This window comes from Theobroma cacao, chromosome 9 (assembly GCF_000208745.1).
Source record: "Theobroma cacao cultivar B97-61/B2 chromosome 9, Criollo_cocoa_genome_V2, whole genome shotgun sequence".
In the NCBI taxonomy this organism is placed as follows: domain Eukaryota; kingdom Viridiplantae; phylum Streptophyta; class Magnoliopsida; order Malvales; family Malvaceae; genus Theobroma; species Theobroma cacao.
In genome coordinates this window covers 8785110-8848465 of record NC_030858.1, presented here as the reverse complement: position 1 = coordinate 8848465, position 63356 = coordinate 8785110, and the positions used below count along the sequence as shown (strand labels likewise).

General features: G+C 33.1%; 4 protein-coding genes across 13 annotated transcripts; 1 reads left to right on the top strand and 3 right to left on the bottom strand.

The window, feature by feature from the left end:
• Positions 22720–28616, top strand: LOC18588985 (CRC domain-containing protein TSO1). Of its 5 annotated transcripts, XR_001929528.1 has the most exons (13): positions 22720–22944; positions 23890–24026; positions 24115–24655; positions 24762–24911; positions 25061–25704; positions 25790–25864; positions 25959–26142; positions 26240–26338; positions 26439–26505; positions 26700–26844; positions 26942–27662; positions 27750–27843; positions 27934–28616. XR_001929528.1 is itself a non-coding variant. In XM_007013764.2 (12 exons), the coding sequence occupies exons 1-11, from the start codon at positions 22864–22866 to the stop codon at positions 27639–27641; spliced, it is 2823 nt and encodes a 940-aa protein (XP_007013826.2). In that variant the 5' UTR covers positions 22720–22863; the 3' UTR covers positions 27642–27662; positions 27934–28616. The 5 variants fall into 5 exon arrangements, 3 of the variants coding, with proteins under 3 accessions (XP_007013826.2, XP_017983279.1, XP_007013827.2); XR_001929527.1 differs by having other exon boundaries at positions 26942–27843; XM_007013764.2 differs by lacking the exon at positions 27750–27843.
• On the bottom strand, positions 28805–34163 carry LOC18588984 (acyl-protein thioesterase 2). Of its 2 annotated transcripts, none has more exons than XM_007013761.2 (10): positions 33906–34163; positions 33189–33293; positions 32977–33088; positions 31969–32005; positions 31753–31822; positions 31464–31568; positions 30840–30990; positions 30640–30722; positions 29402–29495; positions 28805–29284 (listed from the first exon to the last, which is right to left on the bottom strand). In XM_007013761.2, exons 2-10 carry the CDS (start codon positions 33196–33198, stop codon positions 29197–29199), a joined length of 750 nt encoding a protein of 249 aa, XP_007013823.1. In that variant the 5' UTR covers positions 33199–33293; positions 33906–34163; the 3' UTR covers positions 28805–29196. The 2 variants fall into 2 exon arrangements, with proteins under 2 accessions (XP_007013823.1, XP_017983331.1); XM_018127842.1 differs by lacking the exon at positions 33906–34163 and adding an exon at positions 33400–33638.
• Positions 41667–42587, bottom strand: LOC18588983 (U-box domain-containing protein 12). The gene has a single exon (XM_007013760.2). It carries the CDS (start codon positions 42585–42587, stop codon positions 41667–41669), a length of 921 nt encoding a protein of 306 aa, XP_007013822.2.
• Positions 43484–51494, bottom strand: LOC18588982 (peptidyl-prolyl cis-trans isomerase CYP95). 5 transcript variants are annotated; one of them, XM_018127799.1, is made up of 15 exons: positions 51424–51492; positions 50353–50472; positions 50146–50200; positions 49748–49836; positions 49587–49628; positions 49439–49463; positions 49233–49271; positions 48005–48122; positions 47780–47907; positions 47256–47616; positions 46428–46543; positions 45576–45774; positions 44587–45486; positions 44408–44476; positions 43484–44228 (listed from the first exon to the last, which is right to left on the bottom strand). In XM_018127799.1, the coding sequence occupies exons 8-15, from the start codon at positions 48076–48078 to the stop codon at positions 43868–43870; spliced, it is 2208 nt and encodes a 735-aa protein (XP_017983288.1). In that variant the 5' UTR covers positions 48079–48122; positions 49233–49271; positions 49439–49463; positions 49587–49628; positions 49748–49836; positions 50146–50200; positions 50353–50472; positions 51424–51492; the 3' UTR covers positions 43484–43867. The 5 variants fall into 5 exon arrangements, with proteins under 5 accessions (XP_017983288.1, XP_007013817.2, XP_007013820.2 ...); XM_007013755.2 differs by lacking the exon at positions 49587–49628 and having other exon boundaries at positions 51424–51494; XM_007013758.2 differs by lacking the exons at positions 49587–49628; positions 51424–51492 and adding an exon at positions 51294–51368.

Sequence of the window (63356 nt, the reverse complement as noted above, 5' to 3'; positions counted from 1 at the left end):
ATGATCAAATTATTATCTTAGGTGGCAAAATGACGATTTTACCCTTGAATATCAAAATTTCTAATTTTACCCCAAATGAACCCTCGAACTCCGAACAATCATTTTTAGTCATTCTTGGACTATAAAATATTAAATTTCATCCTACAATTCCTATTTGAACTAGTTCGAGGTTAAATCAATTTAAGTGTACCGTTAGGTACAATATCAGGTTTCGTCTTTTTTTATGTGCTTTCCTAGCATAATAATATGTTACTCAATGCATGTATGTCATGATATGTTTTTATAGGGTCGGGTTTTACATTACATCCTAGATAAATTAAATAAAACTTAAAACATTTTAGAAAGGGAGTGGTGTCTCCAACATGGGTTCGCCCATGATTACAAGGAAGAAGACAATCACATGTAAATGGGTCACACTATTCATTAAACTATCCAATGTTGTTTTAGTGTTATAAGAAAATATGACTCTTTAAAAATCCACATTCATTGTTTGTGTTTAGATCAAAAAGGATACTTGTCTCTGCCATAGTAGTAGTCATGGAGTCCACGTTTCATTTTCTTATTAGTTTAGATTGTTAGTTTTTATCCATTAGTTTTCTCTTTGTAACCGTATGGTAACTAATTGTTGTCTTTAAAAAGGCATTCTTCTGATGAAAATAAATCAGTGTTGTTCTTTATCTTCATTTTTCTTTCTCAAATTCTCTCTCTCTATCAAAATTTTTAGTTTTTTTTTAACGTGATAAATTTATCAGAAAGCAAAATTTATAATGATATTAGAGCCCCTTTAGTGATGGTATCTTAAAACAAAAAAATATCAAATAAATATCCAGCCTTCCAAATAGTATTACCAACCAAAAACTCATCATAGCATCCTTAAATTTTAAAGCTACTACACCTCCAAAATTCTCAGCTGAAAATTATTTAATTTGGGCTGTCAAAATGAAAGCCTATCTTAGGGGTTTCAATCTTTGAGATACTACGAAAATAGGAGGTGAACTCTCAAAATTTAAACAACTAAACCCAACCATAGTTCAATTAAAACAACATAGTGAAGAAGTTTTTAAAAGATTTGAAGCATTACCATGTATTCACTTTGCTATGTTCGACACAATTTTCACTAGGATCATGAATCGTGATATAACCAAAAAGGCTTGGGACAAATTGAAGGAGGAATTTCATGGAAGGATAAGACTAGACAAATTCAAATTTTTAATCTACTTAGAGCATTTGAAGTATTAAGAATGAAAGAGGATGAAAGTGTCAATATTTATACAAATAAAATTATGAAACTTGTGAACCAACTAAGATTGTTGGGAGAAAACTTGATTGAAAAAAGTATAGTTCATAAAATTCTTGTGAGCCTACTAGAGAAATTTGAAGCCAAAATTTCTTTTCTAGAGCACTCCAAAGATATCTCACAATTTCAGTAACTGAGTTTTTTTTTTTTTTTGTTGAGTCAAATATGTGAATTTTATATATCACTGGTAAAATAGTGTGGGATGTGACTCGAAGTTTCAATTACAACACTTAGAATCACTTTGGTATAGAATAAAACACATAAAATAAGTGCAGCCAGCAACTATCCACACATGGCATAGCAACAATAAAGTTATGAATACCCATTACAAAACAAAAATATGAAAAACATAGCAATAAACAGCAACATCAAATATCCAAGGATAGCATAGCAAAATTACCACTAGGTTGAAAACCAACTTTGCTTATCCACATCGAATTTAGCAAGGAAATTGGCAAAAGAGTTTCCTTCCCTTGGTGTGTGCACAATGTCAACTTCACCAATATTTTGAATTAATGCGTCCATTTCGTTGAAGGTTGCCCATTTGTCCCAAGGCCTTTGGTCCACATTTTGCACCCATGAAATTGCCATTATGGAATCAAACTTTATGATTAGTTTTTTGGTGCTGGCAAGAGTAGATGAAGAAAATAGCTAAAGAGCATAATTTATCACCATGATCTCCAAATAATTGGAATCTTGGATACTGAGGGGGTCAAATAAGATTCTGACAACATATCCTTCAACGTCTGTAAGAACTCCCTCACAACTAGTTAAGCTCGATTTGGCCCTTGTATAACAATCAACATTGAATTTTAGTTCTCCTGCATTTGGGGGTTGTCAAGAAACTTTGAGTCTTTTGTGGAGCAGAGTATGTTTTAAATTGACATTCCTAGGTTCTTGCCATCAACAAAGCTCATCAATAGAATCTATACCATCATAAACATGTATCAAAAAAAAAAAAGCACATTTTAATGAGAAAAAATATCCACATGCAATCCCAAAATTCTCCATTAAAAACCAATTCATTCCTTGCCAACCATAATGGCTAAATGGCTTACCCCACACTATCATCCAACATCTTTTCAACAGACCCAAAAATGGATTGTCAGCCCATGTTTGGATATGTGGTGCAACAGGGTTGCTTTCCACCCATGTCATATCCTATCATTTGAGCACCATAGACCATACCAACCAACTTAAGTGACCAAGCACACAGCAATTGGTCATCATTGAAATAGACCCTTCGTCAATTTAGAAATGATTTTGTCAAGATAGAGTTAAGAATAGCTAACCACACAAAAACTTGAACCTTAGAAAGAATGGCTAATTTCCATATGAATGAAAAGCAAATTGGTTGTGTATCATGATTTCCCCCAAGCAAAGTTGTGAGAGATCGTACCAAGAATTTTCTCCTTAGGTTATGCTTCTGGATTAAACTATTCTCTATTCTTGGAATTAAGACAATAGTTGATAAAATGTTGAGAAGCTTATTATAAGATATGAGCTCCCATGCATACAATGATTGTAGGAAAGAAATAACCCGTTCAACACCATTCCATAGCTCTGTTAATTTGGCATATTTATTCGTGGCAAGTGAAAAAAGACAAGGATATTTATTCTTTACTGGAGGCTACATGTGTAACCAATTATTCTGTCAAAAGAAAACAAAAGAATTGTTTCAAACAATCTATTTAACAGGGTTGAAGCCAATTACCTCTTGTACACCCTCGATGGAAAAGAGGTTGACAATATTTATGGTCGCATACACCCTTGGTTGCATGTCATTGGAAGCCAAGCTATTTACCCTACACCATACTTTTCAAGAATAAGATGTTTCCATAGGGCATTTTCTTCCACATCATATTGCCACCACCATTTGCATAATAGAGTTGTGTTTCTTTGGTAGAGACTTATGATACCAAGCCCCCTAAAACTCCTTGGTTTGCAACAAAAAGCTTTAAGATAAGAAGATTCCATTGAAGGAGCATTGGTTGTTGAGCAAAAGAGAAAGGCAATAGTAGTAGTTATTTCAAGAAAAAAGATTATGAAAAACAATTAAAAAAAAGAAAGGCACTAATAGAAGATAAGGAAAAGGCAAAGCAAAGTTTCCTCCCTATTCTTACTGCAAAAAGAAAAATCATTTAGAAAAATTATATTGGTTTAAACCCAATGTTAGGTGCAATCATGCAACCAAATGGGTCACATGGAAAAATTTTGCAAGGAAAAAGACACGGATAATGACAAAAAAGTAATGGTGGTGGAACAACATGAAAAAGAAAATGGACCTTTGTTCATGGTGAGGAAACTTAATAAATTAAATAGAGTAAATACCTAGCTCATTGATAGTGCCTGCACCAATCATATAACAGGGAGAGAAGAGAATTTTATCAATCTTGACAAAAGCTATAAGTCACAAGTTGAGATAGGAAATGGTGACTGCTTAAAAATTGAAGTTATTGAAACAATGAAAGTGCAAATCGTGACTAGTAGTAAGTTAATATATAGGTTATGTATGCACTAGATGTAAGCCAAAACTTTTTAGAGTCAGCCAATTGGTGGAAAGTAATTATATTTTAATGTTTAAAATAGATATTGCAAGATATTTGATGTAAATGGAAATGAATTCTTCATGGTAAGAATGCAAGATAAATGTTTTCTTGTGAATTGGGTGAAAATAAGACAACAATCATATAAATGCCTTTTATCTAACACTAAACTGTGGAATAAAAGATTAGGCCATGTGAACCATGACTCAATAAGTCACATAGCCACTTTAAATGTGATTAATGGGTTGCCAAAATTCATAAAATTAGGAAAAGTTTGCAAGACATGCCAACTTAGCAAACAAGCAAGGACATCATTCCCAAAAGGAGTGATTTACGTGCCCATGACAAGTTGAAACTCTTTCATGTAGATGTGGGAGGTCCCATGACAGTCAAATATCTCAATGGAAATCTCTATCACTTGCTGATTATTAAGGACTTTACAAGATACAATTAGGTTTATTTTTTATAAAGAAAAGCTTATGTGTTTGATAAGTTCAAGAGGTTTTAACTCCTATAGAGAATGAAGCAAACTGCAAAATAAAAGCCATCAAATTAGATAAGGGGGGTGAGTTTAACTCAAATGAATTTAAAAATTATGTAAGTACAAATGACATTAAACACTTCACCACTATACCATACAACCCTCGATAGAATGGGAAATGTGAGAGGAGAAACAAAACCTTGATAGAGATGGCTAAATGTCTTCTTCAAGAGAAAGAAATGCCTAAAACCTTTTGGGTGAAAACCATAAATGTTACGGCTCAATTGCGCAATATTCTGTCAATAAGAACATTAAACATGAAGAGCACATTTGAAGCATGACATAGAACCAAACCTTCGGTCTCTCATCTGTGTGTATTTGGATGTCCTTACTAGGCAAAAATTCTTGATGAAAAGCGCACAAAGCTTGATGCAAAATTTAAGGTTGCTATTCACTTGGTAGTGAGGCTTTTAAAGTTTATCGACTTTACAATTTACACACTTAAGGTATTTTTGTCAAGAGATGTAAGGATTGAAAAAGACATGAGATGGAATTGGAAGACTAACCAAGTTGAAGGTCTTCAAGGTACAAGCAATGATGAAGCTGAAATAGCCCAAAAGGTTAATGAAAAAGATGATGATGATTGTAAAAGGGACAAGAAACTGGCAAGAAATTTATAAAAAGTGCAATGTGTCCATTGTTGAATCCACTACCTACCTTGATTTAGTGAAAAATAAAGCTTGGCAAGAAGCAATGCTAGCTAAAATGAATGCAATCAAGAAAAACGGCACATAGGTATTAGTTGACAGATTAAAAAATAAGAGAACCATAGATGTTAATTGGGTATATTGAACAAGCTTAATGTAAATAATTCAATGAATAAGCTTAAAACTAGACTTGTAACCAAAGGCTATTTATAAGTGTATGGGATAGATTTTACTGAGACTTTTGCATTAGTACCTTGCCAAGATACGATTCAATATTACGTGCTTTGGCTGTAAGAGAAAAATGGTTTATGTGGCACCTAGATGTAAACTTTGCGTTTCTTAATGGATTGATTAAGGAAGAAGTTTATATTGAGCAACCAAGGGGTTTGGGGAGCAAGGAAATGAAGATAGTTTGTAAACTCCATAAAGCCTTGTATGGCTTAAAACGGGCTCCAAGAGCCTGGTATGAAAAGAATTGATGACTACTTGCTCAAGAAAAGATTCAGACACAACTTTAATGATCCAACTCTGTATGTCAAGAGCTCACATGACCAAGTAAGCCTGATACTTTCCCTTTATGTTGATGATATTTTTGTGACAGGACCCAATATTTTGTAGTTGAAAAAATTCAAGACCCAAATGAAATAAGAATTTGATAATGACTAATTTAAGAAAAATGCATTACTTCTTAGGTCTTGAAATCATATAAAAACCTAAATATTTTGTCTTCACGAAAGCAAATATGCTCAAGAACTTCTCAAAAGGTTTCATATGGAGTCTTGCAAATCGGTTGACACTCTTATGGCTTCTAAAAATAAACTATATAGAGAAGATGATGCTCTATTTGCAAACTGGTCTTAATATAGAATTTTGGTGGGCTATCTACTGTATTTAACAACATCTAGATTTGACATAACGCAAGCAACAAGTGTTTTGTCAAGATAACATGTAAAAAGCTTTCTGAAACTTATATGGTAGTAGCAAAATGAGTCCTACGATACATTAAAAGAACTATAAAATATGGACTCAAGTACATCCATCATGAAAGTAGAGAACTTATGGGATTTTGTGATAATGACTAGGTCTTTTGTCCAAATAATGCCAAAAGCACTTTAGGTTTTTGTTTTTCACTTGGAAATGTCGTATTTACATGGAATTCAAAGAAATAGGAAATAGTGGATCAATCCTTTGTTGAACCCGAATATGTGGTTGCTACCTTGGTTGCCAACCATGCATTTTGGCTAAAAAAAATTCTCAATGACTTGAGTTTTAAACAAGATAGTGAAGCAACGATTTGGCTTGATAATCAATCCGTAATAGCCATTACCAAGATTCAGTACAACATGGTTGTACTAATCATATCAAAGTCAAATATCATGCAATAAGAGATGATATGAAGAATGAAGAAATTAGTGTGAAATATTGCAACATAGATGAACATGTTGCATATATCTTCACTAAGGATTAGGCAAAGATAAATTTTTTACTTTCAAATCAAAGCCGGGTTTGTGCAAGACCTAACTCAAGGAGGTTTGTTAGAAAATGAGTTTTGTTTGTGCATGGAGATGTTTTTCATTGTTGTTCACATTAGTGATCCATTGTTGCAAGAAGGAAGACAATCATATGTAAGTGGGCCACGTGATTCATTAAACCATGTAGTATCATTTTTAGTGTTATTAGAAAATGTGGCTTTTTAAAAAACCATGTTCATTGTTTGTGTTTGGGTCAAAGAGCACTACTTTATATCTACCATAGTGGCAATTATGGGGCCCACATTTCATTTTCCTATTACTTTAGATGATTAGTTGTTATCCAACGGTTTTCTTTTTATGATCGTATGATAACCAATTATTGCCTTTAAAAAGGCAGACTTCTGATGAAAATAAATCAATATGCTGTTCTTTATCTTTACTTTTCTTTCTCAGATCCTTTCTCTTTATCAAAATTTTTGGTTTATTTTTAACATGACAAATTTATCAGAAAGCAAAATTTATCAAAACATTCAGCATTTCAACTGGTCGCACTCAGAAACAAACATAGTAGAGTTGAAATTTTTTGTCAATTGAATAAGAAAAATGATTTAAAATCAATATTATGTGGACTAGTTGTGGCTACTAGTATAATTTATTAATGCCACATTGATCCACAAGATTAAGCCTTATCTTAACTTGATTAATCATCATATTAGTAATTTTTTTGTATTAACGATACTTACTGGCTTCTTTAGAAACCTTTCTGTGTACATAAGCAATCTCCACTCCTTTCTCTATGACATCCAAGAGATGATTTTTATTCCTAAAGTACAGTTGACACCCTATTTGATCATTTTACAGAGAAGCAAACGCAATACAAGAACAATTGCTATGACACAAAATCTCACAGTCACTAAATCCCATGTTAATTGAACCATTGACAAACATGGAAGTTGGCATGGTGCCATTCATCTTTGTGAAATCATCCCCATTTTTGCACATCAATGGTATTGATGTTGTGCACCTTTTACCATTACCCCCAACTAATGATTCTTCACAAATTGTATGACTCATTGATGAAATCCTCCTTTTTGACAAAGTATACTTATCATATTGCTCGATAGAAGCCATCACAAGCCATTTAAACAAATCATTTTCCTTATTACCGAAACTAAAGTATGTTTCATTTTCATTTAACACATAGCTAAAATTGTAATTCCCTAATGTGTCATCAAATGTAAACTGAAAATTTCTTCCATCCTATATGGCTAAATCTATTATCCATGTGAGCAATATCTTTTTGCCAAACGCTTAGAGTTGTTGAGCTATTGTTCTCAACCCCTAAAGTATGTAAAAAAAACTGCAAAAGCTAAAAGAAAAAATTTGTGGAAAGAATCTTTCTGTTTCATTGAATGAAAAAAATCTACGATTTACAAAGCTAAAATGGGTTTATGTACACGACTTACAAGAAGCAAAGAAAAGTTTGTTAAGAAAAAAGGGAAAAAGAAGTCAACAGAATAGTAAAGTTGATTAACTACTCTACCAACTAACTAATTACTACAGTAAAGGAATAGTAAAACGTAAATAACAAATTAAATATAAAACATGTGTTCAATTCCTAGCCTTGTTTTAAGAATTCTTGTAATCTGCATGCATTTTTCTTTTAATCTGACTTTTATTTATCTTTAATCAAGCTTTTCATCTGTAATTAAGAGCTTATTTCTAACTTGATACTCCCCCTCAAGATGAATGTTCATGGCAAAGCATGAATGTCATGAACATTCATCTTGCTTAGCAACTTACGATATTACTTCGGCTGTAATCCTTTAGTTAATATATTTACAATTTGCCACTTTGTAGGAACATATATAGGACTGATTATACCTGTAAAAACCTTTTTTTTTATAAAGTGGCAATCCATCTCTATATGTTTTGTGTGTTCATGGAATATAACTTGACTGATTATCACAATATAACTTGACTGTTGCTTAATGTTTAATACCAAAATCAGAAAGCAAGTACTTTATCCATATCGCTTCACAATAGGCAAAAGCCATAGCTTTATATTGTGCCATTATTGAACTTCGAGCCACTATCGATTGCTTTTAAGATTTTCAGCTCACCAATGAACTTCCTAGGAACACACAATAACCAATAACAAACTTACAAGTATTTGGGCAGCTTACCCAATAATTATTTGAATATGCTGAGATTACCAAATCTGATTCTGCTCTCATAAGATTTTTTTGACTTGGAGTTGATTTAAGGTACTTCAAAACACGATATGTTGTTGATAAATGTATTTGTTTTGGCCTGTCCATGAACTGAGACAGTACTTGAACCATATAAGAAATGTTAGGTCTTGTGAAGATCAAGTATAAAAGGTCAGCTATCAACTGCCTGTACCTTGTTAAATTAGTAATCTCTTCATCATTTGTGTTTTTACTCAACTTGTGACTATAATCAATCGGAGTTGTGACTGGTTTTGAATCGAGCATGCCATATTCTTCCAAAAGGTCCAATGTATACTTCTTCTGACAAATTAAAATGCCTTCTGAATTCCTTACAATTTCCAGTCCAAGAAAATAATTCACTACTCCTAAGTCTTTCAGTTTAAACTAAGAACTTAAGTATTCTTTAACACGAACTGTAGCTTGAGTAAAACTACTTGCAATGATTATGTCATCAACGTATACTAATAATGCAACAAAATCTCCATCAAATGCTATCATAATAAACAGAGAGTAATATGAGAATGATTATTTAAAGCCATACTTCACCAAAAGGTAGTAAATTTAGTATTCCACTGCCTTGAGGCCTACTTTAAACCATAAAGGGATTTGTGTAATTTACATACCATTTTAGGACCAGCTTGATAGTCTCCTTTAATAAAATAGCCTTGGGGAAGCTCCATATGCACTGTCTCCTCCAAATCTCCATTTAAGAAAGCATTGTTGATGTTCAGCTGTGATAAACACCAACCCTTAGCAACTACCAATGGTAAGAAGATTTTGATAGTGGTTTGCTGATAAGTCTATGATATAAAGTTATTTGGGCTTAATTTTGATAGTAATTTAGCCTAATTCTTGTAGTAATATATAGAAATTAGTAGATTTTATTTAATTATTATAAATTAGTTAATTTATATGAGTCAATTTAATCTTAGTTAATTTTATACTTAATTTGATGTTAATGTGGTTAAGATAGGTTGTTATTGATTTATTTGTGTTTTTGTAGGTGTTTGATGAAAAAAGAAACTTAGTGAAAGAATGAGAACAATTTCAAGGTGTAGACTTTCATTGCATATATTTTGATATTTTGATCATAACTTTCTCTACAGAGCTCCAAATAAAGCAATTCTTGCACCATTGGAAAGATAAGAGAAAAAGGTACAACTTTCATGCTACTATTTTACCCAGTTCGGCTTAGAAGGTGGTCAAAACTCTTGTTGAAATTGACACATTGCAGTAGTCCTATGGTAATTATGATTTCTGTTAATTAATTGGGCAAAGCTGCAGCTCACGTAGTCTGATGAGGAAATCCTGAATGGAATTGGCTTCTTTCTTCACCCAACTTGTCCTAACTTCAAAGCCTTATAAAGACAACCTTTCGAAATATTTTTAGAGGAAGAAAAAAAAGAACAAAACACTAGATTGATAGTTGAGAGTCAAGCCACAAAGTTATTAAAGTTAAGAAGAATTTGAAGGATTCAAGAATACAATTCTTGAGTTTTTCTATCTTTTTGTTATTTTCTTATTTTTCTTAGTTTGATTTTAATGTTAAAACTTTATTCAATAATGATGTGTGACTTGATAGGGAACTAAATTGTTTATCTAAGATTTTGATTGAACTCAATATGTAGTCTGAATTATTTATCTCTCTTTTACTTATGTTTGATAGATTTAAGTCGTTTATTTTATTATGTTCTTAATGCTTCTAATTGCCTGATCACTAATTAGATTGAATTGGAAACCTAGGTTAAATCTTTGCGAAGAAGATTTAGGTAGACCTTTGATAGAATAGCATATGATCGAATACACTTAGTTGATTAGGTGGTTTGATTTGCATATAGGATAAACATACACTTATAAGCCATACGTAGCTAGGATTAGAGTACAAACTTAATGAATCTTTTTTTAATTTAATTTGCATAGACATATAGTAAATTAATTGGGAGAGGTATTTTTATGAGAAACTCGACAGAGACTTGTAAATAATTTAGAACTCTAGGTTAATAACTTAATCCATTAAACTAAGTTAAGAGAGAGACAATAATTAGATAAAGTATTGACGGATGTCATAATCTTAGGTCTAGTAATCACTCGAATTTAATGAAACAAATTTGCTAATAGATTTTGGATTAGTTTTATTTTTGGTTTATTAGTTTATTAGTTTTAATTATAATTTTAATTGCTTGGATAAGTTTAAGGTGTTACAATTTTAGTAATTAGCAATTAGAAATTAATTCAATTCTCCGTGGGAACGAATTCTATTTACTATTATATTACTTCTTAACACTACGTGCATTTGCGTGAGAAATCAACAACATTTGTTTTGCAATAAGGTTAAAAGTTTCTTGATAGTCAAACCCTTCTCTTTGATTATAACCCTTAGCTACTAGCCTTGTTTTGTACCTTTCCACAATCCCATTTGCATTCATTTTGACTTTAAACACCCACTTACAGCATACAGCATATGAGTCAGAGGGTAGAGGTATAACAGTCCATGTACCATTATCTTTTAAAGCCTTCAATTTACATTGAATTGTATCTGCCAATTGACAGCATAATTTCGCAAATGCATGGGTCGTTTTAAGTAGACAAGTGTAAGTAGAGTGTTGAATTTCTATGAGGTTTATCTTGTGTGGGCTCGCACTGATTACTGCGTCTCGTTTCCTTTGCCTAAAGCCAATGTCACAAAAAGATTAGAGAATTTTATAGAGAGAATCAATAACAAAAGCCTAGGGTTTTTAACTTCCTTTGATCATTTTCACTTAGGTTAATGCCTTCTCTTTGGTTTGACTTATCTTAAACAACTTGTTAATTGAGGACACTTAATTATCTACATTCTTATGTCTAAGTCATGTAAACATATTATTACTAATGGTTTACCACAATAAATAAGATGATTAATAATAACACCTTAAGATTAAGTTCCCTTAAGCTATTACACATGACTAGTAGATATAGTAGTTAGTATGCTTGCTCACACCCAAAAGTCATCTATCTACTAATTCATATGTCATTTCTTTTTTAGTTTGGATTCCTAAATTCCTATGTCTAGTTCATTACGACTCCCTTTAAATTTCCCTGTAAGGTTCATTAAAGTTATTAGTCTCCTAATTAATTCCCTTGGTCTGGATTCTGAAATTTCTATGTTTAGTTCATTAAGAATCCCCCTAATCCCCCCCATAAGGTTTCTTAGAGTTACCATGTATCACATTTATAAAGTTAATTAAAAAGGAGCATTAAACACAAAGAAAATGAACTAAGTTATTTAAGTTTACATTTTTTTTACCAAAGAGAATTTATTTCACCTAAGCTACTTGACCATATTCCATTCAAAACCCTAGCTAAAATTATTTAGCTACTCGTATTTTTATTATGAACAGAATTTAAAGAGTGAAACAAAATAAAGAACATGCTAAAATTTGAAAAGAAAGAAATAGTACTTTTAACCTTAACATCAAAATCACCTTATAATTAAGTTAGGCTTGGTCAACAAAATAACAAGATTTCTAGGATTAAAAATCAACTAAAAATCTTATCACTTTACCAACTTCGTTAAACTTTAATGAAGCTCCAATGATGGGTCGAAATTGCATAAAAAGATTAGAAAATAAATAGAATTTTATTAATTGAAAACCCAAAGAGTGCTAAGAAGAATAAGCAAGGAGGTTGAGATAAAAAGCTTTCTCCAAACTAACTCCTTTTTGAAAGAACTTAAATTTAAATGGAAGGTTATCAAAGGACAAGATAGAAACAGAGAATGAACTAAAAAAATAATTGTAGAAAAAGTAAAAAAAAACATAGAATTTTATTGAACTTAAAACTACACCAGTTGGAAATTCAAAGTCAATTTCTGCTACACAAGAAAACTAAAAGAAAGCTTGCTAGAAAAATATAAAGAAACTTAAACTAATATCCTAAAAACTGCATAAAACAAATAAAAGAATGCTTGCTTGAAGAGCTAGACTGGTTGGGTATTTATAGCTAAAAGGAATGAGAGTTTTAGTTTAAGTCTTCCACCTTTAAAATTCAGAATTGAAGATTTTAGTTCACTTGTTCAATTTGCCAGATTTCAAGTAGATTTTTATATGATTTCTTGCTTGAATTTTGAGTGAAAATTGACTCTTTTAAACTTCAAAGAGACTTAAGATATAACATTTCATAGAGTGACTTATCTTGCAATATCTTAATAAGTATCCTATTTACAATATGAGTTGCAATAAGCACTGCTTTTCCCTAAAAAGATATAAGCATGGAAGATTGATGTATTAAAGCTCTAGTTACAACCAGGACATGCTGATGTTTTCTCTTAACAACCCCGTTTTGTTGAGATGCCTCCACACAAAAAATTTGATGTATAATACCATGCTTTGCATAAAAATTAGTGAGATTAAATTCCCCACCATGATCTATCCTAAAAAACTTTATAGAAGTTGAAAACTAGTTTTTAGCAAACTTACAAAATGAAAGTAATATATTTGATACATTTGAATTATTTCTTAGGAGAAAAATCCATGTGAAGCATGTGAAATCATCAACTAAAGTAAAGAAATAATGTTGTCCCCATACAATAAGAACTGCATAAGGTCTCCATACACCAGCATGCACAATTTCAAAAGCAAAACTTGTATTTTTAATGTGAAGGGGAAATGACAACTTTTTTATTTTGGAAACAGGACAAACATCACATATCAAATCTTTTGAACACTGAATCTCAGGACATTGTTTATTGATGACACTTATTCTACTTGAATGTGTGTGACCTAGCCTATAATGCCACAAGCCAAATTGCTGGTACAAAGCTTTACAAGTATTGAAATAAGTTTTAAAAGGAAATTGTACAAGATTATCAAAACTAAGCTTGGAAAGAACTTGTTCATCTTGGTAATCTTGTAGGAAGTATAATCCTAAGGAAACTTTAGCAACCCCAGTCACCTTCCATGAAAGAAGATCCTAAATAACACATATTTCATCAGTGAAAAGATCATAATTTTTCTTGCAAGAGGTAAGTTTGGTGACTGAAACTAAATTGAACTTGAATGAAGGGACACACATTACATTTTCTAATGCTAACAAAAAGGTTAGCTTCATTGTTCATATATGAGTTATAATGACCCTAGCATTATTAGGTAGATGCACAAAGCGGTTTTTCACTGATCTAACAAAGCTAAAATTATCCAAAGAGCATGATAAGTGTTCACTAGCTCCAATATCTATTACTCAAGAATTATGCTTTACCATACATTTTTGATATTTTTATATTTGGGTGAAAGGTTATTCAAAGTATTAAAGCAAGAGTGGTTAGAAACAATACCTGTGAAGGTTGAGTTAACTATAAAAGGTTTGCCCTACTGAGTATTTGATGAACTACCATGAAAGTCCTCACTGTTTAAACCACTTTCACTGAGAAGAGACATCAATTTCTGAATTTGTTACTTGATGTAAGATATCTGGGACATAGAGTTTATGCGAATGAACTTTTCATCTTGTTTAATTGTAAAGAATTTCCTATATAGATAATGTTAGCAGTTGATTTTGTTTTCTTGAAATTCCCTTAGACCTTATGTAAATTTAAAATTTTCTAGGATTCTAATTATTTTATAGCAGTTCACCTTTTCGTGGCCCTTCTTTCCACAACGATTACATACCAAACCTACCTTGTTTTTCTTTTTATTATCAACAATAGCCAATATAGTAGAGGACTTTGTTGTTGGATTTGACTGAATCAGTAAATTTCCTTTTGATTCTTCTCTTAAAACCATGTTATAGGCTCTATCTAACTTTGGAATAAGCTCCATTGATATAGTCTGTGACATTATTGTAGAAAAAGTCTCATTGAGTCCATCAAGGAACTTGAATACCATATCTTTTTGGTATTGATTCGAGTATTTGTTGAAGCAGGCTGGGTTGCACTTACCACATTTATTATGTGTTAGTGGTTTAAATTTTCTCAACTATTCCCAAATCCCCTTCAATTCAATAAAGTATGGATCAACTGATCTAATTCCCTAATTCACATTATCTAATGTGTATTGTAGATTGCAAACACAAGTGTCATTTGGCTGTGCAAAATTCAGTTTAAGAGTGTTATAGATGTCAAAGGCATTATCCATGTAAAATACATTGGATGCTATAGGGGTGATATGAAATCCAAAAGCTAGGCCACTATCAAATTATTATATTTGATCCATGAACCATAGAGAGGATATGTAACATCTGGTTTAGTGATTATTTCATCTAAGAAGCCTACCTTATTCCTAATGGAGAGTGCCAACATAAATGATCTACTTTAGGCAGTATAGTTATTGGAGGTAAACTTGAGATTTATGGTCACAGATCCATGATTATCAATATGGTGTATATAAAAAAGAGACTAAAGATCCTTTAAATGTGAATTTGTATTTATAGGATTTGTTGAAATATTTGTCACTATATGTGATTCTCTTGCCATTCTCAAAATATGAAAAAATCAAAACTAAAAACAACTTAGTATTCACAAATTATGATTTTAGAAATGATTAAAGAAATTCAAAGAATCAGTTTTTGCAAATTTTCAGATCGATAGAGTCAAAAGCAAGATTTCTTGATAAAGCAAGAAAATTAGAAATCAAACAACAAATTAAAGAAGAACGAGGAGTAATAAAACCTTAGATGAAAAAAAAAAACCTACAGAAGCTAAGAGAAAAAAAATTGTGGAAAGAATCTTTTTATTTCATTGAATGAAAAAAATCTAAGATTTACAAAGCTAAAATGGATTTATATACGTAGCTTACAAAAAAAAAAGGTCTGTTAAGAAAAAAAGGAAAAAAAGTCAACAAAATAGTAAAGTTGATTAATCAGTTTGTCAACTAACTAATTATTACAGTAAAAAAATAGTAAAACGTAAATAACAAATTAAATATAAAACACGTGCAAATCACGTGCATTTAAGAATTCATGTATTCTGCATGTGCTTCTCTTTCAATTTGACTTTTATTGATCTTCAATCAAGCTTTCCATCTGCAACCAATAGCTTATTTCTAACTTAATAGTGTAAACGCGTCCCGTGTCGGGCTTTTGGGCTCACCCACGAGACAAGAACTTGAATCTTTGGCTGAGGCTTATTCAAATCTAACCATCAAGTTTCATGCTAGGAAGGAAAGTATCAATCAGAAAATCAAAACTCTGCCACATTATTGCATATCCTTCTTTAAGAGCTAAGTTTCTTGAATCCAACAGGGTTGTTCCAGTGTTTTTGCTTGTAGCAAGTGAGCCTAAATTGACTATAATCAGTGTTTGTCGTCTCTCTATAAGGATCAAATTCTCATCATCAGACCTTATTTTGAAAACTCAATCCAAAATGGAGTTTTTGTTGTTGGCAACCCAGATTGGCTTCTTAGTTCAATCATTTTTGAGCCAAATTCCCAAGTCGTGGTTATCAAAAGAATCGTTGTTAAAGAAACTAGCTCGGAGATCCTGTTACTAGAGTTTAGAGTTTTGTTGTCTGTTAACATGTGACTTGCTCTAATGGTACTAATAGAATGAGATAAAGACACATAAAGCGAAAAACTTAAGCAAAAGAAATGAAGTATGAGAAACTTTTCTGATGGTTTTTATTTTGACAATCAATTACAAAGATATGAAACGTAAAAATTCAATAGAATTAGGACAAAATAATTAAAGTTATAAAGATCCTAAAATCAGCTAGTTCTTAGCAAGTTTGTTGGTCACTTTCTTTATGACTTCCATATAGAATTTTTGACTCGTGGTTAGTAGAAGTAGAAAGTATTGGTTTAAGCATTATAACAATGATGCAAATCATTTATTTTTCTAATCAAAACACTATATCAAATTCCAACATACGCATAAAAGACTTGAAAAATCTTGTCTATTATAGTGACTAAGACTAATAAGAGCTTGTTTGATCTAACTTTTTTTAGCTTAAAAGCTATTATGAAGCTTTTAAGAAAAATAATAGTTTTTAAAATTAATCTAAATTTGTTTAGTATTTTATAGAAAATGATTAATAGGAATGTAATTGATTTGTATGTGATTGCTGGGAATATAACTTTACAGCGTTTGTTATAACATGGGAAAGTAATGATTTAAAGAAATGTGATTACTGAAAAAATTATATTGTAGTATTTAGTTTGAAAGTACTTTATTGAGAATATAGTATAAATTTATAAAATTACCCTTATATAAATAAAAATTGACAATTAATATTTTAAAAAAAACATTATGGATTTTGATTGATTGAAATCATTCTTTCAAAAAAAAATATAATTTAGAGGGCAAGAATTTGTTTGGAATCTACCATGTACGGATGAAGTTACTAAAAACCGAATGGTTTGCATTGTTAAAATGGATTCTCCATTTCGTCAATTATGCTCTCTCGAAGTGGCCTTTTTTTTTGGAAAATCAAGTTTTGAATTTTTTTTTGAATAGCAACATTTTGTTAATGAAGGCTGATGAACCTCAAGCCACATATAAAGAGCAACAAAACACAGCCATAACAAAGGAAAGAGAACCTAAAAACAAGATGACACCCTAAAAAAAGAAGAAAACAGAGCACAACCCAGAGACAATAAATATAAGGCAAAAAAGAAAAACAACACAAAAAATTAAGCTTTAAATTAAAGAAAAAGAGAAAACAATCATTCATTCTGGGTTCATTACATGGAAAGTTTGTTTTGTTATACCTTAATTTTGTATAACATTAAAAAGTCTTTACTCAAAAGGTAGCCAACCAATCTACACACAAGAATCAAAATTTCTTTACTACATTAGATATCTTAAACTTACTCATCAACCAAAAAACAAAAAAAAACCAGAAACACACAAAAAAATGACTTAGCAAGCTCAATGATGAAGGATTTATAGTTGAAAAATTGGGGGTTGAAAAATAGAAGGAAATAGGGAAAATAATCTGTAATGAAGGATTTACACTAGAAAATTGGGAGTTGGAAAACAAAAGGAAATAGAGGAAATTATTTGCAATGAAGGATCAAGGATTCCCATTAAATATCATTGAGAACTCATATTAAAATGAAACCAAATAAGTTAGAGTGAGCGGCTAGGGTTCTTACTGTGGCAAAAAGAAAAAGAAAAAAAAGAGAGGGTTGGCTATGGGTATAATGATTTGGGAAAAAAATTTGACTTTCCTTTTACAAAGGGAATGACATTGATTTGACCTATTGTAATCACATTGTAATAAAATGACTTTACAATATATTTTAAGCAAACTAAACAATGTAAAGTGATTACATCCGATTACAATGTAAAAAATCTACAACACCTCTTATATGTAAGAAACAAGAATTTGATTTTATTTCTTTTTAATTCTTAACATTATGAGTGCGTTGGATGTAAAAACTAAAAAACCTTTATTTATTTACTTTTAGAGCTTTATAATATAGGAAACTGTAGCCTACAAGTAATTATTATTGTGACTATGAATGTATTGTTTTATTCAATTTTTTATATAGTTTTTTCTTCTTAACTGTTACAAATCAAGTGTGTTTCTTGCTCTTTTCATTTGGTTATTTGTAGTTTTTGATTCAAATGTATTTAATGTCCTTATCTTATTTATTAGTCTCCTCTTTTGCTCAAAATTGAACTTGAAATTAATTGATTAACTATGGTATAAATAAATATACGAAGGTTGTTTGATATCAAATACTTTAATTTTACACTTTTGTCGATCTAATTAAGAGTCCAATATCTCTGTGAAAATACTTGTTATTTTGATAGTTTCTGTCACGACCCGAAACTCCCCATCGGACACGTGACAACTGTCGCGACGTCCCGATAGGCACTCATTACCCCGAATGCCGATAGAAACCCTGCAAGGCTTGCATCAGCTTCAGCATCTCCCCGGTGAGCGACAGTTATTAAATCTCGCATTTCAAGAAATCATAAGTCTTTTCCAAATTAAAATAATAAAATATTATTTTTTGGCTCACAGAGGTATTTTCGTCATTTTTCTTCAAAAACACCAAAACCCACCAAAAACATGGTGTAAAAGCTAAATATGTTCATACATACTTTAAATCAAATAACTAAAGTATAAAATTACTTTTACAATGACACGTGGGCCCCCAACTAACCAATAAGATGCGAGTCTGTGAACCTACAATTTTGTCGATGTAAGGCTAACTGAAGTCCTTGATGTAATCGACTATCTACTAGCTATCCCGAGCTTGAAATGTGGGGAATTGAGGGTAGTGAGATTATAAAATCTCAGTGAGTAAACAATTACCATCAAAAGCATCTAAAGCTGAGTAGATGAAGACAATATAAAAACAATATTATATTTCAATAATGTTCATAACGCAAAATTCGTTCCGATCTATACCAAACAATTTCTTTTCATCAAAATTTCCCTGGCTTATGAGTTTCTTAAACTTGGCCCCTGCCAGAATCATTCTCGCTGGTACCTTCGTCAAGGTATCCCACTGAGACCGCTAAGGCTGTTCCATGACCCATACCCATAAACATGTTTTCACACCTGACACACAGCCGTTCCTTGGCGTTGGCTGAGTCTCACTCTCACGTGGTGGCCCGAACGTGAGGTGCACTCAAATCTTACCTCAAGAGATACTTCATCCAACATCTCCCCCCGGAGGTAATTATATAATTGGGTTATCGTACCTCTTTCATAGGCAGTCCACGAAAACCCCTACCACTGCAGTGACCGTTTAATATACCACCAGACCCATAAAAATTATAATAACATAATATGGCGAATAAAATGTAATCCAGTCTACCGAGACCAATCTAAAACTGTTCATATATTTCATACCAACCCAAAAAATTTAACCATCATGCTACCATAGTGTCATAAGCCACAATTTCAATAACATATAAAATCATAAATTTCAACACAGTCTCCATATACTCAATTTTCCCAAAATAATATTTGATTTCAAAACCAGTATAAATCTCATTTTTATTAAAAAAATATTTTAATTAGAAAACATAATATTTTATAATTTAAACTCACCATTCAATAAAAGCATCAAACAAGTATAATTACTCTAGATATTTAAGACGATAAATTGTCCACTCACAGTATTAGGAGTAGAAATACTCCCATTTTCAGTCCGCAGGTACAGTCCTTTACCCGTATCCAATGGCTCACCACCTAGCCATAATCCATGACACATATTCCAATTAAATTGTGTGTAACAGTCATAAGCTATTTCAGGCTCGATGTATATGCATGATATGATATGCAACTTATCCGACTACCGCTTAAATGTGGTGCTGACCTAATTCGGCCTATTACCCGATTAAATTGATATACGTGTCCGTTTAAACTCCAAATTAATTTTTTTCAGTTTCTATACCTCAATTGCACCCAAATTGACTTAATGTCCCTCAATGTGGTGCAATTTATCAGTCCCGACAGTAAATTACGAAAATACCCGTAGTGGGTAAAAATTCATATTTTTGCTTCGAAAATTCCTATTATTTTTCTAGGCTCATAATTCCTCAAATAAATATCAAGATCAGCAGCCAATATTCCCCTAGAAAATTTGGCATAATGGGTTTCAATGGGAGAAAGTTATTTCTCTAGCTTATTTTTACTATATTTCAATATAACCTAACTAAAATCACTTAATTCAATTAAAATCAACCAAAACTCAAGCTCAAAACTCATCCATGGAGGTTTGGCCAGCATGGGTGTCCATACCCACTTTCTAATTTTGCATGGAAATGAGAAAAAAATGCATGGGTAGTGAAAATCACAAGGAAAATCAATGAAATTTACCTTTTTAATGCTTGATTTCTTGATTTCTGTTGATTTTCCCCAAATTTTTCAGCTAGGGTTCTTATTTCTTTTCCCCCTTTTTTTCTCCTGGTTTGGACAGCTTGAAGAAGATGAGAATTCTGAAAATTTTGGCCTTTTTAAAGGCTAAAATAATATAATATTATTTTACTTATTTTTTTTTGTTTTATTAATTCCTTAAATTCTAGCCATCAATTTGTTTCCAAATTTTCATCATACACTTGTTCCACATATCCATAGCTTAGATAAAATTCTCAGACTTATCCAAAGTCTTGGTGGAGTAATTTTTGAAATTTACACTTTTATCCCCGTAAAAGTCAAAAATTACATTTTTACCCCCAAAAACTGAAAAATTGCTCATAGACATATTTTTCATCCCTTATACTCATACCATTCTCTAATTTGTCAAATGTGATCTAAATTCTCTCAAAATCTCAAATTTTGTCCGCAAGTGAAAAAATTATGATTTTGCCCCTACACTCCAAAAATCACCGGAATTAAACTTTTTCACTGCCAAACCCTCAAATTATACTCCAATACTCAAATCATACTCCAGTAAGTTAAATGGGGCCAAAAAAAATCTTTTTTAAAAATTTTCATTTTGTCTCCAAGTGGCAAATGACCATTTTGCCCCTAGAAAATTTTGGTTTGACTCTGAATTGATCATCGAACTCCGAATTACCATTTTGAGTCATCCCTGAACTGTGAAACTCTTAATTTCACCTTAAAATTCCTATTTGAACTAGTTCGAGGCTTAATCGACTCAATGGTACCATTAGGGGCAATATCGTCTTTTAACGATTTTTCGAAATTCCTAAATATGCAAACACTCGATTGAGCATGTAAATGATGTTGTAATTATTTTATAGAATAGAGTTTGACAGTTTCATTTTGAAGTATATCAAATATATTGGCATAATATTTTTAAATTTTTTGAATTATTTAAGTAAATTTAAATGTGTCTTTATTCTTCTGTTGCATCTAATTAAGTTTTTTAATTTTTATTTTAGGTCAAATTAGCTTGTATAACTAATAGTTGACTAATTGATATTAATCAAAATGCTACTTGTCATTTTATACTCACATGGCATTAAATGACTCTAATGTGGATAATGAAAAATATCATATGATTATATCATCATGCCACATCATCATCCAATATAAAATATTAATATGCCACATCACACCACGTGGTTTAGAATGACAAGAAGTATTTTGACTAATTAATCATTAGTCATAAAGGTTTATTTAATTCAAAATAAAAATAGAAAATTTTTATTAAACGTAATAAAAGAATAAAAACTTATTTAAAATTTTTAAATAATTTAAGAACTTTGTTAAATATTAGGTTAAATATGTTCTTCTTAGAAAATTAGTTGACATTCCATCATAATCATGACTTTTTTATTTTTAAAAACTCTCATAGAACTATAATCTAAATTCATGTTTCAATCAAGCATTAGCTTAGTGGTGGGTGTATGATTTTTCTACTTAAAAAGTAAAATTTATAATTATATTTTTTCAATAATATATATACATGTCCAAATTTATGTTTATGCTTTATATTAAGATACATAAATATATATTAGATCAACATTGCAGTTTTGTACTTTTCAAATTTAAATAATTTAAGACAAAATTTTCCCATTAACTTTTGATAATTACACAAATACAAAATAATAACCTGAATGCATAGCGAGTAACACACTAGTTGTGTATAAAATTGTCTTTATAGAATTCTCTGAGCAATGTCTAAAAAACACTGATTATTGGTTTTTATTTTTGAAGACAAAGCAAAAGGTACTAGTGTTAGAGCTAATAATATTTTTAAATATTTAAAAATTATAGTTTTAATATGAACAAAATATATGATTTTACTTCAATATAAAATTTGAGATAGCATTGTTGTATTTAAGTTATTTATTCAATTTTAATCAATTACTATAATTTTACATTTGTTTTTAAAAAAGTAAAGTACCTAAAGTAAATTGCAAAACGAACAAAGGTTAACATTAAAATTATCGTAAGAAAAGCAAAATAAAAAATAATGATAAAAGCAAGAAGCTGAAGAATTGATTGTTGGCCCGACCCAGTACAGCAAATAAATGAGGGCCCAGAAAATTATCCAATAGAAAGGCCAGAGGATGTTCCCGCTCGGATTTTGAATGCCCGCCCTTGTCCTCTTAGCCTACGTCTCTATTTACTCTTTCCTCTAAAAGAAATTAAAATAAAAAGGAAACTAAAAACGAAAAAAATGTTGACAAAATTTCAACATCAAAATTCAAGAGGTTAAAAAAAAAAAAAAAAGGAAAAAAACACAGAGAAATGCAGAGACTGATTAGGGTTAGGGTTTCAAAGCATGGATTCTCCTGAACCTTCTAAAGCCCCAATTTCCTCTTCTTCTGCTGCAGCCTCTATTTCTGCTTCTTCCCCAGTTCAAGTAATTTTTTTTTCCTTTTTACTCTTGTATAGTTTTTATTCCCTTAATTGATATAACTTGTGCTGTTACTTTATAGTGTTCTTACCATTTCTTGTATTTTCAGATCTCTTTCTAAGTTTTTTTTTTTTAAAGAAAAAACTTTTTTTGTTTGGATTTTAGATGGTATTTTTGTAAATTTGCTGCTGGTGATATTTTTTCAGTTTCAGTTTTAGATTTGTGTTTTGGGAGGTTTTGTTTGTAAATGTGGTTAAGGTTTGTAGGTGTTAGTGAACATAAAATGTTTGGTTAAGTGACATTTTAATTATATTGGGAGAGTTGTAATTTGAAGTGTGTTTGACTAGAATTCCACTAATTGGATGGGTTTAATTATCTGGGTATTGGTCTTTTTTCTTTTTTTTTTGTGAGGGATTGGGAGGTTCATTTCAATGGAGTGGTAAAACACTAAACTTTGTATAAAGATGTGACTGTTCTTTAATGGATGATGGCTTGGATTTGAAGTAGATTTGAATTTATCTTTTATTGAAGCTATTTTGTCATTGGAGGTGTCTTGGAAAACAAAAGTTTCTTTGATGAGTAAATGCTGCTTGGTTCTTTAACTTATTGCAGTTCTAGATTTTGCACATTGTGATGATAATTGTGTTTTGCACAATGTGATGATAATTGTGTTTCATTTAGTTTGCTCCATTAATTGTTTAATTGTATGCTGACCTTGGTTACCGAGAGAGGAGAATGGTTTGAAGGCAATTATTATGCGCTTTATGGTATGACATGAATAATAATGTTACACTTGATATTGGTTAAGTCCATTACTTTGCAGCTGTCACCTTACATTCCTTCTTCCTCCCATTTCTTACCTAGCTAACTGTATAGCCTTTACAATTGGATGTCATTTCCATTATCATGATTTCTAGAATTCTTATATATCATTGTTCACTTTGATTTCAGGAATCCCCTTTTTCCAATTACATTAGCAGTCTATCTCCTATAAAGCATGTCAAGGTGCCACATGTAGCTCAAGGGTTCCTGGGACTTAATTCTCCCCCTCTTGTATTTACATCCCCACATATAAATACACTTAGAAGGTTTGTCATCCCTTGGATTTTGGCTTTATTGTTTTCTGCTTGAATGGCTTCTTTCATTAACTCTGATTGCATGAAACCTTTTGCCCAGGCCGCAGTCATCCAGTGTGGAAGTATCTCAAAATGGTGAAGGAGATAAGAAAAATATAGATGGTCCTGGTAGTTTGGAAAGATCTGTTTCTGAATTGCAGCAGGGCTTGATCACTGATATTAAGAAGGAGGATGATACCAAGGACTCTGTGTCGGTCCAACCGAGTAGTTCCTCTGGCTGTGTTGATGAATACTTGGCTGATCCTGTGGAAGCAGACTGTGCAAACTCTGAATATTCCATAAACTTAAATTGCAAAGAATCAAAAAATGCGTTTCAATCATCAGTAAATGGTTTACTAGAAACAAAGAATTTAAAATTTGCTGGCAAAAATGATGTGGGGAGGGAAATTGATGCAGCCCAATTGTTGTCAGGGCAGAGTGAAGAAGGCCTTGAAAGAAAGTTAACCTCTAATGTCAAGCCAGTGAAGATTGAAGATGAGCAACATGCTGGTCAAGTGAAATCTGATGAATGCCCCGAATTTGGGTCTGACATGTTTGATCTTTCTTCTCAGGGAAAAGAATGCAAAAACTTGGATGCTCAGGTAATGTTTGATTTCTGTCTTCCTGCATCAAGTTTGGAATAGCACCATGTATATTAGGAGATAAGGTATGCATGTTTCAGTTCTTTTTTTTTTTTTTTTATGGCAGAAAGTAGTAGAGGACCATGAGGATAGATGTGATGGTTTCCTTCAACTGCTGCCTGGATCTTTGCAAAGGGTTCAGGAATATGAAGATTTTGCTGAACATTTTGAAGGAGTTGCAGAGGTTACAGTTGATAGCATGACAAATGATCTTGAGGTATAAAAGGATTTGAAGTAGCTGTGATGTAGGGAAATCAAAATTAGACTAGTGGATTGTATGGTGCTCTTTAATTTTTTTTTTATTTTGGTTATTAAATGCTGCTAGGATTTTCCTTTTGCAATAGAATAATTACATAGTCAATGTAGGCTAGCGAACACCAACGTGGCATGAGTAGGCGTTGCCTTCAATTTGGAGATGCTCAGCCAGAAGCTACAGCAAATTGCAGCAGTTCAAGTCTAGCAAATGATATGATCACTTCAAGATCAGTTGCTACAACATCAGAAACAGAGGGTTTGGGTTTGTCTCATGTGGATTTAAGTGTTATATCAAGAAAGAGGCAACTAGTTAACTTGTCCCAATTAGCGATAAACATGATTCCCCAGCACTATGGTGAAAAGTCTTCCTTAACTGTTTCCAAGCCATCAGGTATTGGCTTACACCTAAACAGCATTGTTAATGCTATACCAATGGGTCGAGGTGGAACTGCAAGCATGAAATTGGCAGTGGATTCTATGGGTATACAGGGGATAAAATCAGCATCTGTTATGAGCTGTCAGTCAATGGAAAACATGCAGAGTTGCTCAGATGCATTTGAGAAAGTATTGGCTGCTCCTCAGGATGGAACACTTGAAGCAAAGGCTTGTATGATTCCAGGTTCTGCTGCTTCTGAATCACTCTGCACCATGGAATCGATTGAGTGTCAGATGACTCTACACAGAAAGAGGGAGCTTAGCTCGGAGCATGGAGATAGTAATGAGATGTTTAACCAACAAAGCCCCAAAAAGAAAAGGCAAGTTTTGTGATTCTTCTTGCAGATTTGGTAGTTCTAAGTTTCTCTCTATGATCAGGACCATTAATATTTTATGTTTCTTTAGGAAGAAATCATCAAACAGCACTGATGGTGAGGGTTGCAAGCGTTGCAATTGCAAGAAGACCAAATGCTTGAAACTGTAAGTGACTTCTGTTTTTTCATGGTTGAAGTCCATATATATATCTGTATTAGGGCAATATGTGCTTATTTTTTCCTTCTTTGTTCCTTTGCAGCTATTGTGATTGTTTTGCTGCCGGAATCTATTGTGCTGATCCTTGTTCCTGCCAAGGTTGCTTCAACCGACCTGAATATGAAGATACAGTTCTTGAGACACGTCAACAAATTGAATCCCGTAATCCACTAGCATTTGCCCCCAAGATTGTACAGCCAGTCACCGAGTTTCCAGTAACTAGCAGGGTATAAAACAGCTCCCCAGCTCAAAAACAGAAACACACCTTTTGCCTTGGTTTTTGTTTTAATTTAGTAATTTTATAATCATATTTTTCCTCCATAGGAAGATGGAAACTGGAAGACACCATCCTCAGCAAGACACAAAAGAGGGTGCAATTGCAAAAGGTCAATGTGTCTGAAAAAATATTGTGAATGCTATCAGGTCTGGTATTTATTGCTGCCTGAATCATCTGTCACACTTACCATGTCATCTCTTTTAGTATATTGTTGCTGGTCTTATGAATCTTCTTTATATTGAAAAGGCTAATGTTGGTTGCTCCATTGGATGTCGATGTGAGGGGTGTAAAAATGTCTTTGGCAAGAAAGAAGGTGAGTTTTGCAAGAAATATCATTAAGAATGTTGTCTCTTGATGCATTCTAGTCTTCATCTCCAAAACTAGAAAGTTGAGAAATATGCTCTCTCCTTCCAACATCTTTTAAGGGTCTAATTTTGGGCTGAAAATTAGTATCTTTTGGTGGGTAAGAATTAAGTATCAATGTTATTTTTATTGCTGTGTTTACAGACTATTGTGTGACTGAAGAGATAGTGAACAGAGGTGGTGGGGAGATATCAGAAAGCACAGTGGCAGCTAAGAAAGATTTCTTGAATTCTGACTTGTGTGATCCACATTATCTTACACCTCTGACACCTTCATTCCAATGCTCAGAGTAAGATTTATGATTGTGATGTCCTAGTATCATTCAAGGAAAACTATATATACCAATACAACTACTTTATTTGCTGATTACTTGCTTTTCTCTTCAGCCATGGAAAGAATGCACCCAAATCCAGACTTCTTTCCAGGAGATGCCTTCCATCACCTGAGTCTGATCTTACCGTCTTAGCAAAATCGCCAAGATCTCCAAGAACTTCTGATAGCAATGACATGCTTCTGGAAACAAGTAAAGAAAATTTGGATGTTGGTTCTTACTGTGAGGGAATCAATTACAACAACGCAGATGTGCTTGGCAATGAATGCCATCACACTCCACTTCCAAATCATCCCTCAATTATTTTAGGTTCCACATCATCCAAAGCACGGGAATTGACAAGTCTTTCACGATTCCCATTGGGCCCTAGAAGCGGTTGTCTCTCTTCAGGGGGTTCCCTTCGTTGGCGTAGTTCGCCTATTACGCCCATGTCTTCTTTAGATGGGACTAAGAATCTTCAGGGGCTTGACTCTGATGGACTTTCTGACATTTTGGAGGATGATACACCTGAGATATTGAAAGACACATCTACACCCAATAAGTCTGTGAAAACAAGTTCTCCAAATGGCAAGCGAGTTTCACCTCCTCACAATTTGCTACAGCTTGGGTCAAGCTCTTCAGGGCCATTAAGAAGTGGCCGTAAGTTCATATTAAAAGCTGTGCCTTCTTTCCCACCTCTCACTCCCTGCATTGATTTAAAAGGCAGCAGTAATCAGAATAGAAGCAGTTGCCAAGAAAATAGTAGCAATGATTAATTTTCAAACCTGCATTTTGGAGTAAGTTGTTGCGTTTTACTGACCCCTTATTATGTGCATTTTTTAGCCAAATCACTGACTTATGCTAGGTTTTGCTACATTGTGCAGCATACTGCATTAGGTTACTTTCATGTTGGATTGTTGTACTTGAGCTTTAGAGAGCATTGAGCACCTTGCTTTTAAAGTTTCATAACTTTTTAAGGTTTGGCATATTGTCTTTGGAACTTTTCAAGTAGCGTTTTACCATTTTATATTCATGATTATTGCCATCATAATTCTTTTTGGTATACAGGTACTAGAGCGGCCACATTTTTAGAGCATCGAATAAATACCCGGAATGATGGCCTCGTGATCCCTAGTCTTCCTTTCTCTGTTTATCTCCGTTGCTTGTCAGTCTTTTCGTTCGTTTGGATGTTTCTAATGCAAGCCACTTATGGTTCATTCCTCATGATTAGAGGAAGGACTCGCCAAAGCCCAAAGGTGCTGCCGTTCAACCCAGCAACAAAAAAAAAAAAATTTATCAACACTGATGTCCGCATTTCTTTCATCTTTTTTAATGAGATTATCGAAGCTAATGTTGAGTAAGCCTTTGTTGTCCTTCTGTCAAACCTTTATGTAAGAGTGCGCCATTCTATCATCATTGTTATATTTGCCGCTGGTAAATTACTTACGTGCAACATACTGGTCATTAATTCAACCATATACAATTTGCCTCTGAATCCGAAACCATGAAGGGGAATGTACTAATGTTATTTTGCGGCAATGATGAAAGCAATGGATCCAAAATTATTACTACAATTTTCTCCCAACTCGAAGACCGAAGAACGGAGGACTGCAACCGTGATTTAAACTCCACCGGCTGGGGAAGACCTTTACCTGGTTGACTTGGGTTAATGATTGTGTCGGCTATTTCTTGTACATGGGTATTCTGCAAGTGTAAATACAATGTAGCCTAAGCGCTTTACAAAGTAGGTACATGAATTGTTTATAGGTCAATGGAAGCTAGAGGTAGAGACAACCTCAAATTCCTATACTTCCCCAAACAACATAAAGCCAAAGATTAAGCATTGTTAGTTAGATCCATTACTTGAGCCAAGTTTGGCTTTGATAATAAATGAGTCTACATGACATGTGGCATATATGACCACACAACGGTATTCAAGTAGGAAAGAAATGAATCCATCCAATTCCAGCTTTTATTATGTACTTAAAATACATAAAACGCAGGACAGCCTTATAATTGGGGTACATAATTCAACCAAACCAAAATTTCCTAGATTGAGAGAATGGCAGTACAACTCCCATCCACTCCAACCGAATGAACAAAATTTACCACCGCCAACTCCTAGCAGCCAGTCAACCAAAATATAACTCATGGCGAGAAAGTTTATTTAGGAAAGCACGATAGATAGGGAATGTTTAGTAGAAAAATGCAGCTATACCATATACCCCACACCAAGCATCTATCAAGAGTACCTCTTTCTAATCCTTACACATAAGTCTGATTAAATTCCTTCTTCTCTATCTCCACATTGCCAGACCAACTTATTTGATGTCACGATCGTGACCCCTGAAGACCCAACCTTGCAGTTAGCCAATTGCAGACTTCATCAGTTTCTTCTGGGATTGTATAGTGACCGAGCCTGCGCAGCATATTAAGCATTTTTAATTGAACTCTAGAATACATGAGTTGTTTCTGAGTGTGTTGTGTGTGTATGCGTGTCTGTGTGGTTCTTGATGAAGTGGGGCCAATTAAATACCCATTATAGGTTCTAAACATGAGATTCCGGAAACCAACTGAATTTAAGGCCTGTGCTGATTTCTCTCCATGTTTGTATGCAACCACATCATCACCTGCAGCAAAACAAAAAAAAAAAAAGTCAACTATATCCGGAAGAAGCAAATTCTTTTATGGCACCATGACAAGGGTAGACACCAAGGCAGTTAAAAGTCTAGGGCATAGTAGGTGCAAGTTAACCTCTTGCCAATATTGACTTAGAATCTTATTTGACGTACCTGCATATCTTAAAACTTTAGGATTTTTAATTTAAATAAATTTATCAGAGAACAAGAGAAGGAAAGATGAGAATAATGAGATTAAACCTAACAGCAGCCTTTCTTTTGCAAAGTGTGCTAATATACAATTTTGAGTACATTAATTTGAAAGCAAAATGATTTCACAACCACTAGCATCAATATATTTTATTCAACTAGTTTATTGCTTATTAAGTCACAATGAACATAAAAGATAAGCAGTAAACCACTATTTTACCAGATGATGCAGTCTGATAAAGCAACCAGCATCATATCAAGATTTTAATGCTAAAGTAAACTTCTATATCATTGATGAAGAAATAGACTTATAAGTGAAACATGCATTTCTATTAGCTGAAGTGGTGAGACATGAAAAATGAACTACATAATTGAGTGTAAAGTATGCACAGAGCCAAATTTAGAAATTTCTGTAGTTTAAGCTAAGTAAGAACATTGAACAGTAAGAGCAGTAAAACAATTAATAAGATAATTACTATTACCATATATGAGATTCCAACAAAGGCTATGTTACAGTGCACATGAAATTATATGCTTGTACAGTACTGTGGTTCAACATCCCAATTTAATGATAAGTTTTCTATGCTTCTCAGAATTGGCAAGCTATTGGATAGTTATGGCTCCCTCTTTGTTTGTATGTGCATGTGTATACGTATGCACTTGCACATATACTTATTTCCTAGACTTCTCTACATGACTTAAATAGTACAAGATATGCAAGTGTGTGACCACATTATAAGAGAAGACTGAAGCATTCTATCAAAAACTCAAGATCTCTTTTGATCTCTTGATACCTATAAATGGTTTACTTTGAAATTACCAAGTGATGACATTATTTGGACCTGGCATCTTGCCTAAGACCCCTCTACATGACTTAAATAGAGTAAGATACGTCATTTCTTATACTGAAGATTTCTGTCAAAATTGTCCAAAAGAGTAAAAGTACCTAAGCCGTGACACAGCAGAATGGGCAAGGATGCAGCACGCCTCACTGCCTGGATTGATCCTTCCATCTGGTTCCTCAAGGTCCTAAAAATAATAGCTATAGAGCTGAATGAATTGCATATAAACAAAGTACGAAAGTAGTAGTGTTTACATAAATAAGGGTACATGAGTTTCTATGTGCTGTATCTGTACAGTTCAAACCTTGAACAGGGAAGCCAACCACTTAGACCAACAACTGCACTTAAGTTAACCGGATACAGGTTTCCATTTCCATATTTCCCTAATATGTGGCAGGTTGCAGAGTAGAGAGCAGTTGCAGCACCCATACTAAAGCCACCTATTCCAAGTTTAACTGCACAATAATCATAAAATTCTTTTTTGAGTCTCCATATCTATTGTAAGAGAGAGCACAACCACCAACACAAAGCGCACCCCACACCCACCCTCTCCCCCCACCCCCCCCAGAAAAAAAAAAAAAAAAAAAAAAAAAAAANCCCCCCCCCCCCCCCAGAAAAAAAAAAAAAAAGAAAAGAAACAAAGTGTAGATAAGAGGTCATATAAATGGATTCAAACACTTCTTGAAAATTGTTCAACTTTGAGGTGGATGCATCATAGCAACCACAGAAGTAAGTAAACTGGGTTTTTTTTTTTAAAGAATATAGTCAAGAAAATTACATAAACCATCAGAACTATCTGTTCTGATGATATACTTGCTCAAGAATATTAAACCTCCTGACATTTGAATTGTTTGCATGTCCATAGAGCAGTTAAATTTATGACTAAAGGTTTAAGATTTCAGAAGGTCGCTAAGAATAAAAAACATACTATTAGCAGGCTCTGTTGACAACAGATTGGCGACATGTGCTGCTGAAGCATCTAAACCCTCCAAATCATCAGGACCATCTCCTGAAAGATCTCCCACATCAAACCCTGAAACACATTACAGAAGCTTAGTTTATCTTTTTCAGCATTGCGGTAATTTTAGAAAATACTTGAAATTCATTTGGACAGAGGGCACAGCAAATTGTCAAATATAACCTTGAGGATGCACCTGTCAGCTTGATTTTAGAACAAGAACTAAAGAAAATAGCTGTTCCGAGGAATAAAATCTTACATGCAGTACAAGGATGTCCACCAAATATTGCCACTGGCCTGGTAGGAGCAGTTGGACAAATCCACTTAATCTGCAACATTAAATTTCAACAGAAACATATGATCAGTTGTCTGTAAATGAAACTTTCTACTCAATCAGAAATTAGGGGAATCACTAAGCATGTTGCATTTGCATATATACAAGACACTGAGTAATTTGAAAAAATTATTTCCTTACATTTGGAAGGGGTAGGGTTTCCAAGAGCTGAGACCAGCTGCAGAACAAAAACAAAAAAGGGAGATATCCATCTTAGTCACCATTAGATACCCTAAAAAACTTTTGAAACTCTTTAACATTCTGAAATAACAGACCAGAACCCAAGTTCAGAGAAGTTGCCAGCATTATGATATATTTTAAGAATCTCCCATTAACATTTGGAAATAATGGTGCAATTCATACTAGATAACAATAGAAACATCTTAATATAATTTCCTCTTACTAATTTTAGGAAAACAAAAGCTGATTACTTAATCATCAATGTTAGTATATCTTTAAATAATAATAGAACTTGGTCTGCAAAATTGGAAGGACAATCAAGGTAGTCCAGAAGTGGTCCCCTATTCTTAGTCCTGGCATATACAGTTTTCAGATTTGAGGCTGTCCCATGTAGCTTAGAATCCTTAGAGGAAATGCATATAAACAACTAACCCTGTTTTATTAAAGTTTAGAGCTATATGATCTCTTCCATCAAATCAATCATTATGGGAATCTTCTGGAGAGGGGCATAGAGCTCAAGTTATTAAACAAAATACTTCTCCTCTGGAACAGGACAAAATGTTGACATTTTGTGTCTCCTTTTCTTTTGCTTTCCAGGAAGAAAACAAGTTCATTATTCTTGCACAAGGCAAATGCCTAAGATCAAAAGAAGGACTTAAATTTCACCTTGTGGCACAGATGAAACAGGTATAAAGATGGACTAAACACCACAACCTAGTTGATAATTGATGGCTCAAACTCTTAATGGTGCAAATTGTCAATCCACACTTGTCGTAGAATGGAAAAAAAGGGATTAGAATAAGCAAGAAAATTATAGCATGTATCCATTAAAACTGCTGATTCCCATAATCAACTAGGTTGTTTCCCACTTGATACAAAACCATCAGCTAATAGTTTGATCTTAAAACCATGATCAAAGAAATGCTAATGCTAGCAAGGACAAACATCAGTAAAGTCTAGCATTTATACCTTGAGCCCTTGTCACCAAGACCATGCAGCCAAATTATTGTAGCCTGGTGGTTCCCTTTAGGTCTGACCACATGGGTCCTCCCAAACTCAAAAGTTCTAGTAGTTCCACTACCTGAAAAAATTGCAACTAAAAAGGTAAGAACTAAAATACTCAGAATGCTAAAAGAAATATCAATAATTACTTCATAAGAAAAATAATAATAAAGACTGACCAGAGCTCATAGTAGAGTTACTAATTGTAGCTATTTTTTTCTTATTTTTCCAGCAGCAGAACTACACTATGCAGAATGCTTGTAGCAATGGTGTCGACTAAGTTCCTGCAATGAAAATGAACTAGAAGTGACCATCTATATTTATAAGCATAGGAAAGGGTGGAAATGGAAAACAACCCATCAAACTAAATCAGCTACGACTCTTGCTTACACCGGTTACACACTGTCTGAAAGCCTTTGTAAAAAACTATATCAGAAAGTGAAAGGCACCCAAGAACGGTTGAGAGAGAGAGAGATAATGAAAGGGACAAATAAAAGCCTCAGCTCTTCATGAACAAAAGAATCCACAAACAGACGAAAGAAAATGCATTAAAAGAAAGTCTTTCAGATTACAAATTTGCAATGCAAAGACAGAAAAGAGAATCAATACTTGCGGACAGTGGGCATTCCCAGTAAAGCACTTAAAAATATACAACTACAGAATATATGACCACACAAATAAAATAGACAAAGTCAAAAAGATGACTGATTTATCTAAAAAGAAAAAGAAAATCAAGAAATAAATGATCTTCTCTTTTACATATATATTTTTAACATCCATAGATACCCATAAAGATGTTAACTTGCTGAATGCAGTGAAAAGATCTGATGGAAATAATAAGATTGAATAAGAAGAAAAGTGGGGTTTAAGCTTTTAAGCTTTATATGGAACCAAACCTGGTGTGCAACAAACAAACCCCAAAAGCATAAAATCTTTCCTTTTCTCTTTATTTGTTTCCCCTTTTCTCTTTGCTTTCTTTCTTTGCTTCGTTCAACTTTCAACTTTTGAACTTTCCTTTTGTTTTTGTTTGTTCACATTACAGTCCACAGGCACATATAGGGAAGCTGAAATGGTGGGGAGTTCCAAAAACCTGGTCATTTCCTCATTAGGCAAAGACTGAAATGCCCTCCAGATGTTTGCACTTTCTTCTCCAATGTTATGTAATATGAAAATGGCAAAATCGGTGTTGTGTTTTCCTTTCGCAAACCAAAAGTTGGAAATTAACAAGCGCTAGAAACTGTAGTGAAAAAACTAGGGAACCGGCTTTCACATGTTCTACAAAAGAAAAAAACAAGGAAGAAGACAGAAGGGATTCAGTAAACATAAAATAACAGAAGACAAATGAGCTAATAAAATACTACCATAGCATAGTAACATCATGTGGAATTGTTCGAAAATGACTTTGGGTAGTGTTTATTATTGAAGTTTAAGGAAGAATATTGCATAAGTTTGGACCAATATGATGTTGGTTTAACACTCTTCATCTCCAAACTGTGATTTAGGTATATTTGATATGGTGTAAAAGTTATGTATGTTGATCACAACACAAGAAGTAAGAAGAGATGGGCAATGGGCAATATGGTCTGTGATCGAATGTCAATGATCAAAGTGATTTGGGTATGATTTTCAAACACCTGCCATATCACCCTGGAGGATTTTTTTTTATTTTTTATATTCCGATTCTGAAGGAAGAATTAGGGTGCAGTGCAATGCAGACGCAGATGAGTAAGAATTTGCGATGCCATTGTCATTACATCAGAGGTGGTGCCACCCATCTGAGATCTCATATCTTCATACACCATCTGATGCAAATTCTTCAAAAGTAATTTGTTTCCATATGAAAGTTGCTATCACTGTGACAGATGTCAGATGTCCGGCATCTACGTTTGCAACTTGGCATGATTTTTTTAAATATATATACGTTTGCTAATGACTATAAATCTTTAAATCTTCTTTAACATGATATTTGAAAATTTTTTTAAAATATTTAAAAAATATTAAATAAATTTTTATTTTTTTTATTACATTCAATTAAATTCATTTACTTTTATTTTGAGTCCAATGAAATTATTTTATTAATAATTAATTAATTATTATTGATTAAAATATAATTTATTATTTAATATTCATTGATAATGATGTAAAAGGTAAAAAACAGAGGCGGAGTTAATCAACTTTAATTGGAAATAAAAAAAAAAAGAATAAGAGTTAAAAAAATTTTAAAACTAATACATTAAACTTAACTAACAATCAAATGATTCATAACAAATAATAATTTTATGTAACATGTAAATAAAAAAAAGAAAAAAAAAACCTTGAAAATGAGAATGATGATCATCATTTGATAAAAGATACTTCTTAAGAATGGGTTGACAAGATTCACGTTTGAGATAAGCATGGTGAATTTCATCTCTTTGATTGATAAGAAATTAATATATCATTGCTCCTAATGCATGATTAGGTTCTGCATGAAAAGCATCAATTTCTTTAACATTGAGCTATGGACGTTTTGATTTACATTGCTCTTATTTATGAGTTGAAAACATTGAAGCTTAGGACTTAAGTCTAAGAGAATCAATTAGACGATTGCATCTTTTCTTCTAAAAAATTTATCAATTGTTTTTAATTTACTCATACTTTAATCAAATTTTAAAAACAAAATTAATACAGTCAACGTTCAATATTTTTATTTATTTTTATTTAAATTTAAAAATATTAAATATAAAACTATATTTTATAAAATATAAATAGTTAAATAAGATATATAGAAATCACACCATGATTAAATATATAAACACTTAAATAATATGAATAGTAAGAAGAAGTACTGAAATTGGATACCGGTGGAGCTACGGATGAAAGATAAAGGTATTTAATTAGCTTCTAAATGCATTTGCTATAATTCAGAAAAATCTCTCATACATGTGCTTTGTGATAATCTAGTGGCTAGCCATATTTGGAATTATTTTGCAAAATTTTTTCAAATCTATATTATTCATCTTCAAAATATTATTCAGATTATCTGGGCATGGGTCTATTCAAGAGATTATGTTAAACAAGGCCACATTCGAGGTTTCACTACCATTATTTTTCTGTTAGTTTTTGTGGGTGGAACACAATGTTGCAAAACACAGAAGCCTTGGTATGTATCCCAATAAAATAATCTCGAAGATCATGAAACTTTTATTCCACTTATTTCAAGGTAAGCTTGGGGAGAAATGGTAGTAGAATGGTGATATTCAAATAACTAATATGTTGGGATTAAAGTTCCAAAATAAGCATTCTGTGGTTCCAAAAATAATTTATTAACATAAATCATTGACAGGTGAGTTTAAATTAAATGTTAACGATAGTTCAAAGAATAACTCTAATAATGCAGCTAGAGGAAGTTTATTAAGAAATAATACAGGTACGCTTATTTTTGTTTTTCTAAAAACCTTAGAGCTAGTAATTCTCTAAAAGCAGAATTATTGGCCTTACATAGAAGCCTAATCTTATGTTAACAATTTAATATTACTAAAGTTTGGATTGAGATGGATGCATTGGTTGTGATACAAATGATTCAGGAGGAAAGTATGGGGTCTTATGACATACGTTACTTATTAGCGTATATTCAACCATGGTCGAAGCAGTTATCTTACAGAATTACACATATTTATCGTAAAGGTAATCAAGTTGCAGATTATTTATCTAATCGTGGCTACTTACATGCAAATTCGCAAGTTTTCATTCAAGCACAAGGCGAATTACAAGGTATGTTACAATTAAATAAGCTTAATTTACCATGTATTAGGTTCAAATGAATGTAAGGGAGTAGTATACTTAATTTATTATTATTTTTTTGTAGATTTATGTAAACTATTGCTATTTCTCATTCTTTGCATGTATGAAAATGCATGGCAAGTAATACCTTAGGTAGGATATATTCTCGATATTTCTTGCAAATATGGAGGTAAGGCATTACATACCCCTCCTTATGTAATTTATTTTATTAATTAATAAAATTTAACAAGATAGTTGAACCTTGCGAGAATCTCCAGCATAAAAAAAAAAGAAGATAAAAGAAAACTTTATCTCATCTTAATTTCACACAATAGTGGTAAGTGATTTTTGTCTTTCTTTGTCTAAATTTACAAGCTCATATATCTCTTTTGAACAATGAAATGTGTTTTATTAGTTAGCTATAGAGAAAGAGTAAAGTAATAAGTGTTTCAATGGTAAGTTAAAAGAAAAAAAAGTACAAAATGATAAAAGAGAAGAGAGAGAAAAAGAAAGAAGGAGAAAGAAGTGTGGAAAAATTAATATTTTATTATTTTTATTTGTATTCATTATTAAAAAAAAATTATTTTGAAAGATCATTTATAAAAAATATATAACAAATAAAAATTTGCAAAATTTTTGGAGTCAAAGCCACATAAATATACCACTCTTCGAGGTCATTAAAAAAATATAATAAATAAAAAATTTTAAAAATATTGAGAGTTACAACCTCATAAATATACTACTCTCCGAGACCATTAAAAAAATATGTAATAAATAAAAATTTTCTCTCCAAAAGTATATAACCTTTTGTCTTTAGTGAAAAATATACTTATCATATCATTATTTATTATAACATAATAATATATAACATCACCGTCATATTACGTAGAATAAGAACTGATATTTTGAATAATAACAATTAATCGATCATTAGTTTATTTGATTTTAAATAAAAATATAAAAAATTAATCAAACATAATAAAAAATAAAAATTTATTAATTAATTCATAAACTTTGTAGATATATATCATCTTTCTCTTCTACTAGTAAGCAGGCGGCCCTACCCAAACGCGCTGCCGCGGCCATCCTAATTTGGAAGTAATATTCAGTGGATAGCTTGGCATTTTGCACATGACATCTGCAATCCTGTTGGTTTGAAATTTAAATAACTTTATACATGGAGGAGGAAAAGAGGGATTTGTCTGAAAGGGATAAAAAAAAAAAGGAAGCTTTTCCAAATTGGCGTCTGCTTCTGCCTTTAGGAAAGTGCATGAAGCAAGCTGGGCCTCTCCCTCTCTCTAACATGGAGTGGAATTGGAGGATAAATGCCTTCCGTGGGACAACAGTTTTTAATTCTTATCATATGTTTTGATATTTGCTATACTATACACTTTATTATACTATTAATTTGTGTAAGGCATTCTACATGCATAGAGTTGTCTGTCTTAAACCTGAAAGGGATTGAATACATGCATGATTCATGTTGCTTAGAACCCAAATTCCATAGAAAATTGCTTTCCAAGGGAGCTCATGACTCGATCATGATCACGCACCCAAAATATATAAACCTATTTGAATTGTAGTTGTACCATCAATAATTTCCAATGCATGGCACCCTTGATATCTCCAGCTGTGGATCAAATGTTGGGAGTGCTCGGATACAATGACTGCAGCATTCAATTAAGTTTTTCATTATAAAAATGCTGTTGTGGGGGGGATGGGGGGTTCATCTCTTTTTAATAGGATTCGCTGCCTTGATGTTCTTTGGATTTTTCTATGCCCATGACAGAGCAAACCACCTTCTCAGTTCATGCCATAGTTCCTAAAAGAAGCAAATTTCAACTTGGTTTCTGTCATGATAAAATAATATATAGGCGCACAACACAAAGGGAATATTATGGTGGGAATTAAGAAAATTCGGTATGCAATTTACATTAAATTATTTTTACATGAAATCCTGTTCTTAATTATAGAAATTACGGATAAACTCTAAGATGTTTACCCAAATTTTACCTCACCCTAACTAGTCGAACTAAACCCTAATGTCATAGGCATTACTTTAAGCATAAGCTGTCAACTCTTGGCTTACCCCCACCATCCATAACGAGAGAATCTGCGGAGTTTGTACACTCGAAAAGTTCCTCTTGTACGTAAAAAGTGATTAGCAGCAAAGCCTTTGGAACAATATGGAAATCAATAGTTTTCCTTTGCTTTACTGTTTTAAATTTGATTAGAGTAAGCAACATATGCTAATGCTACAACTTTAGCACGAAGCTTTTCCAGCATCATAATTTTAATTAATTACTGCCCAAGAATGGGTTCAAAATGGAGAAAAGACTAAAAGTTGAAATTTGTTAATGCAGAGTGTCGGGCATTTTGTCAGGATTTTCAAATAAATTCACCCCAATGTCGTGTGTTCTCCAAGATGGATTGCCTAAATTAATATATTGATGTGCCATATTATGCCAATCATTATAGAAATCAGAGGGGAATTTTGGGATTTGCTTGTAACTCAAGTTTCATGTGACACAGCCTCTGAGAAGTTTCCCTACCAATTCAGGCATACATATTTTCGATTTACAACATGTTTGTTTTAAATTGGAAGTGTTGTTTTATAAGAAGATTTTGTTTTTCATTTGAATTTCTAAGGGAAGTGTGAAAGTTTAGTTGCAAATCATGTTTGAGTTTTACATTTTCAACAATAACAAGTATGAGACATAATTTTGCATTAAAAATAAAAAAATATTTTTTTAAATAAAGAAAAAAATAAGTTCATAATAATAGGATTAAGTGGGTTAAAGTGCAAATTAGACTGACTTTTCAAACTTGATTAATCTTGAAAATTAATTAAATTAATAATATATAATTAATTCATTTTAAAGGCATTTGGTACGTGAAACAAATAATTGTGTCTGTCACTCTCCTTTGATTCTAAAAAAACACAAAAACAAGTGGAAAAATTCTATGAAAGTTGGACAATCTTGTTATATACTGGTCTTCTAAATTATTTGTAAAAAAATTCTTAGTGATTGATTTTATCAGTGCAAAACGCAATCAATCACTGAATTTCATTATGTGATTGAAATTTATCGCTTGTGATCTTTTGCATATTATCAAAGAAGACAAATAAAATCTTAAAAATAATGACATTTATATATGTGTCGAAGTCATTTCATTGTTTCCTAATTCTGTTCTCCAACAAATCACAAGAGAAAAACACAGTTTTCTCTCCAAGATTTTCACCCCTTAAAAAGGTTAATGGTTTTATTATGCTCTCCAAGAATGAATAAAGGAAAAACAAAAAAATAAGAATGACAGCAAGGTCATACCCTTTTTGAATTTAGGTTCATGAGATGCACTAACTTGTTAGTAGGGTCGCCAAGTGATTAAGGAGTTCGTCAAAATCTTAATGCTTTGGATTAAAGGGGAAGAGTTGCTTGTAAGTCACAATATTTAAGAAGGGAAAGTTCTTGTATAAAAGAAGAAAAATAGACTAAATAATCATGGAAAGGTAATAATCAAATCAATTGATGCAGAATGTACCCGTTGATCTTTTAACCTTTTTTTAGTTTTATATATATATATATAATACTTTATTTATTTGGGTTGTGTGGAGTTTTTAACCGTTAATATGGAAGAATCAAAATGGTCTTTTCCTTCTTTTGGTGAAGGAGGAATCAACATAGCTGTATAAACCATCTTTTCTCCATCCATATTTGACATTTGTTGACCGTCTCCCTTTCATGTTGATGGAACAGAAACCTAATATATATATATATACATATATATATGGAGTATTATTCTTCTTTCTTCTTATATTCTTAATGGTAAAATATCGTTCCTGGAATACTTTTGATTCCCAAAAGTTTTGTCTCATCTTCACCTAATTTTGATTCCTTGATTTGTGAATAATAAAAGAGTTCAATAAGTCGCTACCTACTTTCCCATTCGTAATTAGTGCCCAATTCGGAAAGGAATTGCATGACGTGGGCGTCACCAATGTTAGTATATAAATTATAGGAGTAATCTGCTAAAAAAAATTGGAATTAATGCAAGAACGAGAGAAAAGAAGATTGGAAAGACTGATAAATAGATTTCTTCATTTCAAGTTTATGTTTAGTGTCACGATTTCAGAGAGAATCATGAATCTCTCATCAATTATATATTAGAGTTAGATTAGATATTTAAATACCCGCACTATCTTTAACTTGTAAGATATTTTTTTTAAAATAAAATTATAAAATTCAATAAATTAAAATAGATAATATTTTACAAATTAATATGAATCGTAATAGTTAACCTTCCATGTATAAAAACTTATATGTATATATATTCACTCATGTTGTGAAATATTTTTAGATTACATGGGCAAGCACCCCAGTGCTCGGAGCCCCAGCTCAGGCGCCCTCTGATTGTCCTTTGAGCATCAAAAACTCCTCTGTATATTACCTTGGTTGACGAGCAATGTCAGCTGAAACCCCGCAGTTCTAACGATTAATGTATTTGTGAGCAGACCCAAAAAATCCACTTCCACTAGCTTCTCTTTTCTGGATGCAACATCCCCTAGATTTTTCAACTTTCAATAGCCTCAATATAATTGATTTTCAGAATATTCCATTCTGCAAAAGGCATAGCCAAATTCATCTTACATGGCAACCAACTTGTCGTGTGACTAATTAATAAAACATATCGTGTTGTACTTGTGCTTGTGGTTTGCACAGTAGATTAATGAATCCTTAACATCCAAAACTTCATCAAGGTTTACTAGATACAAGTTTTTATTTAGGCAAACATCTTTGGATAAAGCAAGAAACCTTATCTCTGATTTGCTACACTAGTAAAGAATCCAACAAAAGCTTGAGCAAGATCACGCAAATCTTAATCAATAAATGCTATTACCATTCGAAAATGGAGGAGTGGCCGTCACTGTAGGAATCCAAATTAGCCTCCATCATTTTCTTCAGCAACTGACCAGCCTTCTCTCGAGCTCTTGCGGATCCTCTAACTGAAATATCAGCTAGCACAGTAAAGAATTCTGGAAGCCTCAAAGCATCTCTTAGGCAGTCCTCGCTTTCATCAAGCAGAAGAAGAAGAATTTCGGCTGCACCTTCCTTACTCAACATGCACCTCCCTTTTAATACATCTACCATTGAACTAACAACCTGATCAGTCTTTTTCAAAGCATTTAATCCCTCATCAAACCTAGCAAGAAGGCCCAGAATGGCTAGTGAGGTTCCGGCAAGGTCTTCACCATCAGTGCTTGTTACCAGTTGGATCAACACTGGGACAGCTCCAGCCCGAACAGCTAGGGTACAGTTCCCATGGAACTGCACGAGCTCTGCTAAAGAACTAAGGAGGTGATGAGCGGCAGGACTACGCGGTCCTGAAACTGTATTGACCAACAAACGGACGGTACCAGCCACCCCAAACTTGGCCTTGTTCTTGTCTAGCATAGCCAAGCTACAAACCAGGGAAGAAGCCAACTTGCTGGACTCAGGGGAGCTTGGGGAGAGAATTATAGAGTTGAGGTGATTGATGGTTTCCATATCTGCAAGAGACTGCTTTAGATCAGGGTTCAAAGAGAGGTTAAAGAGTATAGACAGAGAGAGAGTTTGGATAATGGGAGAGGAAGACTTGGAAAGGGTAAGAAGGGCAGATATGGCTCCATTTGTTTGTGCCAGCAAAGTCCTATTCTGTGGACTGACTTTGGTAATGGACGCCAGAGTTTGTAGGGATTTCTGCTGAACCTCATGAGAATCCGATTGCGCTTCAAAGAGATATTCAAGAAGGGTTTCACGAACCCGAACTGCTGACATGGTTCAAATGAAGTGCTAAATTAAGCTAACAATGTTTTCATAAGACCAATCAAGTAAAACTAACATGCTTCAAGAGGCTATCTATATGTTGAAAGTGAAGATGTTGCAGAAGACAGGACAAGATGTAGATAGATCCAATGCTCAACGACATTGGAAAAACCTTCACTTGTTGGATTGTTGGTCCAAAAATTTTTGCAACATTGTTTCGATGGTTTCATAGTTGAGATATGGTTTTTGGTTTCCTCTATATGTTTATATTCTTACCTTTGATTATATTTAAGGTTTTTTTAAAGGACGAAAGATTTTATGTAGCTACAAAATAGCAAAACCCTCGATACCAATCACCGTTACTCTAGTCTGTGTAAAGCCACAATAAATGAAAGGACCACAGTGGAAACGACTCGAATGCCCCATAAATGTAAAGTTAGAAGGTTGTAAATAATCAAGTTTATACAGTATTCTGATTTTTTTTTTTTTTGTAACGATTAAATGTTTTATACAGTATTCTGATTGAGTTTGAAGTTTATCATATATCAAAGAGGGAAAAATGATTTTGAATTTGTTAGAATTCACATTTAAGCCTTGAACCAAATTCCAAAATCTTTTGTCCAAAGAAACCCACCATCATGCTAGTACCACTATTGTTGCTGTTATTATTACTATTTACTATTATTAATTAATATTAAAAACCAATTATATCATTAAAATAAGACGACATATTAGATAACCAAACACCCAAAAACCCAATCACTACAAGCACAAGTCACTGCCTCACTGGCAAATTAGAATTTGCAGCATCTGTGATCTCTTTACATCACTGGCATTCCCTTCCCCTTTGGTAAATTCCGATTGGATTTCCTCTAAATGAACAAGAGATAAAAACAAGGTACTCAGCATTTCAACAAAGCACTAATTCCCGATCATCACCAGAGTTCATTTCTCAGTTTCGTAGGAAAATTTTCTGACACATTAGATGCATCTATATCATATTGCCTGACTCATTGTACTACAGAAGATTCTTAGGGATACTGCACTAACAACGTAACAAGATTCCTACCCCTAATATGATCCACATACTCTCCATTATTTATAAAGTATCCTAAAAACCGGCCAAGAGGAACCCGAATGAAAAATTCTAAAATCAGATATTTAATTAACCACAACGTCTGGCAACAACAAACTAGAAACAACATGGTAAAAACTGCAGAATCCAGTTCATCAAGAGAACACGGACTCATCAAAGACTAAGTATCCAAATCTCCCCAAACCTTTTACCTAATTCACCTTCCCGAGTCTGGTGAACCATCATCATAAGAGACCAGGCCCTTTTTACCATCTGGACTTCCAGAAGATGACCTTGACCTTGACCTTGACCTTGACCCGGCTTTGCTTGCCTGCTTTGGAGACTGAGAGTCCAACGAGGACCTCGATTCTGATTGGCTCTTACTCTGAGAAGGGGACCTTCGCCTCCCAGCCTTCGGAGACGAGCGAGATCTAGACACATCAACTGGAGAACGGCTGCGAATAGGGGTCCGACTGCGACTAGGGCTATGGCTGTGGCTACGACTATAATGACGATTACGGTACCGAGGGCTACGTGATATGGATGGACTTCGTGTCCTGCTTCTTCTGCCTCTATACCTGCAAAGCAGATTTTAACCAGGAATCGAGCAACAAGATTCAAACCACCCAAATGAACAAAGTTATTTAAAAAAAAGGTTTTTTTTTTCTAATTATGAAAAACACACATAGGGAAAAAGAAGCAGCAATAAGTGAATCATTCAAGAAACCATAAATAATAGGCATAGGGCATATCAGACCTAGGTGGAGTTCTTCCTCTTGGTGGGCTTCGATAACGCCTAGGTGAATACCTCCTGTAACTTGAATACCTAGTAGGCAATTAACAGCAAAACCACCCATGGTCAAAATATAATACGGTTTTAGGAAAAAAAAAAAACTTAAGGTAAAACAACTTAAAAGAACCTGGTGGAATTTCTACCTCTCACGATCAATTCTGCCACCATAACGATAGGACCTCACAGAAGAACGATCTGGAGAGGGGGTTCTGTATCTTCGTGCATAGGAGTAGCGCTCACTAAAACCCCGACCCCTTCTGATGCGCTTAGGTGATGCATCAGGGGAAATGCTTCTTGATAAACTTCTACCTCGATTGGAAGGGGGTGACCTCACCCTCCGTGCAGGGGTGGGGCTCCTGGAATAACTACGATGATAATTTCTACTCGGTTCTCTTAATGGACTTCTGCTGATGCTTCTCTTTGGAGGAGCCCTGGCAGGGCTCCTTGAATAACTCCGACGATAATTCTTACTTGGTTCCCTTAATGGACTTCTGCTGATGCTTCTCCTTGGAGGAGCCCTGCCAGAACTCCTACTTATACTTCTCCGAGAAGATCTCACAGGGCTTCTGCTTACGCTTCTCCGAGGAGACCTTACAGGACTTCTGCTAATGCTTCTCCGAGAAGATCTCGCTGGACTTCTACTTATGCTTCTTTTTGAAAGTCTAACAGGGCTTCTACTAATTGATTTTCTTGTTGATCTGGGAGGGCTCCTACTCAGACTTCTTCGAGACCGGGACCTTACAGGGCTCCTGCTAATGCTTTTTCGAGAATGTGCTCTAACAGGGCTCCTGCTGAAGCTTGTACTCTTTCTACCCCTCAAAGGGCTTCTGCTGACACTTCTAGCAGGGCTCCTGCTCCTACTTCTAACAGGACTCCGACTCCTGCTTACACTTCTTTCTGGACAACGTGGGGGACTCCTACTCACACCTTGACTCCTGCTCAGACTTCGCCTTGGGCTAAGACTCGGGCTCCGGCTTGGACTCCTTCTGGGACTAATACTCATACTCTTACTCATGGCCCTTTTAGGACTCATGCTTCGACTCCTGCTCATCAACTTTTAATAAAATACCGGATTGGGAAGAGACGGTAAGTATAAAGAATAACTGAGGAGTGAGAAGAATGGAAAGTAGACCTAGATTTGCTTGGGAGATCATCTACCACATCAGGTTGTCTATCTGCACTTCTGTCAGATTGAGCATCTTCTTCAATGCCATTGCTCCGTCGGCCTCCATTTTCCTTGGGAGCTTCATGCTCCTTTAAAAGCAAACTAGCGTCTTCCCTTTTTCTTTGACGAATTTCTTTCTCAACAGGTGAAGGGGATTGACTCCCAACTGCAGATTGTAAACAACTCATGAATACAGTGTGGTAACAAATCAAAAATCTTTAAATAACACAAACCAATTATCAGAATAAGAAGGCCTTAGCACACAAAGCCAGATTATTGGCGAGTAGATAACAAGAATTTCCAAGTTCCACAACATCTTTAATATGACAGGTGTAATGTGATAATAGCATTATGCAGAGTAGGGGAGAAGAGGGGAAGGGGGAGAGAGAATAATGTAGAATGAAGGGTACGTCGCTGGCCATGTCGAATATCCGTAAGAAAGCTGTTGTCATGTTTGACCGGTGCTTATGAAACAATAGCATTATGGAGGCAAAAAGAAAAAGAATACCGAGGAATAAAGGTTATTCACAGCCATGTCAAATATTCCTAGAAAGCTTATCCAGTCAAAATATAGGGAAAGCACCACAAGAACAAAGAAAACAGTAAACTAGCATGGGGGAAAAGAAATAACAGATGCCTATTTCAAATTCAGCTACAACCAAAAATATCAACCTCAATAACTGCACAGTTAAAAAAACCATCTATATAAGCAACTATATCTAACTGGTGCAATCAGATAAGATGGAAGCGAAAATTAATACAGAGGATAAGCAGTAAAACATAATGCCAGGAGACAGATGAAATAACTCCAACCCTTACCACTTTTCTGAGAAAGCTCTTTGTGCTTCTGCGCTTTTCCTTGCACATCAACATCATTATCAGTGCTGCTTTCACCTTTACTCTCACTGTCATCATCTGTAAGACTATCCGAAGCCCTGAAAACAGAGAGGATAGAATAGTTTAAGTATAGTCTACAAGAAGTTTAACAAAGCTAATCAGCCCATCCATGACTTTGAGGCATTGTATTCCAATTTTGCCTTACCATAGACTGAACAGATAAAACCATGCAAGATGGATTAAGGTGTTGACTCTTACAAGTGGACACAAACCACGATTCTTTCTCAATAAATTTTCACCAAGTACGAGAGAGATACATAGTGGAGCTAGCTCAACAAGGGCACATGTTACCAACAGAATTTCAAAGAAAGAATAGGAAAATATATTATTGTGTGGTATAACTTGTTCATTATATTAATCATTGATCTGCATTTTTTTATATAATTGATTTACATATGCAACTCATATGATGACTAAAGAAAATCAAATACCAGACAATTTTAGACAATTCATATCGTGAATCTTGCTTCACCAAGGTGCAGGTCCTTTTTTCTCAATGACCAACCGTATGCACTCAAATAACAAAAACAATTAAAAAGGAAAAATCGGCTGCACAGAATAAGGACAGAAATAAGAAGAAATCTTATGTATTGCATGGGAGGCAAAGAAAACAGTATCAGGAGCAAACAAGTTTCAACTACATTTCCAAAAGGTTTGAGTTCCCTCATACACGTAGCCGAACAAGTAGAATACTCGGCAAGTTTATTAACTAGACTGGTACGAAGGATAAATGAATAGTAAGCATAAAACCTTCTTGATCTACGCTTTGATCTCTTATCACGCCTTTTTCTCTTTTTGTCACGCCGTTTATCTCTTCTTTTTCCACGCCTATATTTTTCTCGTTTTGAAGATCTCTTCCTCTTCTTATGCCTGTCATCACTTGAAGAACTAATGTCAGTGGATGATGACAGATATGAGTCAGAATCACTTTCAGATTCAGATGATTCTGTCTCAGAATCTGAGGAACTCTCTGAATCAGATGAATAGTATCTTCTTCTCTTCTTCCTTTTGTCTCTTGAAGATTTCTTATGCTTTCCCTTCCTTCGCACTTCATGACTGTTAGCATCAGAGGAAGCATCTTTTCCTGTTTTCAACTTACTTTTCTTTTTCTCTGCAGATAAGATGATAAATTGGAAGGTAAAATTAGAAAGAGACAAGGGAAAAGCCTAACAGAGCACCAATAAGGAGAAAAATTGCCAGGTGCAAAATAAATGAAATCAAGTTATTCCATCTTAAGAAATACAACCCTCCAATGGGGGCACCAAGACCTTTACCTTCACCAACTTCACCACAATTAATTATTTTCACTGTTACAGTTAGTATTCCTTCCTCATCACCCACATTTTCAATTTTCTTCAGCACTTCATGTCCTTGCACAAGCTTCCCAAAAACTACATACTTTCTGTCACATGCCAAAAGTACACAAACTTAGGACCAGCATATAGAAAGGGGGGGACACCAAATAAAATTACAATTATACAAAGAAGATAGGAAACTACCTGTCAAGATTATGATTAGCCTTGAAGGTGATAATGAATTGTGAACCTACAGTGTCACGATCAGCAATTGCCATAGATAAAAGACCAGGTCCATCATGCTTTAGCCTGGGTGATTCATCTGTAAAGTTCAAATACCCCCTTGTTACTAATCAATTATTTGTGCAAAAATAGTACAACTTCAGCCAACTTATTTTCTAGATGAATAGTTTGCATATAAATATTTAGGATTTGATGCAGTCTTTAAATGATTTTTAGTCATGATGTCATTACACTGGCACCTATCGATTCTCTTGGGGAAACTCCAGATGATTAGAAGAATGCATATGGCTGTCTCAAAGAACCTTTTATAAGCAGATAGGCCCAAATCAAGAGCCATGAAAAATACTTAGCCCAAATCAAGAGCCATGAAAAATACTTACTCAATACAATTTTAGTGCAAAACAAAGCTTGGGCAGAGATTAGGAGAATGCATATTGCTCTCTCAAATGGCCCAAATCAAGGGCCATGGTAAGTACCTTCTGGACACAATCTTCTCCCTAGTACAAAGAACCTTAACACCATACTTTAATTAACTCCAAAACAAATTCCATATTACTTAGGGCACAGAAATTTTGGTAAATCAAGAGCCAGAGAAAGTACATACTTGATACAATCTTCTTCCTAATACAAAGAACCATAACACCATAAATAACTCCACAAAAATCTAGACCCATGGAAAGCACATACTCAGTACAATCTTCACCCTAGTACAAAGAACCTCAAACCATACTTTAATTAACTCCACACCAAATTGTCAAATTTTATATTACATTGGGCACACAGGTTTTAGCAACACACTTATAAATTGAATAAAGCTTTGAGCTATTGACCACTTTGGAAGAGTACAGAACTACATACAATGAACACAGATGAGTTAGCAACACAATTATAATTACAAATTGAAAATTTGGAGATTTTGACTACTTCTGTAGAGTACAAAACGACATGCACTTCAGAACATATATTATTATAATCTACTTAGAATATAGTTAAATTCACAAGAACGCAGCAATTACAAAAGCAAAAGCATGTGCATACCATGAATAATGCAAGGTTCAAATCATTCCCAGGAAATTATTGAAGTTTAAAATACTAAACGAACGGAAAACCTTGCATCATTTCTTCCTGCTTATAAGACGACCTAAATTATGATTGTAACCTTAAAAAAGACTGAGAAGAGACCACTCACCTGGAAACTTTCCATCATATATGCTTTCCCCACTAGTTCCTGAAGAAGGAAAGAAATACATTTAAAAACTCAGATGTGCAGTTCAAGAACAGATTCAACAAGTAGTCACATTGAGCGCAACCCTCAAAGTGATCTTATCTATAGTAAAGTAAATTAACAGCTGCAAAAATAAATAAAATAAAAATGGCTCTGCAAGGAAAACATACCATCTCTTCTCACAAAATCACCACCCTGCACAACACACACAAGATGTTAGTCCACAAGTAAGAAAAAAGACATTTATGTGCAAAAAACTGGGTTGGACACGGCGAAGTTTAGTAAAATTTTGAGGATTGACAACTTGGTAAGTACAACCTTAAAACTACATCACAAGAAAAGCAGTCGTGACCATCAGCCCTGTTTCCTACAGCATAAACAATAGTAACTGACCAAAAGACATACCACTTCTAAGCCACATTCAACAAGAAAACAGCTACAGAAAAAATGCCAATTTAAAGTAAGATAAACCAACAAACCTGGGCCATGGAACCTTTAATAACACGATGGAAAAAGGAACCCTTGTAGTGCAATGGTTTTCCAGTTTTAGGACCAATGCCCTTTTCTCCTGTAGATCAAGACAGACTTAGGAGATCAGCGAGAGGCCAACATATAAATATATGCATAAATGTTTGTGTGTGTCTATGTATGAATGTACGATAGTGATAAATTACAACCCCAAAAACTCTCCCGCCCCTAACCACCAAATGCTTCTTCAAAAGAAAATAAGATAGATCATAAACAACAAACTTACAACAATAATTATTCTTAATACAATAAAATTGCCAGAGCAAAAACCTATACACCAACGTGTTGTAAAAGAAAACATCAGAAACAATAGAAAGTGAAAATATTGGAGAAGATTTTATTTAATCACCTGTACAAAGGGCACGGAAATTTTCTGCAGTTTTCGGAGCAATATCAGGAAAGAGCTGAAGAACCAAAGAAAACCAATAAATACAAACAAAAAGATGATCTTAAGAAAAAGGCCAACATGTAGTAATTTAAAACAAAAATACAGAGGTGACGACAAGGCAAAAAATGTAAAATCTTGTTGGCTTGCTTTTATCATTCAGTAAAATACCTCAAAAACCATCCTTTCAACAGGATCACCATCTACTGACACATCCATAAAAACTAAAGGATTCTTCTTCTTTGCCATATTTTCACCAGAATCAGAACTCAAGCCAGCATAACCAATAATCTGATCAAACAACCAGCAAGAGCAATCAGCAGGGTAAAATGGATTTTAGCTCAAATTACATTAAATTCACATGTCAATAACAAAACCACCTATTCCATCAGCAAGAACTCACAAAATTTACTAGTCTTCATTACAGCAAAAAGCAAAGCAGAAGGGAGTTTTTGTTCCTACATAAAACATTTCTCATTTCAATCCAATGTTTTTAAAACATTAGTCGAGAAATCAATATTTCGTAAAGCACCTCCACATGGTATCAATGTAACAAAAGTGATTTTCACAATAAATAGTATCTGTTAACATTGGGCAAAAAGCAAATGCAGAGCATTGCAGGCACCAAGCATGCTTGGCAAGTATCCCCTTTCGTCATAAGTCAATGTTGTGCAATGCATCCTAGCATTTCAAAACATACTGATTGCACAGAGCACGAAAAGACAGAAAAAATCAACTTTACAGATCTAAAAAACAGAACTTCAACCTAAGCATCTAGTGAATGATTGCACTCGATCAGAATCCCAGATCATCACAAGAAAAGCAACGGCCATTACAACACACTTTCGAGCAAAAGTACAAAAGCACACGCAAGCCGAAAACAGTTGGTCAAAATAATATCATATCAAAATCAAGCTGAAAACCTAAAAGCCTAGCTGAAATAGCAAAAAAAAAAAACCTTACAAACAAGCTTATATATTAAATACAATCTTAAACTTGAACTCAAAAACTGGGAAATCACACAAAAACTAAATATGAAGAAACAGATTAAAGTGAAGAAAACTAAATAGATGTAAACCAGTAAATTAAAGAGACATTTAAGGAAAAACAACCATGTAGCTTTTGGATCAGATACACGCACTAATATTGAGCTTAAAACGAGCAATTAAAATGAGTTCTTTAAAAATCAGGAGGAAATAGTGAAAGAGAAACTAAGAAAAGTAGAAACCCTAGAAAGGTCACCTGATAAATGCAGAGCCACAGAAAAATGTGAGCGAGCGAGTGACGATTAAGAGAGAACCACGAAGAGGGCGTTTTTTGAAAACCTAGTGGGCTTTCGGCTTAAAAAAAAGAGCAGCCTAGGCCTAGCTGCTTCTACTGGGCTGTGAAGTTAATGGACTGTCTGATAAATACACACAACTTGTGTGTTGTGTCTGGTCTGGATTGCCCTTCCCTTTCCCTCAAAATGACCTCCATGTTTTATCCTCCTCCCCTTCGGCCGTTATCATAGAACCCAGCTCACTGTATCCTTGGGGCCCATTTCTTATGGACCGACTTCGGATCCCACCTACGTAACCATCGTAAGTTCACACTATCTAAACCAAGCCTACATGTTCCTTAATTTTCGATCCAACCACCAATCACCAATGTAAAAGATTCAGTTTTAATTACAGATATTTGATATCCCATTATAGTAAAACAGTAATTTTGGTATCTGAATAAAAAATTTTGCAATTAAATATTCCAACTATACTTTTATCCATCAATTTGCACATTTGTCTAATTTTGTTAGTCTAATATATGACGTGGACAAGTATAGCCAATAAATTATTTAAAAAGGTCATGCCAATTTTCTTTCTAAATAAAACTATTTTGAAATAAAAAATAAAAAACAAACCCACTAAGGAGAATGCAAGAAAGAAAGAGGAGAGAGAGAAATCATACTTATTAATTAACTCTTTGTACATAAAATAAATTTGTCGAATCTTAACACAGACATTATGTTGGAATGAACTTTGCAGCCAATTAAGATTGGTTAAGATTTGGTTCCAATCATACAATGATATCATTCATATTGAATGATTAAAGGTTTTTGTACATCAATAAAACATCAATTATAATGGGTTATAAGTCTAATTGGATAAAATCTATAAGATTAATATGTCTTGCATGAGAATTGTAATGGTTTATAATTATGAGATCTTTATACATTAAAGCATAATCTCTAAATAGTTCTTAATCATTATATTATTGAGACAGGACATCAATAATGCTCAAATCAGCACATGCTATGTTTTTTACTTGTGAAATAAGCAACTGGTCTCATAGATTAAAGTATGGAGATACTTGGAACTATAATATAGATGTTTATTTAAGAAAGCAAGTTCACTGAACATGACCGACATAAGAAGTGCATATGGTATCTCACTCTAATGTTTATGCAATCCTTCTTATGTGACAGTCGCATAAATACTTTTTATACTTGAGACACCAAGTTGTCTTGTATAGGATGTTATGCTTTGATTTCATTTTTACGGGTGCCTAATCAAGGATGCCAAATTATGATGCTTATAAGTATAGCATGAAGCATGTGAAGATAAATAAATGGTTAAGATAGAAATCATCACCCCAAGTGAATAAGGGGATATATCCTAACAGTTCTTAGTTAATATTAGCTTATTGAAGTCCTTGGCCAAGACGACTTGGAAATTATAGAAAAGAGTTTCATAAGTCTCTATTGAGTTAATGATCTAACCTCGGGAACAATATACGATGAAAGTATGCATTGCACCATGCTCTTATCATCTCTAGAATATAAGATAAGGGAATGAATTACACTGAAAGACTGATCACTGAAAAGCTGAGTCAAACCATCCTGACTCTTCTAATATTTGGGTAGCCATAATGCATTGCTAAATGTCAATTTTGGTTTATGGAATTAAATTAATTAAGATTACAATTTAATTTCACTGCCAACATGTTAGAAGCATAATGGGTCACACATAAAAGGTGGTTATTGAAATTAAATTGGGAAAGATGATTAGGTTGGACTTAATCAATTAAAGACTTATAAGCTTTTAGACTTAATTGATTAATTATGGACTTAATTGATTAAGACCATATATGCGTTTAGTGTTATTGATTAATGTACTCATTATTTGATTAATGACTTATAAGTTTTTAAGGACTTAATTAAAATTGTTTAATTAAGTTATTGGATTAATTTATAATTACATAAAAGTTATGTAATTAACCTAATTAGGGCTAAAATTAATCCAAGTATATAAACCTTACTATAAGCCTAATTTCAAATAAGAAGAAAAAAAAAACCAACCAACTAATGTGTGCTACCTTTGAAGAGTATAAAGGAGAAAATTAGTTTTCTTCTTGACTATTCGGCCAAAAGTTTTTTCTTTCTTTTTCCTTTAGAGATAAGTGTTATGAACATTACTTTGCTAGCACATTGTAAGGCTTAGAAATCTCACCTTAACGTAGGGTTTCCCATAATTGTAAAGTCTAACCTTATAAAATACTTGTCATGACATGCATGTGATGGATAGCATGTTTGCATGCTAGGAAAACCCCGAAAATCGTTAAAAGTCGGTAGTGTACTTAATAGTATAACTAAGTTGAACTAAGCTTCGAACTAGATCAAATAGAGAATTTAAGGTGAAATTGAGAATTTTAAAGTCTCATAATGACTTAAAATGGTGATTCGGAGTTCGATGATCAAATTAGAGTCAAATTGTAAATTTCACTATCTAGGGGTAAAATGGTAATTTTGCCACTTGAGGACAAAATGAAAATTTTTTTGAAACATTTTGATCATATTTGACTTGTTGGAGTATAATTTGAGGTTGAGAAGTGAAAAATTGTAATCTCGGTACTTTTAAGAGCATAAGGGTAAAATGGTAATTTTGCCACTCCATGGGCAAAATCGTAATTTTTCACCACTAGGACACTTGTCCAGCACATGGTCTTCCCTTATCCTCATTTTGACCTTTGACTAATCATGTGGTGGAGAATGGAAGCATAATTATTAAAGTATAAAAAAAAAGAAAATTGGACTAATAAGCATGTGACATGTGTCAAGTAAGGATATTTTATTATTTTTCATAAAAATCAGCCCATATTTATCCCATTTTCTCTTCATGTGGCCGGCCATAGTAAGAACAAAGAGAGGAAAGGAAAAACACAAAACCTAGGTGGGAAAATTGAAGAAAAAGTGTGGGATTTCAAGGAATCAAGCAATCAAAGGTAAAATTTCTTGATTTTGACTTGTGATCTACCTTTCCCATGCATTTCTCCTTATTTTTCATGATTAAATTTCATGTTTTCATGGTGAATTCATGGCTGACCAAATGGGTATGGAGAGAGAATGAAGTTGGATTGATTTGATTCTAAGTTATGTTAGTGTTTTTAGTTAGTTTAGCATATTTANCAAATGGGTATGGATAGAGAATGATGTTGGATTGATTTGATTCTAAATTATATTAGTATTTTTAGTTAGTTTAGCATATTTAGAAACAAAACAACAAGAAAAAAATTAATTTTCTCTCATTACCCATAAGAGGCCGAATTTTCTAGGGAGAATATTGAGGTTGAAATTGATGATATTTCATGATATTTTGATGATATTTGATGTTTGGTGAGGCTAGAAATTAAATGGGAAATTTTGGTGTGAAAATCTGAATTTTGCTTAATGTATAGACATGTGTGATTATTGACTCGGGACTGATAAATTGAATCTCATTCACAGTCACTAAGGTAATTTAGGTATAATTGGAGTGTAGAAAGTGAAAAAAATTGATTTGGAGTTAAATTGAAGTTTTAGCCGATTAGACCGAGTATAGTGTGACTTAAGTCGAATATTACATTTAAGCGATTAATCGAACATTTTGCATTCCATATCATGCATTAGTAGTCTAAATTAGTTTAATTTCAATTTAGTACCAATGTGGTGAATTTTTTGATTTTGTACTGTGTTAAAGTGGTGAGTCTTCTGATAAAGACAAGGGAATCGTACTTAAGAACCAGTAGTCTGAGTATTTCAAAAATCCCCACTCTAGACATTGTAAGTAACCTTATCATCATTTTAATTATCTAAAGTATGTTTTAACTCGGTTTTGATGAAATTTTATGAAAATGAGTTAAATGGCAAATTTTAGGTTTTATAAACAAAAATGTGTTTAAATGAAAAGATTTTATAAATTGTCTTGAAACGAAATACGATTTTGAAAATAGAGTAATTGGAGACCACCGGTATGTTGTAATTTATGATTGGAAATTGATGACTTATGTTATATTGTCATTGTATTGGCATGACTGGCTGGGCTACGTTTTATGAATTATATGAATTGTTTTATTTTACCCTTGCAGGCCGGGTAGTATTATATTAGCCATGTCATGCTGTTAAAATTTTATTATATGGTGGGTTTAGCTTGCTGCAGTAGGTGGATTCTGTGGACCAGCCTATTAGAGGGGCACGAAATCCGGATATAAATATGTACCTCGGTCGGAGAGGAGCGTAGGATATCTCCTGTGGTATGATTAGAGTCCACGTCACGCCGAACCACCTCGTGACGATGAACTCCGCTAACGTCAAGGAACGGTTATGTTTTTCAAACTAAAAATATATTTTCGTGTATAGGAAATTTTTACAGCCTTGACGGACTCGGTAAGATGCCTCGGCCAAGGTATTCCCTAGAATAATTTTGGCAGGAGCCAAGTTTTTTTTAAAATACTCATAAGCCATGTTGACTATTTAAATGATATGAATACTTATGTTATGAAAAACTTATTTGGATGAAATGTTTTAATAATCTCCTTTTACTCGAACTTTAGATCTTTTGAATGATGTTTGTTTACTCACTGAGATTTTATAATCTCACCACCCTCATTTCCCTCTATTTCAGGCTCAGATTAGACTGTAGATAGCTGATCTCATCGAGGACTACTGTTGGATTTGCATTCTTCAAACTGTAAGTTTATAGTCCTCTTTACTTTTTTTTATTAGGGAGCCTACTTATTATTATAAATTAAATTAAATACTTTGACTTACTGTATTACAGTATGTATAAATTTGTTTAACTTTTACACTACAAAAATTATTTACGTATAACTCTAAAAATATTGTTTGATAAGAAAATAGAATATTTTACTTAACATTTCTTTTATTTTCTTATTATATCCAAATAATCGAAATTTCGTTTTAAATGAAGATTTTAGACTTTAAAACTCACTTTTGATTATGAATTATATGTTTTGTACTCGTATATTACATTTTAGCCGGTTTCAAAATTTTTGAAAAAAAATGACTAAAATACCCATGTGAGACGAAAATTATTATTTTATTTGTTTTGAGTTGGAAACAGCTTAAAATCTTCTAGAACATGATTTTTGGTAACAATTACCCACGGGGGAAATAAGATACTGATATTAAGCCTTGCGGGGTCCCGGTTGGTATTTCAAAAAATGAGTGTCTATTGGGGTACTACGACGGTTGTCACGGGCTCGAGAGGAGTACCGGGTCGTGACAATAATCCTCATGTGGACTTTTGTCAAAGGCTACACAATGGCCTCTTAGATAGCTTTGGTTTGCTATAAACAAAGTTAGGTGTGAGGTCAATGAAAATGGCTGTTCAAGACTTTAGATAAAGAATCTAACTTTCTTTATCAATAAAGGTATCTATGATCATATGTTTATTGTGTGAATGCTTAATGACAATCAAGAGACCTTTAAAGATGACCTTAGGTATGTAAGGCCAGTATTGTATGTTTTATTTGTTTTCATTACGTAATTTTATTCTTATTGCATTGGGAAGCATGGCCGACCCTATCCCAACAGTGGTATCAGAGCAACCTTCAAGGCTTTTAATTATCTTAAAATGTTTATATATTGATGATTAATTTATGAAAATTTTTCTTTTTGATTGAGCATCGCTTTTTGAAAAATTGATTTTAGAATGTTTTTTTAATTTTTTTAATTTTATTAAAATTCAAAGACGTTTTTTTTTCATAATTTAGATCATGTTTAGATTATTTTAAATGATGTTTAAGATCCTAAAATGTTAGGATTAATTACTATTTGAGATAAATCTTTTTAATGAAGCAAACACTAATCGGTTTTTATGTTGTCTAATGACAGCATACGTGTTTCGATTTGATCCTTTTACTTTGGTTTCGAAAACTAATCAACACATTCTAGAAGTTTCTTATCCTGAATTGGTCAATCAAGAGGTTCTGTTAGCATCCCTGAATGTAAATGTAAATTGCATAAGATGGAATTTCAATCACATTCAAAAAAGATGCATGGTGATGGATGTTTAGGTGGCGTGTTGGTGCTGGACTTCTTACTCAATTTTTTTTTTTTGTAAATTTCTAGCAACTAAATTTTGTGGAATTGTTCCATATTAGTTGCTGGATAAGTGGATAGCAAGGCCATGAAATGTTCATGATCAAATTGGCTCATTTTAAGCAAGAAAACTAGAACAAATTAAAATCTATCCCACACATAGTTTTTAACATGATTTTCAATTTTAATTGACAAGGAAGTCTTGGAAATTAATTCTGAAAAATTCCAAAATAAAATTCTTATTTGAAATGTTTATTTGAGAATTATTTCTGGAAAATATCATGGTCAAATATGCTTATTTTAAGCAAAAAAATCAGTGCAAATATAAATCTGTCTAACTCACTATTTTGGCCTGAATTTAGGTTTTAATTGATAAGAAACTGTTGAAGATTAATTCTGAAAAAAATCTAGAAAAATTATCTTTATTAAAATGTTCAATGAGAATTATTTATAAAAATTTTCATAACCAAACAAGCTGATTTAAGCTATTAATTATTGCAAGTTTGAAAACAGTTTAGTGAACAATTATAGCTTGGAAATCGATTTTGAATGGCAAGATAATCTTGCAAAATTAATTCTGAAAGTCTCATAATGTTATCCTCATTTGAAAGGTTCAATTAAAGGATAAAATTTTTAATTTGTATTAATTTTTAAGTGGTTGGACGCTTAACTAAATTAAAAGAATGTTCTTTATATGTGAAATGACACTCATGACAAAAGTTGTGCATGGTGCCGCCACACATGGATGCCACACCTCCTATTGCCATGAATGGAACCGTTTTATGGAAAGAAGTTGTTTGCTAAACAAATTTGGCACTCAATGATCGTGGAGGATTCTTTTCTTAGTTGATCATTGACTCTTAAATGTTAAGAATATATGCTTAAAAACAAAGAGTTTGGATGTAGGATGTAATCATTTAATATCAAATCTCTTAATTAAAATCTTATTCAATAAGATTAGATAACTCTGAAATCAATAGGATTGATTGACCAATTAAAATTAAATAATGATTAGATTATTTTTGGTAAATTTTATGGATATTCTTTAGAAGATATTCATGTAATCCAATTACACAAATTTAATTAAAAAGGAATTATTTTACCAAATTATTTAAAGATTATAACATGGATTAGAAGTCTTAAATGGTAAGATAATTATTACAAGATAATTAAATAGATAAGGATAAATCCTAAAGTGTTTAAGACACATAATCTATTTCAGACAACACTTCAAATTTGATTGGGACCATATATGCAAGTCTCCTAATGTGTTAAGACATAGTTGACATGTTTCCAAATATGTTGGAATGTCTTAAATAGTTATGGAACTTTCTTATAACATTTAAGATGGATATCTAAATTTGTAAAGTTTCCTAAATGGTTTAACATTATAATTAAAATGAACTACTAATCTAGATAGATTTTCAAATCGGATTTGAATTGACTAAACTTATTAATAGGATTAATCACTTAGTAAATGATTTGATTAAGGTGTTTTGCAAATTATGTTTCCACAAGAATGTATCGAATTATTGGGATTATGGTCTTCAAATGATGGATGACATTTTTCAAAAGAAATGCAAGATCATCATCATGTGAAACATGTTTGTATTTACTTATATGTGCGTAATTATATTGTGGATGTATGAGGATGGTTATGAACTATAGATTTAATAGGATTGTGGACAAATGATTAAATGGCTTTTTATGGTAATTTTTTGAATAAGGTCTGCGAACCCTACTTTATCTCTTACATTTTGGGTTTATAAAAGTCTCTTCTTATCTAACTTCCCTCGAATGTAACTCGAGATTTTTACATTCAATTATAACTAAAAATAAGATTAGATTAGGAAAGAAATTTTGTAAATCTGAAGATGGAGATCCAAGGTGCTATGAAGAGCTAAAGGTGGATGCAAGCTAAGGCATGAAGTGCTTAACATATGTTATCCCTTAGGATTTGACCAACTAGTTTTCTTTGATGGCTCAAGGAAAATAGAGCAGAAAAGGTCATAACCATCCTAGTAGAACAACATGTGATAGATTTAATTTTATGCAATATAGTAAATGTTATTTTATGCAATATAGTAAATGCTATGCATGCTAATCAAATGAGACCTTTGTAAAACGAAAATGATAAATCCTTCATAAAATATTGAGTCACATGTCACGCATGATTAAGTTACCTTCCACCACATAGCAAGATAACTTGGCTGCTCTTTTAATCAAAAGCTTATTGAGCATACTCAAGGTCACACTTTTACGCAAATATGTTTAAGCTATTGGTGGGTCTTATTCAACTAGTTTAATAAAATTCGGATGCTTAAAAACTTGATTATTATGAAACTAGAAGCAATAGTTAAACAAAGTATATATGATATACTTAGACAATGAGCTGTCACTTAATTAAATCTAGGAGTCACATAAGAGATGTGATCGTCAAATTAAGTTATCTACCCAATTAGGCATATCCTGGCTTGTTGAGCACACTCAAGGTTATGATATGTTGAATGGGGTCCTAGCCCACTAAAAAGATCCTAGAAGAGACTTTCTGAAATGATTTTGAGGGTTATCATTTTGCATAAAAATAGTGAAAGTACTATTTAAAATTCTAAAACCTTATTTTAAATAGTTTATGCATGTTATTTACCTATTGCTTTTATTTTATTTTATTTAGGCATATTTTATATACATTGCAAATGTCTAATAACTTGTCACTTCGGAGCATCTTGGATGCAAACAAACTCACTGGCCCAAACTTTCTGAATTGGTTTCGGAACCTCAAGATTGTCTTGAAATAAGAAAATAAATCTTATGTCTTTGACACTCTTATTCCACCAATCCCTGTTGATGATGATAGTGTTGAGAAGTGGGAAGCATATTAGTGTCACAAGGAAAACGATGAGTAGGTAACATGCATGATGCTAGCCAATATGATATCTGAGCTCCAAAAGTAGCATGAGCACATGCATGTTCAATCCAAGATTCTTCACCTTAAAGAATTGTTTGATAAAAAGGGATGCACTAAGAGATGTGAGATTTCTAAGGAATTGTTTCGACGTAAGATGGTAGAAAGTAGTTCTGTCAGATCCCATGTGCTGAAGATAATTAGACTCATTGAGAGGCTTGGACAATTAGGACTAGCGATGGATCATGAGCTAAGTATAGACTTAGCTCTACAATCTCTTCTTGACAATTTCAATCAGTTTGTGTTGAACTTCCATATGAATCAATTGGAAGCCATTATTCTTGAACTTCTAAATATAGTGGTCACGGCAGAGAGGTTCACCAAGAAGGATGAAGGAGCTTTACTTCTAGTTTCCTCTTCAAAGGCCCCAAAGAAGCTTAAGAATAAGAAAGCCTAATAGGGAAAAAAGATAGAGTCCCAAGCTAAAAAGGCAATTAAGCCTAAAAAAGGTGTCAAAAAGGACAAAAGATTTGCCATCACTATAGCAAGCTTAGGCATTGGAGGAGAAATTGCAAGGAGTATCTATCGAAAAAAAAGCTTGTAGAAGTTTTTAATTTAGGTACTATTTGTTAAGATATACTACTTTATGTTATGAAGGTATATGATACCTTATGTTGGTTCTAATATGTATGACATGTTGCAGAAACCAAGGACAAAGATGAGTAGGATCTTAGCTAAGGAGTTGACCACATTGATAGGCTATATAAAGCATTGGATGCTACATATGGATGATTGCACTACTATTTATATTTTGATTTGTTAGATAATTTAATTAAATATTTTGAAACATTTGTTACCATGTGGATGGTTGAAGACACTACAAAAAAACAACCTATTTCCAACGAAAAAATTCGTTGAAAACTCCGTCGATAAAAGCCTCGTCGGTAATACTTTCCATTGAAAAAATTTGTTTTCTGATTACTATCCCATTGGAATTTCGTTGGCAAACACTGCAGAAAGAATTACGTTGGAAATTTCCAACGAAATTTCCTTTGGAAAAGAGAATTCAGACAAAAAATTTCGTTGGAAATAGTTTTCCACCGGAAAATTTCTTTGAAAAAAATTCTGTTGGAAATTTCCAACGGAATTTAGATGATAACATTATAATTTTTATTATTTCAGAATCCCGCAGTTCAACCCTCTTGCCCCCAAGTCATTGTGTTTTGTGCTTTTTCAGAAGTTATAACCTTTTTTGGCTCCTCTACCTCTTCAAACAAACACAAGTAGTCATAGCTGAAGACTGAAGAGACAGTCAAGTAAAGAAAGCAAAAAAAATGCAAGAAACGATAGTGCTCTACCTATCGCCAGGCTTGGGCCATGTGGTGTCAATGGAGGAGCTAGGCAAACTCATCCTACAACAGTGAAACTACCAATTTTCCATCACCATCCTCTTTACTACTGGTTTTTGGGACACCTCAAGCATAATCTCCTACATCAATTCTGCCTCCCAAGCCTACCCATCCATCTCCTTTCGCCGCTTCCCATCCATCTCCGTCTCCATGGACCAAAAATGCAACGGTGCTGCGATTTATTTCCAATTTGTCCGCCTCCATGCGCCCAACACACTCCTTTCTCTTTAGGAAATCTCAAAAGATCACAAGATCTCTACTTTTGTCATAGATATTTCTACACTTCTAGTCTATCCATGGGAAAAGATCTCAAAATCCCCACTTTTTACTTTTATGCCTCTGGTGCTTCTTCCTTTGCCGCCTTCCTTCAATTCCCTGAAACTTGATGAACAAACCACTGAGAGCTTCAGAGATCTCCCTGACACAGTCTTTCATTTCCACGACCTGCCACCTTTGAAAGCGATACACATGCCAGACCCCATACATGCCAAGCCTTCTAAAATTAGATTTCTTTTGATTTGATTGAGAGTAGATCTAAGGGAGGGAAAGATAAGTAGAGAGGGACCAGGAAAAGGGAGGAAGTAAAGGCAAGGCAGGGCAAGGGGCGGCAAGGGACAGGGGATGAGACTAAGGCAGGAAAGATTGAAAATTTGGGAAAAGATTTGGGGAAAGAGTTGGGCATGTAGGCCTAGTTATATAGTATTTGACATGGGTTTCTTATTAGATAGTTAATTATTTATAAGAATTATTGGTAAAGTTGGTAGATTTTTTGAATTTTCATTTTCAATGTTTGAGTTCGAGTTTTATCACAACCAGTTGATATATATATATTTTAATGAACTATTAGTATTAATATACTTATTATATATTAATTAATATTATCAAATGTATAATACTATTTTGTTATTTATATAACATATTGTTTATTAGTTATTAAACAAGTATATTACTTGTTAAATGTAAATTACTTCAATATCAATATATATAAGTTATATATTTATATTACATAGTATATTATTTAATTTAAATTTACTATCAATACTTCTTAATTTATATTAACTAACATTAGTATACATCAAGTATTATTATTTTTGTATACCTTATATGGTTATATATTTATAAATACCCATGATTTCAATTTTTAAAATTATAATATGAAATTAATCGTAAAGAATGACGCACTTACTCCAATTTAGAATTATCTTACATGAATATAATCAATGTGAAGCATAATGTTATATTATTTTATTATATACATATTAATGACACAAATTATATGTTATAATATTATATGTATATATTACAAAGTTTGTATAACTAATAACTAATTGCAAACAATATGTTATGAAAATTAAAGTAATAATTACTAATAAAGTTATTAAATGTAATCATATAAATAAAATTTATTATAAGCTAACATATAAAATATAGGTGTAATAATTATAATATATTATTATATATGTAAGATACTTAATATCTCATATATATATATATATATATATATATA

What these genes read in the sequence shown, in the direction of transcription:
- LOC18588985 (XM_007013764.2), top strand. Translation starts at nt 22,864, where the DNA reads ATGGATTCTCCTGAACCTTCTAAAGCCCCAATTTCCTCTTCTTCTGCT. An exon ending in CAAAGCCCCAAAAAGAAAAG is followed by an intron (nt 25,705 to 25,789) that starts GCAAGTTTTGTG and finishes ATGTTTCTTTAG; the next exon opens with GAAGAAATCATCAAACAGCA. An exon ending in AGTTTCCAGTAACTAGCAGG is followed by an intron (nt 26,143 to 26,239) that starts GTATAAAACAGC and finishes TTTCCTCCATAG; the next exon opens with GAAGATGGAAACTGGAAGAC.
- LOC18588984 (XM_007013761.2), bottom strand. An exon ending in CTTGGTGACAAGGGCTCAAG is followed by an intron (nt 32,006 to 32,976) that starts GTATAAATGCTA and finishes TTTGTTCTGCAG; the next exon opens with CTGGTCTCAGCTCTTGGAAA. An exon ending in AAACCCTACCCCTTCCAAAT is followed by an intron (nt 31,823 to 31,968) that starts GTAAGGAAATAA and finishes TTAATGTTGCAG; the next exon opens with ATTAAGTGGATTTGTCCAAC.
- LOC18588983 (XM_007013760.2), bottom strand. Translation starts at nt 42,587, where the DNA reads ATGTCAGCAGTTCGGGTTCGTGAAACCCTTCTTGAATATCTCTTTGAA.
- LOC18588982 (XM_007013758.2), bottom strand. An exon ending in ATATGATGGAAAGTTTCCAG is followed by an intron (nt 48,123 to 49,232) that starts GTGAGTGGTCTC and finishes TGAACTTTACAG; the next exon opens with ATGAATCACCCAGGCTAAAG. An exon ending in AGAGGAAGAACTCCACCTAG is followed by an intron (nt 44,229 to 44,407) that starts GTCTGATATGCC and finishes TCTGCTTTGCAG; the next exon opens with GTATAGAGGCAGAAGAAGCA.